The sequence below is a fragment of the Pinus tabuliformis genome, chromosome 1_1, assembly GCF_031772625.1.
Source record: "Pinus tabuliformis cultivar Carrire ecotype Pingquan chromosome 1_1, CPIR1, whole genome shotgun sequence".
Lineage (NCBI taxonomy): Eukaryota > Viridiplantae > Streptophyta > Pinopsida > Pinales > Pinaceae > Pinus > Pinus tabuliformis.
In genome coordinates, this window is record NC_142297.1 from 119167027 (window position 1) to 119239115 (window position 72089).

Genomic DNA, 72089 nt, shown 5'->3' on the forward strand with positions numbered 1-72089 from the left:
GAAAAAGGATTTTTGGAGTTTCCTTTACGTCCCTTTTCAGACTCTCTAAAATTGAAAAGGACCGAGTTATCTTTGTCGTTAAACTCGTTAAAACCTAATAGCGACAAACTTGTCCATAACAGACAAGAACGAGTTTCACTATCACTAGACTCGTTAAAACATAGCGATGGGTTTTCCCGAAGGGAAAATTATAGAACAAGCATATGTTATCCTCCTCAAGCTTGACAAAAATAAAGAGGTATTGGTCATCAATGACTGGGGAAAAATTGGGAAGAAAACTTGAAGAAACTTTGTTGGTAGCAAGTCGCTCTTGAACATGACACTTTCACTCCGCATCCGAGTCGAGTTGGGTTGTTCCATTCACTAGTCACATCACCATGGTTCCGTCACACCATCCACATTTGGGGTTAATGCTACCAATCCATCATGTCAGTGTCGCCGATATGTTCAAGAGAAGTCGCTCAGAGAATTCACCTGTGTCTCACCCACTACAATACATTTACGCTCCATTCTTTCATGACCGCCACCCTGAACCTTATATCACCAGATCGTTTTCACCTCCATTAAAATCATTTGCTCCGTTCCGTGTCATTGATGTGGGATTCACTAAGGCCCTCCTATGACAAATCGCTTCTTGTCGACATCAGCTCATTATCCAAGAAGTCGATCTAGGAACAACCCTTTCAGTACTTTGAAGCTTGCATGCCTCAATGGCAAGTTTCTCACTTCCGGCAACAGGTTTACATCAATGGCCTTCGACCGAAAGATTTTGCGTGTTGTTCGACGCCAAGTCCCTTATTCACACCACGTGAATTGTACTGTAGTACCTTGAGGATCATTATCATTATCGGTGATTCCTCTCGCACCTGTTAACAGCTTACATCATTGGCTGGTAATCAGGCGATGTCTTTCCATGTTCAACTCCAAAACATCTCTCACATGGATCGACTTGTACTTTGAGTGAAGATCAAACGAGATTGAAGACCCTGGATCTAGTTTCATCCATCCGGGCTGCGATATATATTCAGGAAAATAAAGACATCAAATGTACATCATTGTTGCACAAATAATCATCCAATCCAAGGGATGATGGCTCTACCAGAATCATCAGTCTACACTCAGACGATTGTCTGTCCTATGTACATGAAAATGAATTTATAAAGCTGAGCATGGGAATGCCCGCCTCAGCTAGATCATGAAAATATTATGAAGATAATGTACTGTATTGTATCTTATTACAGGTCTCCTTCCAGCTTGAAAGAACTTCAGATCCTCATGATAAAGCATTTCACCCGACATCAACAAATTAACGACCTCATGCTTTAGGGGGCAACTGTTATAGACATTTTTGGGCACTGCAACCCCAATCATAAATGCCAATAAACCAAGGGCTCTTAAGTCCCTAAAAGTGTTGTTCCGACACCTAAAAGAAAAAGGTCAACTGATTACATCTTCTCCCAGAAGTTCTCCATGAAAAACTACTCAGAACTGGTCAAAACTGGGCCATTTCACCTGCTCCATAGGCAAAGTGCACTGCATCCCACCTGAATACACACAGTAGGTGCGATGCATGTCAAAAATCCCTTCTATGGGGTGCGATGGGCGAGAAGGGACAAATGGCAGGGTCAATCCGCAAGGTGGAGAAGCATGGAAACTTCCAGAAACTTCTCTTGTGACACTTGCCTCTCTGAATTCGACTAGGGATGAGTAAGAGATCATCAATCTCCAAGTGGAATCAAGAACTATCAGAGGGAAGACACTAATCAAATCTCAAAATCTGACTCACCCCCCTTGCAAACATCTATATATGGATCCCTCATCCGAGAGATCCAGAGGCTGGAATTTTGTATCTTGTAAGGAAGTGCTGCTGGTTTCTTGGTGCAATATCATAGTGTTGGGTGATCTAAGCTTTTCATGAGGTGAAGAAGGGCTTACTTGCTGAGAGGATGATGATGGGTCAGAACAATTGGTTGTAATCCTCTTTGCTCTTTCTTGATTATCAATAAAGCTATCCAAGTTTTCCTCCACATACTTGTGTGATTAATGTTTTATGCATTTGTGTGGTTAATATACATCTGATCCTATATTGCTTATGATAATAGATCTATGTTCTCGTATAGTGTTATGCTGCTTTGATTCTAAAGGTGCTCTTTGAAGCTGGGTATACAAGAAAGCAAGTAGCAAAGGACTATCAGAAGGGAGAGGAATCAAACAAGGAACCAAGCGCAAGACTGAGGTTGGTCTCCTTTATTCTTCTCTCATCTATTTATCATAAAGGAAAACTAGAGTGGTTTTAGTTTGTTTGTTTCTAAGGTAGCTACCAGCCTTAGTGGGACTAGCAGTTCTGCATAGACACTAGTTTTCCCGATAACACTACGATGAAAACGATTTTTACCAGGCTTTATGATACCAGAATACGTCTCTAGCCTAGACTTCTAGATGTTGTACGTTAGGTTCCAATGCGTTTATGTTCATTGAGGTTTATTTTACAGTTGATCTTTCTTAAGAAGTTTTCCTTTAAGGTTCACTGCGTGATGTACATATACAATTCCTAAATTTGCAATCTAAGATGATAAGCAGTCGTTTACTTTCTTTTTGCAATGAAAATCCTAGCTACTAAGGAAAGAGAAGTAAAATTCTTTCAACATAGAGCAAAGAGCACATACTAAGATGCACTGTCCTAAATCAATTTCCGCATGTAGTCTAAATGCAAATGCACATGCATGTATTTTTTTTTCAATTTCCTTAATGTGAGAATGACAAACAGAAAAATAAGTATAGATCTGAACTATATTTTCTCAAAGCGACATTTTAGCAATTTGTCTTAGACAACACTTTCAATTTCGACTTGAAAACTGCTTTCAACACTTCAAAGAATTGATGATTTGAATCAAATACAATAGCAAAAGCGTAATCGACTATCTAAAAGAGGAAGACTTTATGACACTCTTTTCTTTGACTGAAAACGATACTTGCGACACTTTCAAATCAAAAGACGACAATTCGATTAAGCTACTTTTTGCAAAGGAGGACTGTAAATGATGAAAAATACATAAAAAAACATTCACAATTCCTTATCAATGGAGGCTGAATAATGCAAAGGAAGAAGGTTTCAATAGTGATATACTAATCATAGACAGCAAAAGTACTAAATAGAGCTGAAAACAATGAAGAAAAAAACCAAAATCTGGAGGCAGAAACAGTCTCATTCAATCATCGCACCTGTAACACAGGGAAATAGGGATGCATCTCACCTGCAACACACGGGAGGTGCGATGCATCTAGGTTGCTAATGAGAGACAGTGCGATGGTCCAGGGATGAGACTGAGCTCAGTTTTCACTCACAGTTTGCAGCTAAGTTCAGGGATTTAGGCTGAACTAATGATAGATAGTAAACACAAAGTATAGGGGCTGATCTAATGAGGCTATTTGAGCTACCACCAGGGCACCTAGGATGTTTGCAAGCCAGATGTTCAGTTCATAAACTAACCCAGAGATTGACTAAAGCAACGTTGATCGACTTTGCAGTCGCATAGCAAAAGCAGTTCGAAGGCTAGCTGGCTTAACTTCAGGCTCCATCTGTAGTTTATAAAGCAAACAACAGTGACTAACAATCAAACTATTTGTTCCCCAGTGGAGTCGCCATTTTGTTATTGGGAAAACTAGTGTCCATTTAGAGCTGCTAGTCCCACTAAGACGAGTAGCTATCTTAGAAACAAACAAACTAAAGTTACTTGTGTTTTCCTTTATGAGAGATAGATGAGAGAGAAGCATAGAGTACCAACCTCAGTCTTTCACTTGGCTCCTTGCTTGTTTCCTCCCCCCTTTAACAGAACTTCGCCACTCTTTCCTCACTTGTTCTGCTTCAAAGAACACCTGTAGAGTCAAAGCAACATAATACCATCAAAGCATAGAGATCTCTAATCGTAAACAATATAGGATCAGATGTATATTAACCATACAAATGCATACACCAATACAAGATTTAGAAATATACAAGAATATGGAGGAAAACTCAAATAGCTTTATTGATAAAAGTAGTAGAAGAGAGGGTTACAACCCAACGGTCTAACCTAGTGCCATCCTCCCAACATGAAAGCCCTCTTCACCTCATGAAAAGCTAGATCACCCAACACTACAATGTTTCACAGAGAAACCAACAGCACTTTCTTACAAAAATACAAAATTCCAACCCCTGGATCTCTAGGATGAGGGATCCATATATAGATATTTGCAGGGGGGTGAGTCAGCTTTTGGGATTTTGATTAGTGTCATTTCTCTGATAGTTCTTGGTTCCACTTGGAGATTTCATGATATCTTACTCATCCCTGGGTGAATTCAGAGATGCAAGTGTCAAATGAGCAGTTTCTAGAAGATTCTCTGGGTTTCCACCTACCAAACTGCCTCTTCCATTTGTCTGCTCTTGCTCATCACACCTTACAGAAGGGATTTTCAGTATGCATCACACCCTTTGCATGTAACAGGTGAGATGCATCACACCCTCAGCATGGAGCAGTTTGTATGGTCCAGTTTTGACCAGTTCTGAGTAGTTTTTCAGGAAGAACTTCTGGGAAATGATGTAATCAGATGACCTTGTTCCTTTAGGGTATGAAACAACATTTTTAGGGGTTTAGAAGCCCTTGGTTTATGGGCATATGTGATTGGGGTTGGAGTGCCCAAATATGTCTATAACACTTTTGGACTCCCACTTTTGAGTACAGATCTACATTCTTTATTTTCTCATTGCAACTATAGAGGGAGATCAGTTTCTAGAAGCATTTGGACTAAAAGAACCCATGCCATGGAGGAGGATATTGTATACCCACATTTGTATTCTTCTCCAAAAGGTGTATTTTACATTATAATAAAATTTAATTTTCTTCCATTGGGTTTTGTTGTCTTCATGTTGTCATATGTTTTTCAATGTTTACAAATAATTTTTGCAAGGTTTTCTAACAATATTTTTGCAAATCTGAAGAATACTTGCATCTTTTTCTATTTGTTTTCCTTGTTGTTAGGTAGATTGTCACCAACCTAACAAGAAGAGGATTTTTGGCTCATCTACTCAAAAATATTAATAATACTTGCAATAAAAATACCACCATGTTTGTATAATATCCCCTATCCCATAATATTGCTACAAGGATAGCATTTAGCCCATTTTGTCCCTTGGGAAAAGAGGAAAAGGATTGGGGATCCATTTTGGCATTTTTGGACTTAGGGGATGTGGGTGGAGTTGGTCCCATGCTCAAATTGTGGGCCACATGGGAGCAATTCACACCCCTAGAGTGGGAGTGATTTTTTGGAGGGAAAGTGGGGGCCACCAAGGAGGGCGCATGGGCCTATGAGTATATCGAGGTAGAAAGGGGGCACTCCACATTATAATTTTCTATTACACTTCAAATTTTAGCATCTCTTAGATTTGTTCAGCGCTAGGGTTGGAGTACTATTGAGCACACGTGGCTAGTCCTTTTTCCATGAATGATGGGAGCTGATGTGGCATCCTCTCGAACCATGGTGGTGAAAACAAGAAAGTCAACTTCTGAGTGGCGTAACTTTCACATACAAACTTTGATTGATGTGATTCTTGTGTCATTGGAAAGGTGTCGCGCTAAAGGAAAAAAAAAATATCCCCAAAAAAAACATCATTCGATGCCTCAAAACACTGTTGGAAGGTTTTAGACCTTGTTTTTCCAAACTGCGTCCCACCAGTAAAAACAGTCTCGTGAGATTATTCCTCCACTTTTTCCACTTTGAATGCATTGAGATGGATGAAAAATAATATAACAATCCAATATGTATTAGAGGCATAAGAGGATGAGGTAGAGGTTGGGGCCCTGACCCCTTTTTTGATACTAAGGTAGACCACACAAGGGAGCATGATAATTAGGACAAGGACACCATGGATGGTAGCGAAGAACCTGAACAAGGGGAAAGGAGCCAACATTGGCTAAAATATCAAGGTTGCAAAATCTTATGATGGATAAATTGTTGTAGTTGGATAGTGCTCATATATATAATCAGGGGAAGCAAGATAATAATGGGGAAGGTAGGGTCAGATCTGGTGAGGGGAGCCACATGCATGCACACACAAATATCTAGGACACCCCACATATAACTAGCCATTCCAACTGACCCACTATGGCCCAATTTGTGGATGGACTCTCAAGAGAACCATATTCGTTCACAACCTTCACGAGGCCATTTGCAAATGGGATTGAGGAGTATGATGCATTAGACCTGAGGATTAAGATGGCCCTCTCCTTTGGAGATATTTTCCACTTGAAGGAAAAGCATAGACTCAAGGTTGGGACACCATATAGGGGAGGTCAACAAAACTCGACCCATACAGGACATTGGGAAATATAACACTTCCCTGATTTGATGGATTAACTAGAAATTATGCTAGAGTGTGGGTGCAGAAGCTGGACACTTATTTCTATCTAAACCCCATGAAGGAGATGGATGCTATTAAGTTTACCACCTTACATCTATATGGAGATGCACAAGAGTGATGGTACCATGCATTGATCACTCTAGGGCACACTAGCATTACTTCCTACATAGAGTTCACACAAAGGCACATAAAGTGGTTTGACAAGAAGGACACAAAGCTACATTTCAGGGAGTTTGTGCCACTAAGACAAACCAATAGTGTAGAGGTGTACATTTCAAAATTCCATAGGTTAGTCATGATGGTGTCAAATATCTTGGAAGTGAGATTGATCATGTTATTCTTTGAGGGGCTGATAGAGAAATTACATGGATGGGTGAGGGCTTGCAAGCCCACCTCTTTGCAGGATGAGATTACCAGGACTAGGGACATTTTGGACATAGTATTTCAGAACAAATTACCTCCTAGGCCTACCCTTCCTTAGAAGGGTAAGAACATCATGCATCCTCTAAAAGAGTGGAAAAGACAAGGAAAGTTTGATGATGAGACTAGGAGGGATCTCCGAAGGAGGAAACTATGGTTCACAAGTGAGGAGCCTTAGGCACCTATGTACAAGTGTTATAAGGGGGCGACTCACTATATTGAGGTGTTTTTTGATAGCAACCCTAAAGAGGAGGATGAACAAGAGTTGATAGGAGAGGAGGGTCACTATGATGAAAGAGAGGATACAAATCATCAGGTTGCAAAAGGGGGCATCATTTCTTCACTTACATGGATTCCTAGATACCACACCTTGGGAATCAAGGGAACTATTTTGGGATAGAGGGTGACTATTCTGGTTGATGGTGGGGCAACCCTCAACTTTATAGATGAATAGTCTATAGACTGGAGGGGGTTATGCATATAGTATTTTGAGGGATTTTCAGTTCTTATACTAGGAAGCTAGACCATGCAGTGCACCAGGATGATCCCCAAAATAAGGTTGATGATGGGGAATTACAAGATCACGAATCACTTCTTTGTGGTGAACGTAACAGACACCAATGTGGTGTTGGGCATGTAGTGGCTATATTCAATTGGGAACTGTTAGCTCTGCTACATATTTGGACACTTTGAAGGTCAAATGCAAGCCTGGCCTAGTTGTTATGGCTAAAAAGGGACTCGTATCAATTATCTTTCTCATTCCTTTTCACCCCACTCACACTCTCATAACCCCCGTATCTCTGTTTTTCCTCCAAAACTCGGCATAAGCCCCCGTTTCCCCAAACCTCAAAGCGTTAAGTTTAAAGCTCCATAGCACCGCCACCACATGACCGCGCACCTTCGCAAACTCTTTTCCTATCACATCCGACATAAACTTGTGCGATTAAACCTGCGCTGTCTGATCATCTCCGCTGCGATCAGACGGCATTCGCTCCTCCCTCGCCCGCAAACTGACTGCACGTTAACTTGCAATAAAAGTGGTTTTCATCCCTCCCTGTCCACCACGTGTCACAGTTCTAATGGAATCGCACACCTTTGTACGATTACCACCCAAGCCCCAACGGCGGTGCGTGCAATACCGCTTACCGCCTGTCCTCTGTCCCTGCCCGTTAAACTCCGCACATCACCTCCGCCCGATAACCGTTGGATCTGTTCACCCGAGATCCAACAGTTCACGATTGTTTTGCTCCTGCTGCATCCCGTTACTTCCCGCCGAAAGATCTCTGTCGTCGATCCACCCAATCTAACGGCTGATCTTCCTCCTCCATTCGTCCAGACTATCCACGTCCTGGAATTGTCCCATGCACCCGAAGTACGAAGGTGACAAGTTACTAGTGCACTGCGCATTTGCTCCTCAACAACCGCTTACAAGAGACAGGATGGTCGAGAACGAGAAGGACAAGCCTCGAGCAAATAAATGTATTTAACAGTGATGGAATTTTATCCTTTACGACACTCCAACCACCTGAAGGTACAACAGAGCGCCTTAGAAGATCGGATTTGTTCAGTAAAGCAGGCAAATTGCACCAGAAACTTCATCAGGAAGTTAAAGCGGTTGGTGGTCCATTATGACCCCTCCACATAGAGAATGGCAGAATGTCTTTCTAATGAAACTCTATGTATACCCAAAAAACAGATGCAATCAGGGTTGATGGTTGTTTTTTTGATGTAAGGTTCAACTTTTGGAGACTGTAACTACTGTGATACTTGCAGCATCCCGTCTTCATTTTCAGCTAATACAAGCTTCTTTTTAAGTATGGGGGATTTACGCAGTGCATTATATTAGATATCATTTTTTTTTGGGATTCAACTGCGTTAAGTAAGTCATTCAAACGTATGACCATTTCCATGAGAGGTAGTCGTAACTGACTAATTTCTCATGATTTTTGAATAGTTCACTTAGCACTCATTGCATCGGGTGATGCTCACAGGGGTGAAGAAGTGGGATTGAAACTAGTGAAATGTGGAGAACGAATCACATAGCATCAATCATCACTTCCGGGGCTTGCACCCGGTAACCAGGACTTCCCAAGAGGTCACCCATCCCAGAACTCCTCTGGCTCAAGCGTGCTTAACTGTGGAGTTTTTCCCCACAATCAAGCCCACTTAGCTTGCTACCCCATTTGCAAAACCTTCACAAGTATTGTGCCTCATGAACCATTCAAGTAGAGATCCCTTGACTCTTTTTTGAATTTAAGTATGGGGGATTTACGCAGTGCATTATATTAGATATCATTTTTTTTGGGATTCAACTGCGTTAAGTAAGTCATTCAAACGTATGACCATTTCCATGAGAGGTAGTCGTAACTGACTAATTTCTCATGATTTTTGAATAGTTCACTTAGCACTCATTGCATCGGGTGATGCTCACAAGCTTCTTTTGCTGTTAACTGCTCACTTTCCATTTCTATTCTGTTCTAGGTTGTGCCTATTATGCAGTTTTCATGAACTCTTGATGTTTAGCATTAGAGGAGTTGTCATCCTACCTTTGTGTTAAAATCTTATATGTATCAGTGAATGTGTTATTCAGGTTTCTATTTGCTTAGTGCCAGAGAAGTGTCATCTTGTCTGTGCATTAGGAAATAGATTTGCAGACCTCTTTACTGGTTGCATCCGGCCATCATATGGTCTCGTGTATCTGCTGGTGTGGTCAGTATTTTCCATGTTCACCCAATCCTTAAACTGTGAGTAATTGGTGGTCTAAAGCCTTGTAGTCTGGGGGTGTTCACGCATGTCTGGAGTTAAGCATAGTAGACGTGGTTATCTGGCTTAAACAAACATCATTCCTTCCATTCATCCATTTCCAACATTAAGTTGAGTTCGTAATGTTCCTGAGCATCTCTGAGCTACAACCTAGGAGAGTTTCTTGGGGTGATAACAGAAACTATACTATATATCACCAAGCGATGGAGATGGGAGTTCATGGGGCCCAATGGGAAAAGGTGGTGTTAAGGGGCATGCACGCCTGCCCACCTAAGATAGTGTCAACCAATAGGATGAAGGCAGACCTCCAAGAGGCAGATATAGCATGGGAAATGGAATGTGGGATTTTAGAGGCAGGGAGAAGGGCTCAAACATGGTAGCATCATCTGGACATCTTAGTAGTCTTGTAGAGACATCAAGTAGTTTCTGGAGACATTCCTCTAGGTCATCCCTTAGATAGAGGGTTTGAGCATACTATTGAGCTAGAGGAAATGGTTTAGGCGGTCATCACCACCTTTTACAAACATCCCAAGGCATAGAAAAATGAGATAAAAAGATCCATTTAGGAGTTATTAGCCTTGGGCCACATCAAACCATGTTCCAAACATTTTTCTTCTTTCATGGTGTTGGTGAAGAAGAAGGATGGGTCTCTTTGAATGTGCATTGATTATCAATCTCTCAACAAGAGGATAATAAACCAATCCCAAGGATAGATGAGTTGATGAATGAGTTAAGGGAAGCCAGGTATTTCTCCAAAATAGACTTGTGCTCAAGGTACCATCAAATTTGAGTGAGAGAGCATGACATCTGAAAGACAGCCTTATGGTGTCACTATGGGCACTTTGAGTTTTTGGTTATGCTCCTTGGGCTAATCAATGCACCAACCACATTCCAGTCTTGCATGAATGACATGTTCTGCAATTACTTTTCAGATATGTACCAATATTCTTTGATAATATATTGATTCAAGACATGGGAGGAGCATTGCAACACTTGGAGGGGGTGATGATGATCTTAGAGGAGCAACAATTCTATGCGAAGAGGTCCAAGTGTGAGTTTGGCCTCACAAAGATGCTTTACTTCAGCCATGTGATTGGAGAGGAGGGAGTTCAGGCGCATTAGGAGAAGATTTGAGCTATCCTAGATTAATCGATTCCTAGGAATGTGATAAAGTTGAGGGGATTTTTGGGCATTTGCACTTTTTACAAGCAATTTGTGAGCAGATTCTCAATGTTGGAAACACCCCATAAAGATCTCATGAAGAAGGGTGATTTTGAGTGGTTAGCAGAGGCTCAAGAGGATTTTGAGTGCCTCAAGGTAGTGATGAGTTCAAGCCCCATTTTAGCATTGCCTTATTTTTCACAGCCCTTTGTACTAGAGTGTGATGCCTCAGGGGAGGGCATTGGAGCAATCTTGATGCAGGGCGGTCACCCCATTTCCTATGAGAGCCAAACTCTTTGTGCCTGTGGGAGACTATACACCATTTATGATAAGGAGATGTTGGCCATCATGCATTCCTTGGCCAAATTTAGACAACAATTGGAGAGAAACCAATTAAGGGTGAAGACAAACCATAATAGCTTGTAGTTTTTCTTGGACTAGAGAGAGCTTAATGACAAACAACAAAACTGGGTTAGTAGGATCTAAGCATATGATTTTGAGATAGAGTATGTCAAGGGGAAGCATAATGTAGTGGCTAATGTGTTTTCCAGGAGGCCTACAACACTCTCTCTCATGGACATCACCCAGGATTGGAAGGCATGACTTTTGGTGGAGCACTCCAAGGATTAGTAGGCATGCAAGATTATGAATGACTCATTTGGGGATTATAGGTAAAAGTTTATGGATGAGGTGATATAATATAAGAACATGATTTATTTGGTGTGAGGGTCTCAACTATGGGAGAAAATCATGTGGGCAACCCACAATTCCCCTCTTTCAAGACATCCCAAGTTTCTCAAAACCTATAGGTCTGTCAAGAAGAAGTTTACATGGAGAGGCCTCAAGGGTGATATATTGAAGTATGTGCAGGAGTGTAGAAGTACATGTCAAAGAAACAAGGTGGAGCACACACATCCAGCTAGGTTACTTCAGCCTCTTCCTATTCCAAAGCAGAAGTGGGAGGGTATCTCCATGGACTTCATCACCAAACTTCCAGTTGTTCAGGGGCAAGACTATATATATGTGGTGGTAGACAGGTTGATCAAGTTTTCCCACTTTTTTGGTATTTCAGATACGTAATTAGCAGCGCATGTGGCCAAACTCTTTTTCAGGGAGGTGTTTAGGTTGCATGGGCTCCCTAAAACCATCATCGATGATAGGGACAATAGGTTCATGGGGGAATTTTGGCAAGAGCTCTTTAGACTGGTGGGTACCAACCTGACACCCATCACTAGCTACCGCCATCAAACTGACGAGTAGACTGAGATTGTGAATAAATGGTTGGAGGGTTAATTGCGTAACTATGTGATAGGTTAGCAACAAGTATGGGTGAACTGGCTTCATTTGGGGGAGTACTGCTATAACATGACATATCACATGTCTATCGGGATGACACCCTTTAAAGCGTTCTATGGCTATGAGGCGCTATCATTTGTTGAAATGGTTTTTGGGGATAACAGAGCCCTAAGGGCGAAGGATTGGATCCAAGAGAGCTAAGAGATTCCCAAGGCTCTCAAGGACACCTTACAGATAGCTCAGAATCAACAGAAGTTGTATGCAGACTGCCACCAGATGGAGGTGGGATACTTAGTCTACCTATGCCTACAACCATACCGACAGTCAACACTCAAACATAAGGGGGCCAACAAGCTCAAGCCCCTCTTTTACGGACCTTACAAGGTGATCCAACATATCGGGGAGGTGGCATATGAGTTGGATCTTCCACCAAGCATCAAAGTGCACAGTGTATTTCACGAGTCATACTTAAAGAAGGCGTTGGGGCAACGGGTGTCAAGTACCATGGAGCTAACACCACTTGATGATGAGGGGCATTTGGTGTTGGTTCCTGAAGCCATCTTGAAGATGCAAGAGAGGAAGCTTAGGAATAGGGTTATCATGGAGTTCATTATTAGGTGGCAGGTCTTTCCTTTGGAGGATGCTACATGGGAAGGAGAGCAGGTACTATAGCACCCAACATTGCAGTTTCTTGAGGACAAACAAATTTTGGAGGGGAGGACTATAATGTCTCCTGTCCCATAAGATTGCTAAAATGATATCCTTTAGCCCATTGTTTCCCTTGGGAAAAGAGGAAAAGGATTGGGGATCAATTTTGGCATTTTTGGACTTAGGAGATGTGGATGGAACCACATGGGAGCAATTTTCACCCCTAGACGGGGAGAGAATTTTTGGAGGGAAAGTGGGGGCCACCAAGGAGGGTGCATGAGCGCATGAGTGTATAAAGGCAAAAAGGGGGCACTCCACATTATCATTTTCTACTACACTGGAATTTAACATCTCTTGGAGTTATTCAGCACAAGGGTTGGAGTGTTGTTGAGCACAAGGGTTTTAGGCGAAATCCAAGCTATTTTTAGAGAACCTTGAGTATTTCCCTAACTAAAAAATATGAGGAGTCCATAACGAGACTTCACCTAAGCATAACATTCAACCTTTTTGGAGCAGTGCGTGTTCCTAGGCATAGGAGAGAATTTGACTTGGTCAATGTGCAGGCTATAGAGGAAATTAGGAGGAAAACTTGTAGGGGTCATTCTCTTGTCGGAGAAGCGAGATTTTGGTGATAATTTGTAGTGGTGTTTGGGGGCCATTTTTTAGGGTCGAATTCATCATTTTTTTGCAGTTTGTGGGCATATTGAGTGCTTCTTGGGTTGAAGAATTTGAGCTTTCTGGAGCCAAACTTCAGATCAATTGGGAGTTTTTTTAGTTGTGGATTGGGGCTACTTCCAGCAAAGGATTTTGGCAATATTATGCACTAGTTGGACAGTTGGGCCATTCGCATGAGTTAGAGGGCTTCTTCACTGTTTAAGACCGAACCAAACCCTTTCCGGGTTTTTGTGGGTTTTGGAGATGATTCCATTGGTGAAGTTTCAAGTTGATTCAGACATTATTGAAGTTGGAAACCATCATTCTAATAGTCAGTGAACAATAGCTTATTCACTAAACCAACAACATCACCATTCAGAATTCTCTCTACTTCGGTTAACAACATATTTCTAGGTTTTTTTATGTTTGTGGAAAACCTGTGAACAGTTTAAGAAACCAACGTTTCGGACTATCTTAGTGAGTCCATCATCAGGGCAATGTGATTTATATTTGCCTTGATGATGGACTCACTAAGCTAGTCCGAAACGTTAGTTTCTTAAATTGTTCACAGGTTTTTCCACAAACATAAAATTCTACCAACCTGTATGGACTCTCTCTTTAACATATTCTAGGTTTTCTTCAACTTGTTAGGGAAAGCTAGGTTCCATTGTTTCATCTCATTTTATGTACTCAAAATCTATGCTTTAGTATAATGGCTCAGATTGTTATGCTGGTTTCATTTGTGTGTTAAATTTGTGATCATTATTACTTTATTTTGTTGTTGTTCCAAATTCATTGTTTTTGGTATTTACTGTTGATTTTCCATTAAAAATATTACAGTTTGAAAAAGTAAAAGCAACAACATCCAAGTAGAAAAGTTAAAATTATGACCAACTTAAAAATTCATTTAAGAAATCTCTTTATCAATTTTTAAAACAGTTGCATTTTCTTTTCATAAAGATGATTATTGCCATGGATCTCAATGAATAAGTCACTTCGGAATTGGTCAAAATTTTATTAAACAATTAAAGGTCGCAAGTTAGAACTATGTAGTCACTCCCGAGTTCTCCAGGTTCTAAGAAGTTGAGTTAGGTCTGGTGTGATTTTCCAATCCCATATGCATTAATTCCCAGTTTTTTTTTACGACATATAGATGCGACGTGACATCGTTTGACGTCATTACATGTGTTGGGTGCATAAGTTAGAAGAGCCGCCAAGCATGGAAACATTGATATCTTTGGTACTGTTGTGGGTAGATGTATTCCTGAAGCTGGCACCCATTTTATCTGATCGCTGTGAAATACATATATTTTGTGTATTTCGGAACGCCAACCAACGTGTACAGTCAGAATCGTTCCATAATATTATTAGCATGGTCCATATCTTAATGAAAAACATGCAAGGGCTAATAATACCTGTTTTTGCAAACAGTACAGGTGATTGTTTCCACCAAAAAATGCAATTCTTTTTTTAAGTACAAAAAAAAAGAATTGCATTTTTTGTATTCACGAGTTACCCAAGCCAACAATGCTTGCGGTGAGAAACTTTTTGATATTTTCTATCCAAATCTGATAGAGATTTGGATACATTCAGTGGCGCTTCATTTCACCTTCCACATATTTTAATTTCACTCCCAACAACCTTTGCAAAGGATCACGAAGAGAAAAAATTTTGGGAATAAAGAAGAGGAATCCTGAGATGTAAAGGATATGTCCAAAAAGTCAAGAACATAGCAATTTGAGAGAAAAAGTCAAAAAAATCGAACAAACATAGATGTGGGAGAAGAATGTTGGAAAATTAAAGATTCATACAGAGATATTGATTGATTAATTCAAAAAAATAAATATAAAGAAGTAATATTATAAATATTAGTAACGTAACCGATCTAGTTTTGGGGTTTTCCATTAAATGAAAATAGTAACGAAGATATTATTATTATTAATTAAATAAATATAAAAGAAATATTTATAATATTAAGAAAATAAAATTGAGAGATTTATTAATTAAAATTAATATTGAAGTAAAAATAGTTATTAGTCTTTGTCTCCGGCATAGCAAGGGACTATAGCGATCGATTGATTGTTTGACCGCCTATTAATTGATCAGTTGACCCGTTTTTTTTGTTTTCTTGTATTTTAACAAAAGTTTGATCGTAACAATTTTATTCACCTAAATTTTATCCAAAGTTTTAAGACTGAAAGCATTCTACCTCTTATTATAGGCTTCACGTGGCCCGATGCAAGAAACTTGCGGCAATACCATTTTATCCAAAGTTCAGCCAGCCAATATACTTAAGGTCCTTTCCGCATGTCTATCAAGGCCCCTTCCACATGGCTATTAGCATGCAAGGCCCCTTCCACATGGCTATTAGCATGCAACTCTGGTATGGTAAAAGATAGTTGGCGCAGAAGGCTCAAGCAGAAACTAGGGCCACTCCTTCACTATTTTGTCGCCGCCTGCCCAAAAGAGTCTGCAAGATTTCAATTCCAGCATTTCGACGTAGTTCATAGCTAGTTGCACCAAAGAAAGACAGTGGCATTGTAGTTTGCGACCTGACAGACCTGGTATGTATGAGACTATCTTTATGTATTTGGGCAAGGTAATAATTAAGATTAATAAGTTTAATTTTTATGAGAATCTCTGAGTATCTCTTATCTATGTAAATAATAGCCCCGAATTCAAGCGCTAGGAAAAAACATACAGTGTACATGCGTTAAACGCTCGAAGTCATAACAGTGTACATGCGTTAAACGCTTGAAGTCATAAATACATTTCAAGATTGTTAAAATAATTTGAATGCTTATAACATGAGGTTGCTCTGGCTCATGCCCATTCCAAAAGACATATGTCTGAATAACATCTATTCCTCCGTCTTTAGACTTGGCAATAAGATGGGGCCACATCTGATTAATAACATGCAAAAAAAATTTAAGCAAATTTTACAGTTAACTAAAATAATACCAAATGCAATACAAACCTCTGGGGTGCTTCGGGGGTAATGTATGGACCCAGAAATTAATAACGTATGTTGTCCATTGATTAGCAAAGCTCTCCCATCATAGCTAACACTTGTTGTTGCATCGACTTTACAGTGAAATATAGAAAATATGCAAATACACAGTAAAATTACTTCCTTTGTTATTAAAAATTCTGTAAAGCTCCCTGGTTAATGCATTGCTGGTGAATGATTTGGTATTTAAGCTGCCACAGCCCTCCTTTAATGTACTGCACTTGGATTGCAAGAGATAAGTCTATTAATTTGGATTGCAGACATACTGCTGAATTATATATGAGCTAACAGATTTAAGATTTTTGTGGGAACAGTTGTTGGAGTGTAGATTTTTCAGACAATTTTCTAAAGTATTCATCTTTCAAAAAAGTCAATGGATTTGAAATCCTGAACAGAATTACATCAATGCAGAGACTACCCAGAACTCGAAATGCACCTGTGACATCACCTGGGAGCACCAACGGAGATTGAAACCAGATGAGCAGCAAGCCGAGTATCAAGGCATGCCAGGGCAACCAAAATTCCCATGGAATTAGCAAGAGTTGACAACATAAGAGGCTGGTAAGGCCAAAACAATGAAAACAAATATGCGAGAGATCTTACCCTGAAGCAAAACCCTAATGGTTTGACCCTGAGTGTCCATCTCTTCTGCAAAACATGAACTGAGTAAAAATACCACAATAAGAATAGGATAACATAGTGATACTAAAGAAAGCATCTTGATATTTCTATTTTCAGACCCATGTGTTCCAATACTTAGAAAGAACCAGTTTGCTGTCAATACATATTGATAGAGCAAAATGACAAACTGGTATTCAAGACAGCATCTTGAGATTCCTACATTCAAATCCATATGATCTATATTAAAAAAAATCAATTCAATGTCCATATAAATCAAAAGAAGAAAATGAACCATTTTTTAAGATGAAATTGATACACCTCCTGATGTAAGAAAAATTTCTAAACCTCACAGATGTTCAATGTCCACAATCAACCTATAAAATGAAGTCAACTCCTGCAGCTTCGTAGAGTAACTTGATGGCATAAGTTGATATTTTTTGAGTGCGCCATTCAAGTTCTTTATGATAACACAACTTCACAAAGTTGCACACATTGACGCCAAGCCAGATGATCCAAAGATCATTTACTTACATCCCATCTAATGGAGGGTGTGAAGGTGTGCATAGTGGCGATGTATAGATACGAACAAGTGTTTACAATGTTAAAACGTGCCAAGGATATAAATACTTTGAGCACCACGTCAACGCGTCAAATTATGCAAGCCTCATATAATGTAATTAGTTTCGTTTAAATAAATTTGTGGGCCCATCTCTTGGCCACTCGTCCAGAGCATTGATATCATGTCTTTCCCCGTGTAGTCGTGTACTCGTGCCTGTGGCTTCTGTGATAGAGCCAAGGACATGATATTACACTTAATTACCACCTGCAATTTTGTTACCGTACATGCAATACTTGGTGATTATTAAGTTAATGGTATGTTGATCATGGACATTCGAGCCTGGATTTAGTAGGTTTTGGATTTTAACAGATCGACTCTAGACATAGCAGAGATCAACAACTTCTTCCACATGAAGAAGCAAGCAGCTGCCACACCAGGATACTCCCACAACTTTTAAGTCTGACAGCATTGAGTGACAACAACAACAGCAATCCAAAGGTTAACTGGTATTTCTCTTTCTCTGGTTTAATAGTTTTTTTGGAGATACTTTTAGAACAGAAAAATTGTTTATGTTTAAACCTGAAATATATTTTCGTTCTAATACAGTTATCCCTGATGCCTCCATGTCAACATATTGTACTCCTGCAAATGTTCTGTTATTTTTACCAGGCTTCTCTCAGAATGCGAGTAACAAGTGCTGCAGCCTTTAAGTTTCAGAAATTTGTCTCTATAGATCAATCTACCGATAAAAGTCTGCTCAAGCTAGACCCAAGGGGTTATTGTTGATTAGGAATGTACACCATATGTCTTCACTTGCATCTTCTGATGTTACTGCAATTCTGGCTACATTAATGCAGCTGCACTCACTGTCTCTTGCATCTATATGGCTTTTGTATTATATAAGTAAAAAATAATTTGATTTTCCAAAACAAAACAGAAAAGCTGTGACGTCAAAGATACTCTTATGATTGTAGTTAAGTTTCAGTTCTTTGTTGATAGGTTATTTTCTTTCTACATAAATTATTCTCTGTAGGCATATTGTGCGTATTACTCAAACTTCACTTCTTGAGTGCTCTGAGTCACTTCAGTGATTGCCTGACATGCTTTCTGATGACAGGAGATCAGCGGTAGGAATCTGCCTGAACAGGAGTAGTCGTCTTGTCAGGTTTATCCTGTTGCAAATTCCTGGTTTGACAGCCCAGCGAGGTTTGAGATATCTCATGTTTTGCAATCAGTATCAATTCAGATATGGAGTTGTCTTTAGTGTGATTTTTTGGAGATTCCGGTGGAATCTGGCAGAAAAAATTGAGATTAAATCTTGATTTGTATTATTTAAAATGGTTTTTTAACTGCGTATTTGGATTCAGCACCCTGAAAAACCCCTGGGATGCTTTGATTGTGCAGAAATTAGCTATCAAACTTGCGATTTCAATAAATTGCTGCTGGATTTTGACCGGAAAAACCCACCAAAAACGCTATTTTTTTGAACGTTAATACCATATATTACCTTTGTAATTGCATAGTGTAATTTTTGACAGATGGTGCCTGCGGCTACGGTAATTTGTATAGCGAAAGGTATGGTTGGAATTAGTCAAACAAATATGGAAGTGTAATTCGCATGAGGGTCTGTTCGAACTGTATTACATCTAGTAAACATGCATGTTGATGTATTTCACTGTGTAGGAGTGGTTGATAGATGAGCTCACTTAGTGAGTTTTTCAATTCCGTGAGGGACTATTCTTACGATAGTGGCTCTTTTGTTATTAACAAAATGTGATATTTATTAACGAGAGAATTATTATTATTAAAGGTAACCAAAACTACTATTAATAATTTTAATAATATTTATTCATAGTTATATTAGGAAAATAATTTTATTAATAATTAATAATATTGATGATCAATATAATTTAAATATTATTAATACAAATAAAATAGTGAAGGAATAACTAAAATTTTCTTTAATCGAAGATTATTATTAATCAACTTAGATCTATTATAATTGCAGATGTATTAAGTACTTGGAGAGATCAAATTTATTTATTTATTTATTTATTTATTATTATTATTATTTTTTATTTTTTATTTATTTATTTTTTTATTTTTTTATTTTTTTTTTTAAGTTTAAAAGAGGTTTGTATCTCAAGAGATTTGATCCCTTTGAAAATTTGGTAATTTAGGAGTTAAGATAGATCTACACCGGTTTACTTATTAATTATAAATATGCTTATTAATTTTATATTTTATTTTTATTTTTATTTCTCATCACCTAATCAACATTTTTTATTATTGATAATTATAATTATAATTATTAATTATTAATTATTAATTATTTTATTTTATTTTGACCTAGTCAAAATGTTTACACGACATTACATTACAATGCAACATGTATACTACATTAGTTTGGAGAGGGTCTCTTTACACAATAAGGGGTACTATTATTACCAACCTAGATCCATCTTAACTATGGATCTGCTAAGCACCAAGAGGGATCAAATATCTTTGCATCTCATGAGATTTGATCCCTCTCAAAACTTAATAAATCCAAAATTAGATGTGATGCAGCAACAATTTCTTTTTTAAATTTTGACATTTCATTCCCAACTAACAATACAGTGGTATAGTGGTTTCAAAAGACAAACAGGACAATTCCACCTTCCAATGTTTGATATCTATGGACCCTTTTGTAACGCAATGCCATTGTAACTCAATGCCATTGTGCGCTGCAAGGTTAAGACACATTAAAAAAAATCTTACTTATACCTTCAAAGCAACATTCCTTTTTGGAAACAATTCTTTCAACATTTCAATTTGATTTGTAATGACTCTCATTCCTCGAAGGAAATGAATCCTTCGGCAACACTTCATGAAGGAACACCCAAACTTAATTCTTCAACGCTGCTCCCAGCATGTATCACCTTCAAAGCAATTTATGAGATACAAAGGTATGCAAAGATGCCATTGTTTCACAATTTGTTTAGGTTGTCACGTTTCCTATAGTAAGCTAAATCAATGCCTCCACTTGAACCTGAGTTGTGTTTTCACTGTGTGGTCAACAGGTTCCACTCTATCCAACAATTGACTGAGATCCCAACACGCTCCTGTAAACTGAACAAGAATCTGAATAGAGCAAACATTGAATTGATTTTCCTCTGCAACAGTTGCGTCAACACATAATTTGTTTAAACAAGTTATGTTGCATAGCAAGGCTTTTCTCACAGTTATTAATCTAGATATTAAGAAATTTATAAGCAGAGGATTAAAACAACCCAACACATATTCCTCAATCCAATTCCCAATAATTTTCAGATTTCACATCGTGATAATTGAAGAACAACAAACACAAATATCATAAAATACTTCTTTTATTTCATCGCTCTGTAACACCTCTCCAAGTTTCTCTCTATAGGTTCGAATTGAAGGTCTTTATTACAAATTTCCATATCCAAGTTAATAGGATCCATTAAGCTAAAATAGTAAAATATATAATTGATCCTTATTTCCTAAACTAAAATCCTAAAATACAAATGTTGTTACATATTGGATAGTTCTCAATTCTCGGGATGATCTTTGTGATAGCCTGACCCATGGTTCTCTCATAAAATGCATTGTAAATATTTTCTACAAATATGTGAAATTAAATAAAGGGGTATGGGTTAAAGGGACACAAATTCCAGAGTTGAGGAGGAGGATTGCTTGCTTGGGATGTTAAGGTTTTACTTTGCAGTGAAGAAACTAGAATTGTTGGACAACCATTAAAAGTTGGTTGGAATCACTATGTATGTGCTTGGGGTGAGGCAAGAATCTATGGACTCACCGTGCTAAGAATATGGTAGTGTCAACTGGTGGGAATGAGGAAGAGACACTCTGGATTCTCTGTTTTTGTTGGAAGCTGGTGTTTTAATCCCTTAAGAAAGCACCCCCCCAGACTCCAGAATCTGGATCAAGGGTGACATCTATAAGTGTGTGTCACTGCAGTTGTCTATGGTTGGGTGGAGAGTCCTTGTCCCAGACTCAGTTACCCTGCAACTTGAAAGATAAGTATCTATTGTGTTGTTTAAATGTTAATGAACTTATGATGCATTTTGGTTTGAAATGGCTTTGGTTTTTTTATTGATTTTGTGCTATTAATGTGATGAGAATGTGGATACACTTCTGTGTGGAAATCACACTCATAGTTATGAATAAATAAACAAATATATATATATATATATATATATATATATATATATATTTATATTATATATATATATATTATATATTGTCAAGGGGGCAGGGCCCTGCTGAAGAAGCTATATATATCATATATTTACAATCTGTACATAGTATACAACATCATCAGTACAAATACGCTGCTGCAGCAGCTCTGCAGGATTCGAAACAAGTCGGGGGGTGTGCAAACCATCCGCCCCGACCGTCATATCGTGCACATCGCGTGCAAATAAATAAACAAATATATATACACATATGTCGCATCTATGAAATGCATGATGTTGATGAACAAATTGAGCAAGTTGTGCTTCTGGATGGGAATGAAGTGTTGTGCTAAATACTTGTCGTTGTTATTCACAACATATAGTGTGCAACAGATTGAATAGTGCTTTATATGATAGAAACTAGAGTTGTATCTCTATACCGAGACAATAATATGTATGCAATGCTTATTGGTATTTTTACTATACATATGCAAATAATACAAGGACAATATGAAATGCTACAGACTGTGAAAGGATCCATAAGGATATGGATTAAAAACCTGGAAACATTGTGCATAAAGACCCTTTTTATTAACAAGAAACAATTACATAAGAGACTGCCCACTTGGTAGGGTCTCTGTGTATACATGGATATTCCTTCATCAAGCTATAAGCCTTTGCACCTATGCAAAAGATGTCAAGCTAATGATAAAGGATTATTTACTTTTTGGTGGAAGGATAGTCAAATCACATGCAGACAAGATTATCCATCCATGCATTATTAGTAGTTTGGATATCTTTTGTTAGCATCTGGGTGTAGCTAGCTCGACCCCAAAAGTCATTACATAATTCCATGGAGCTGCTTATAGGCCTGCTTTAAATCCTGGAACCCTCGACATGTGGTAGGCGAGGTGGATACATTTGGGAGTTTACACGAAGCCTGTGGTAGGTAAGGGCCGCAGGATCACCTACACTAGCAAGCCTGGAATTCCCTGTCCCAAAACGAGGAATGCAGAAGGGCTAGGAACTCCTTGGAGTTGGATTGGATCAAGCTTGGGAGGGGTAACACCTTACGGTACCTTAATCAACTATCAACGTCGACACCAAGAATTGGCATTCATTTGGAGGTCTGTAGGAAATATGAGACAGTGTCATGGTTGAAATAACAAACTCAAGGAAATCATGGTCAGGTCAATAATTGCTCTTATGACAGTCATAAAGATCCTTGTCTAATGCATTGGTTAAGGAAATTTCAATATCCCTTAGTCGATCCATGGGAGAGATTGAAAATAAGATCAAGGTGGCATAGGAGGGCAAGCCTTGAACTTATAAGATAAAATCGGGCAACCTTGTCCTTGCCAAACCCTAGTTGTGGAGACTCTTCATTGGTGTGGCCTGATTTTCCTTTAACGTGATTGGATGAGGAAGTGACGATGTGGCTCGAAGGTAAAAACTTGGAATTTTTACCTAGAGGAGTTATTTTCTTAGCAATGGGATCGACTGGGATGATGTTAGCCAGGATGAGCTGGCTGACACACTAACTTAGAAGTCCTGCGATTAGTTAGCGATGGAACCTCTTGACAAGTCGACTCGGTGAGACTCACCGTCGAAAATTGTAAGGGGAATAGGCAAAATAGAGCCAGGGAAAAGCATTGGGATGATGTCGGTGATGAAATTTTGATGTTCTATGTTGTAACAATTATTTATTACAAAACTTCTTTATGCTACAATATTAGTTCAACAATTTTTAGATAGAACATAAACCATATGCACAATAGAAGACATACAGTAATGCAATGAGACACAAAGAATTTAGGTCCAATGACCAGGGAAAAACCCACAAAGGGAAAACCCAACCAGATTCTTCTTCTCTTAGATGCAACAATTCAACATAGATACAAAGTACAATGACAGAACAAGAGAATGAGAAAGTTCACCCAAATATGAACAAGTTGTAACATAAATATCACTGGTAGCAACAACTGAAGCAAATGCATAATCAACATTGGCTCACCAAATTCGTCTCTTACTCTCTAAGTATGTCTCTCTAACATTCTCCTTCAAATCTCTACAACTCTTTCTCAAGTTCGAATTCACAATGCACACGTAAGTGAGGTGAGATGATATGACACACACACACACACATATGAGGAGCAATACACATGCCTTGAGGAGGAGTTATAGTTTCCATTTAGGGAAGAGTAACTCATGCCATTAAGGAGAGACAATTTGAAATCCATTGTGGAGAGACAACACATGCCTTAGATGAGAGGATGAGAGGAATATGTTATGACATGATTTTAATGAGTGTGTAAGAGAAATATTGCATGCCATGCCTTGTAAGAGGAATCTTTTATGACATGCATAAGAAGAATATTTTATGACATTCATAAGAGGTATATTTTATAACGAGTATTTTAATTAGAGTAAGAGAGTGTAAGAGCATTAATGAGTGTAAGAGAATGTTATTGAGAGCCAACATTGAGAGACTTGAATTTATTTTTAATAATAATAAATTGGTATCATAAGAATAATTATAATAATATTAATGATAATATTGACGATTAAGTCGAAATTGAGCTATTAGGATTGATTGATGATCACAAGGTATTTTTCATCAACAATACATGATTACCAATTGATGCAAGGTGATTTACTATTTTTGGAAAGTCATACTTGAGACTTTCTATGTTTAGAGTATCTAATTTTAGAGTCTTTATTTTTAGAAATTCTATTTTTTAGACTTTTTATTTTTAGAAATTCATCCCTGAACTACTAATTTTCAACACTCCCTCTCAGCTAGGGAGGAATTTCTTTTTGCAATAAATATCTCTGCTTTCTCTGCCCATCTATGTTCATATTTGCTCTATATCATCTGGGACAATGATGTCTCACTCTAATGAAGAAGAATCATCATAGGGGAGATTCATCCATCACCCTATTTTCACTTGGGGGGATTGCTACTTGCCAATGTTGTCTTTCCACAATCTTGGTGTTTGGGATAGAATCTTAAATCTCTAACACTACCAAACCAAGAATCACAACGAAACTACTTTGGACAACGGAAAATAAACAACAGTAAATCACATGTGAACAAAATATAGACAACTTTTTACAATTTTATACCCAACTTCATTATATTAATCAACATATAATACAATAATTTAGGGCTCTTGTAGTAGGGAGAATGCACTCATATATCCACTGATACAAGATACAAAATTGGGTCTTGGTTTCAGTCCATCGAAAACCCATCTACCAAGTCAACTAGATACTCTAACCATCTAGCTATTGCATGCTCCCTCAACTCCTCTCAGTCGTACCCTGTAACTTCCTGGTCCTTCGGCTCTCGATCTGCATCTCTTGCCTCTATAAATGCTCGAAGTCCATCTGGCCACTAAACCTCGACTAACAATCTGCTCTTTAGTTGTGTCTTAGTCCATCAAGGGCACAACACATCGAGACTCATGTCGAGTTGTTCATAGCTCTATTTGTGAACAACTCCTAATCTTCCCATTGTTGCTCCTCAAGTACTCAGGGACTTCATCCCACTATGGTCTTCATGTGCTGCTCCGATGAAGACCAACATAGGGCATGGAGGGTTGCCACCTATTGCTGCAATATTTCCATCTCCCACAATGAACATGGGCTAGGAGGACTAGCCATCATCTATTGTAGAAATCCTTCTCCACACATAAGTCTAGGGTTTTTCAATCTGCTCCTCTAGTTGATCAAACCTCGAGCTCAACTTCTACAACTCTAGGAACCATCTAAGTCCATGAAGATGGTGCACATGGGCTCCAACTTGGGCAATATTACGCTTTCCTCCATTGGACCATAAATTCCCAATCCACTTCCACACTTGGTCCACTCTCACACTGCCCTTCAACAATCCATGAGTGACCAATCTTGTTGTAGCATCTGATCTTAGTTAGGGCATCCATTCATTTAGGAAACCCCTCCTATTGGTTGCAAATAGACACCTCAAATCAGTCCCCTCCTAGGACCCTCATCCACTTAGCGTCTAACTATCAACAAGGTGACATCTACAACTCACTGTTGTTTCCCCCATGACCTCAATTTCTGTGCATTCTCAAGACTAGTTAGGGCACCCAACAACCCTAAACCACTGCTCCAAAATTTCTCTTCTCTTTTCCAAACTTCCACCTATTTTTTTGTTCCTTCCTTGATCTTACACACACCTTTGGAACCTCCACAAGGCTATGAAATATATCAAATTGCTACAACAAACTAGAGCTTCCTCCAGGCACAAAAAAATCATGTTTGAAGTGTCTCTATCCTCTATACGCCATCTCTCCTCCTGGAGATGAATGTAGCCTTTTGAGAGCCTCCTTCACAAGGCCTAATGGCTCCCAAACCTAACCCAAAAATTGTTGTTTTCTACAATAGATTGTAGCTACCTGTGATAGAGGTTCCCCACACAAATAAGCACATAAAAACACTCTAAACGTACCTCTGGACTATGGCTAGGATCTACAATGAACTCACACCATATTTAGGAGATAATATGTCGAAAAACCATCCTCCTTGCCTCCATGCAATTTATCTCCGATCTATGAATCTTCCTCACAAGGAAACTCGCACCAAACAAAAGTATGTACCCAAAAACTCGTGCTCCATCCCTTGCATCCTAGCCGCATCCTTTGTTGTCCTATTTCATAGAAATTCCTTTTATTTGGATGCACTTTGGATATGAGGAATGAGGCCTATCCTCACTCCTTTATATATCCTTCTGTAGGGCGACGTCCAACCTATCAATGAGTGCTCCTTGTACTAAGGTTGACTTGAACTTGACATAAATTCACCCACATAATACATTCAAAAATTCATTTCTCTTCAACCAGAACTCGGAATCAGATTATTTTCGATGTGTCAGATTCGTCTCAATGTGCACTATCATCCTCATCCATCACATGTCAAAATATATTCATGGTTTGTTCCCCAACATCGATGGGTGCAAAACCCCAAGCTTGGGTTTCAATCCTACAAGGTCACTTGTGGAGCTCCTTCCTCCAAACCCTTGATCCTCAAGGCTTGGAGTACCTCCCAAGATACAAAAATTAATAGCCAACATATGACAAGGATCTCGCACAGCCAAGTCTCATCTCTACTTGGGAGGATCCACTTGTCAACACATGACAAGGATCTCACACATCCAAGTTTCATTAAACGTCAAGTGGTGGAAAACCTACATCCTATATGTGTCACACAAATAAGTCTCACTACACCTATTGGCCAGATAGGTGGTTCTTCCTACGTCCCAATTGTGGTTTAGATGCATACTGAGGCCTACTCTTATGGCACACACTATATAAGAGGTCCCTCATCCTCATGAGATTTATGACATCATTCCCTAATCCCATGAGCTTTGATAGGGGGAAAGGAAGCTCAGTGTTCTCGATCAGCTGTGAGCACTTTTGGGTCACATCCATAAGTCCAAGCTTCTCTCTAAAAACCAAGAACTTTCCTTTCTGTAAAGGCTTGGTAAGAATGGCATTTATCTTATCATCAGTCACAATATGATGGAGCCTCACTACTCCTCTTTGCACCATATCCCATATATAGTCATATTTGATCTCATTGTGCTTGGACTTGTCATGGAACATAGGATTTTTTGCAAGACAAATCCTACTCTTATTGTCCCAATATATAATTATTGTGTCTAGAACTTTCTCAAGTATCTCTCCAAAGAGCTTCCTCAACCATACTTCCTCACAACTAGTAATGCTAGCAGCAATGTACTCAACTTCAGTTGTACTCAGTGCAACAAACTTCTGCTTTCTGCTCATCCAAGAGATCATGGTAGATCCCAAGCTAAAGCAATTGTTAGAAGTGCTCTTTCTATTAGCAGAGTTACCAGCCTAATCAACATCAATATATCCATGAAGTATTACATTTTTAACATTGTATATCAATCCAAGATTGATGGTCCCATGTAGGTATATCAACACATGCTTCAAAACAATCCAGTTTTCATGTGATGGCTTAGAGTACTGACCACAAAACATATGTTTGGTCTAGTGTCCACTAAGAATATTAATGCACAAATCAATTGACAATATTCAGAAGGATTTTCCAAATGAGGACCTATAGCTTCACCACATAACTTCTTGAAATTCATCTCCATTAGAGAATTCATGAACTTGCATTAAATAATTCTAGTAGCTTGACAACATGTTTTCCTTGAGAAAGGAAAATCTCACCAAGTCTCTTTGATACTTCAAGACTGTGAAAGTAGTGCATCAAATGAAGATATTTCATGTCAAATTCAAAAGCTAACTCCCTCTTACACTAGAGGATAAGAGGTTCACCACTGGTCAGAAATAAATCATAAACATATAATACAAAAATCAAAAGGCATACCTTGGACTATCTTGAAGTAAAGATTTGGATTAGAATTACTTATAGTAAAACCAAGCTTCATCAAGAATCTACCAATGTGGGAATACCAAGCTCTTGGAGTTTGCTTGAAACCATAAAGGGATTTCTTCAGTCTACACACAAGTTTTCTAGTCATGTACTTCAAATACTTATGGTTTCTCCACAAATACTTCTTCCTTGAGGAATCCATACAGAAAATAAATCTTGTCATTCATTTGGTGAAGGGAACATACTTGGCTAGTAGCTAGAGCCACAATATATCGGATTGTTGTATAATGGGAAATAGGTGCAAAGATTTCATCATAGTATATTCTCTTTTTCTGAGAGAACCCCATGGCCACAAATCTAGGTTTATATTTTTCAATATTGCCATAAGCACCGTATCTAATTTTATACATCCATTTCAAAGACACAACATATTTACCTTGTGGTCTTGCAACCACTTACCATACATCATTATAAATGATGGACTCATATTCTTTAACCATTTGATATTTACACACTTGATCTTTCAATGTTTCTTCAAAAGTGCATGGTTTATCTTGAATAATGTTGCTCATGGCTACCACATACTCCTAGAACCGACCTGGTTTCTTACTCTCTCTCTCTAAAGGTTCCTCATGGATAAACATGTCTATCAATATCCTGTAAAGTGTCACAAAACCATAATCATCTTTTTCTGGCACATGGAGAAGGATACAAGGATTCCATTTGATCCATGGGTTCATCAGCAAGATCAGGCTCAATCTTGGGATCTTCCTCTGCATTCAAGGCATAATCTTGTATGAAGCTTCTAGCTTGGTACTATTTTCCTTTGGAACATGAAAGTAGATAGGGTAGTCAAAGATCCTTAAGTGCCCATTTTGTTCTGGGTTATATCATATGATGGTCTCTTTCTTGATTCCAACTTCTTTGCAAAAGTCTTGAGATCTTGACCGCTTCATGTCCACTCAAATCATGGGATATCTTGACACTTTCCTCAATCTCAATACAAAGGAATTAGTTCTCACATTCATCAAATGTAACTACAAATCCCAAAATAAGAGAAAGAGCAATAGTATCAAAGTAAATAAACATAATGAAAGTATACATGGTGATGAGGCCAATATTTATTTACTTCCTAGATGTGAGAGTGGATCTTTCATATCCTTGCACCATATTCTTCTTGGAGTTTACTCTTCCTACACTATTATGCACCTTAATGATCTTCAAGATATTTTTTTCTTGGTCGCATCCTGATCAAGAAGTGAGTGAAAGAATCATTCAAATACTCATGCACAAAGAATAATCAATGATCTATAAAGATAAATATAAATAAGAGAAGTGATACAAAAAAACAACATAAGACTTGAAAATACTTATTTTTTAATGTTAGCTTCCTCTTGATATGACCTCTGTAAGTTACCACTATCCATCACTCATATGTCATTGCAAGAAGAAATGCATCTTCTTCAACACCAATTGTTAGAAAGCATAGCAATAAAGGTTCAATTTGACTTTAGCCTTAGTCAAATTGAGTAATTTGAATTTCCACATCAATAGACAACTTGGAGGTAGCTAACTAAGGTGACATGGCTCTTATCACTCAATTAGCATGGTAAATTAAAGTTAGAGGGCTTCGAGTTCAGTTATGCATGTGTAATTGCTACTTTGTAGCGATCTAGTTAAGTTATTTTTCAATTGTATTCAGTTAACTAACCTCTAACTATCGATAGAGTCGGTTGAAGATCAATTGTGCAATGGGACAACAGTCTAACTCAAATATTTGTTATTTAACTGATCAATCAACCCAAAATAACCCATGCATGCATGGATTTTTAATTCCTCAGCTATAGTGGAGGAAGTAAGGCTAATGTAAAATTATTTGTATACGAGATGAGTGTACAAATTTTTTCATGCAGTCAGTTGATCAATCCTTGAGAATTGAACAAGGAAATAGGAGCGAGTGCAAGCAGCATGAGTGTAGGCAGAGCGAGTGCATGCAGTGCGAGTGCAGGAAGAGCAAGTGTAGGCTTAGTATTTTCCAGAGCAGTCTCAGGAGGTTGGAGGAGACATAAAGTGGCTAAGTCTTGGCTAGAGGTCCTCAATCAGTAGAGAGAATAATTATCCTTTTACATGTTGTTCTCAAAGTTAGAGCAAGCAATTGTAATAGTTTCTCTATTCAACCAATAAATGCAAAGTGGCTTGAGGGATTTTTCCCAATTGGGTTCCCCTTGACAAATATGTGTATTTATGTATTTTTGGTTTTTCTTGTTGCATGTCTATGCATGTTGTTCTAAATTGTGATTTCCATTCTGCAGATCAATGGAGTAGAATTGTGTATCTTGATTTTAGATTGAATTTCTTGAGCGGTTACAATTCTATCAATTTTTTACACGAGTTGAAAAACTCTATCATAATCCACTCTAATCTTAGGCATTTCAGAAACCAACTTTTTCACATGAGGTAATGCTTTATACTAAATATGAGTGAACTTTCAGTGCCACAATTTATATTAATGATTACTTATCATGAATCAATGAATGGATAGTTCTTCCATTAATTTTATAAAGATATTAAAATCTTGATCCCATAGTGAAGGCACATAATAATAATTATACATATTGACTTCATTTTATGCAATGATATTAGATATAATCCATCTTTGATCGTTGCAAAATAGTATAGTTTAGAAAACTATCATTCCATCTTTTGAAAAAGTCATGATCCTTACCTACAACCAATATTTTTAGTAAACTATAATATCAAAATTACCAAAACCTATAAAATTATGTTCTTTCTAATATAATGTGAGAGAATCAAAATCAAACTATCTCTAACATTCAATTTCAGGCAGTTATTCTTTCATGACCTTCTATGCATTATACTTCTTTTCAAAGCAACACTTTGTTGCACATGCATAAACAAAATAAAAACTATTCTTTACTTTTACATGAATCAAAAAATACAAAAACCATAATTATCAAACACATGCGACACCTTACTTTTAAACCAGTTACATACAAAACTCCTTGATCCAGATAAGAAGAAGAAAAACCAAATCCATTTATACAATATGTAGTATAATTTTCAAATTTGTCTCCCTCTCAACCAGATTTGAGAGAACTTCTTTATAACCAGTAAAGGGCCTTGAAGCACCACTATCAACCAACTAGTTGTCACAAGAATCTATAGGAGAGGTACTAGAAAGAGAAGAAACAAGAAAGTACTATGATTTTCGTTTTGTTTTTAGAAGTAAATAGGACGAAAAATAAGACCTTCTTATTTTAGCAGTAAGGAACAACAAATAAGATTTCAATTGCAAGTAATGAGTAACAAATAAAAATTTAGCAGTAATAAATAAGGGGCAACAAGTGATATTTTAACAACAAATGAGAAGGGATATTCTAGCAGAAAATGAGCAACAAGTAAAAGAAATAAGAAGAGATATTTCAGTGGAAAGAGAGCTAAAAATGGAGCGGACAACAAGATATATTTCAGCAGAAAGAGAGTTGGAAGTGGAGTGGATAGCAAGAGATATTCTAGCATAAAGAGAGCTACAAATGGAGCTGATAACAAGAGACATTTCAGCAGAAAAAGAGCTAGAAGTGGAGTAGACAATAAGAGATATTTCAGCAGAAATAACTGCAAATGGAGCAGACAACAAGAGATAGTTCAGCAGAAAGAGAGTTGGAAATGGATCTTGTCTTCACAAAAGCACTGATACCATGTTGAAATTTTGATGTTCTATGTTGTAACATTCACTTATTACAAAACTTCTTTATGTTGTAATATTAGTTAAACAATTGTAGATATAGCATAAACCATAGACATAATAGAAGACAACTAAGATCACAATGAGACACAAAGAATTTAGGTCCAATGACTAGGGTAAAACCTACAAGGGGAAAACCCAACCAAATTATTCCTCTATTAGATATCAATAACTCAACTGAGATACAAAGTACAATGAGAGAACAAGAGAATGAGAAATTTCACCCAAATCTAAACAAGTTGTAACATGAAGATCATTGGTAGTAGTAACTGAAGCAAACACATAATCAACCATGGCTCACCAAGTTTTGCTCTTACTCTACAAGTCTCTCTCTCTAACAATCCCCTTCAAGTCTCCCCAACTCTCTCTCAAGTTTGAATTCACAATGCACAAGTAAGTTAGGCGATATATATATATATATGAGGAGAAATAATTATTGACATAAAGGAGGAGCAATACACATTCCTTGAGGACAAGTTAGATTTACCATTAAAGGAAGAGTAATTCATGCCATTAAGAAGAGACAAATTGAATTCCATTATGGAGAGACAACACATGCCTTAGATGAGAGGGTGAGAGGAATATTTTGTGACATGCATAAGAGGAATATTTTTTTCCGAGTCTTTTAATAGTGTAAGAGCATTAATGAGTGTAAGAGAACTTTATTGAGAGCCAAGATTGAGCGGCTCGAATTTATTTTTAATAATAATATACTAGTATCATAATAATAATAATAATAATGATGATGAGGATGATTAATTTGAAATTGAAATATTATGATTTGTTGATGCTCAGAAGGGATTGTCAATCAACAATCCTTGATTACCAATAAATACAAGGTGATTTACTATTTTTGGAAAGTCATACCTGAGACTTTGTATTAATAGGCATTCTATCCTTAATTTTTATATTTTTAGAAATTCTAATTTTAGACTTTCTATTTTTAGAAATTCATTGCTAATCTTCCAATTTTCAATAGTCAGCAGGTTGATGTGAGCTCAACGACAATACCATTGGCCAAAAGGGTGGACCAATCACTAGGTGGCCTGGAAGGTCTAGTTGGAAGAAGAGGAGTAAGAGCAATAGGGAATTATCGGGATAAAATTCAGCAGGATGACGTGTCTCAGAGGGACCCACCCGATAATTTCAAGAAGTGGTGCAAGAGAAAACGACAAGAGAAGAAGGCAGAGGCTCCGACATAAAGCGTCAAGATGATGCAAGCAAGATGACATGCGCCTGATAGTTATGCCATTGGCCAGAAGGGAGGTCCACCTACCAAGTAAGCTCGACAATTCCTACCTAGAGGTGCAAGAGGAGCAATATAGAAAGGCATCGAGCAAGGCCTTGCAGAATGACGTAAGGTGTGTGTGTGGAAAGGCCTACATTATTTCTATGGTGATATTGTTATGTACCTGACCCACCTGTCAAGTCAACCTGATGAGTTCACCCTAGAATATTAAAGTGAGGAGTTAGAAGTAAGAGTCAGGAGGAGACTAGTGGCATGACGTAAGGCAGACCACGTTCGTGGAGCACATCCAATTGGTGGAGAAGGAGTTAGGGTCCTATATTATACAGATCTTAGTCATTTCAGTCCTTCTATGCACTTGAGGTCAATTTGTAAATGCCAGTCTTGATTTCATGAGTATTAGAGTTTAAAGGGGACTTTTGTAAATAATAGGTCTCAGTTTTAGGTATTAAATGTCATGTAAAGTCTCTAAAGGCAGAAGGAATTTGATAGGGATTCATGTGTCAGAATTTGGTTGTAATATGTTTCTTTGATTTATCAACTATATCTTTCAATTCCATGCTTTAAATACATGTCTTCATGTTTTTCTTAAGAATAAATATTTCAAAATTCACTATTGTGCTCAGTTTTATGTAAGCTAAACAATTTATGTTTCTTTTTCCCCTTAATGGAACTTAGAATTCATTTTGTGACCTGATGCTCTGAAATGTCATTCTCATAATTCTGTACTCACCCTCCCTACAATGAAATCAAGTTAGAATACCAACAAAACTTCCTATATTGCCCCTACCTAAATCACCTTTATGATCCCTTATTCACTTGAAATCATTAAAAGAAACTAATTCCATGTTGAATGGGTTTATCTTCTCTCACCTACCTGCAAAACAGTAAATAAAACCTGCTCTTTTGATCCTCATAACTAGCCTAAGATCAAAGATCATTTAGACAGCTAATTGACTGAGAAGAAAACCTAGTTAGAGAGCCCTCTCCAAGGCTAGAAGGGCTAGATTCTAGCCTAAAAGTGGTATGTGGTTACTTTTGTAATTATTTCTCAGCCTAAAGGAAATTACAGAGTGATAACATTTCGGCGTCGTTGCTAGGAATCAAAAGGTTCCATCTTCCTTGGTAAATATCATCAAAATTTCAGATCTGATTTCTGATGGTGGACAACAGTCAAACACATGAATGTTGTACCATTCACTTGGTGACTCCAATCAAGTTTCAACCTAATCCAAATAATCCACTGGCTGTAGGATCCAAAAATCAAGGTTTTACTAACAACTCTATTCGCCAAAAATGAATTTAGTTGTAAGGTATGCACCCATGAATGATGCTCACATTCCTAGTTTTCCAAATCGAATGCCTTGCATAGATTGGTAGACTTATTTTCCAAGATTCAAATATTAGGTAGGAGAGGATACTTCTCTTCACTTGGTTAAATTTCACATGCATGTGCATAGAATAAGGGTTCAATTTCATGAAGACTACTTGATGAAGATGCTTATGGTTACTTTGGAATGAAAAGTGAGATCCTCGTATGAAGGTTTTCCACCTAGTAGCTTGTATTCCCTTAAAGATTTTCATTTAGTACTTTTTGAGAAATAAAAATAATCTCATCCTTTTTTCTCTTTGGTTGAGAATTGTTGTGACCATTTTGAGGATTTCGTTCAAAATATGGAAAATTCTTATGGCGATGAAGAGTTCATGGATGAAGAAATCTTGGAATCTTTGTACGAGAACCCTTTTCATCACCAAGAAGAAATTGTAGCCTTTCTCTTGGATGAAAATGAAACCGAGCAGGATTTTAATGATGACAGTCATGTTATATGCTCTAAAGTTGATGAAATTTTGTAGCAGTCTTGTCAGTTTTTAAGTGATCAAGAGGAAGATCAGGATAGTCAACCAAACTGTTCTTCATATCATTTGCTTTTTGGATCCTTGTTTCATGAGAAAATTTGTGACAATGAACCAAATCTTAATAATGACATGCTACGATTGCAAAAGGAGAAAACTATTTTTGATACCCTTGGAGGTGAAGTGAGTATTAAGAATTTTTCATCAGTTGAATGAAAAAATTAAGAAATCTTTATACGTTTAAATCATCATCTTCGTGGATCACACAAAGGGTTAACTTTTGATGCTTCTGACATATATGATAAGGCTTTCCTTTTTGAACCTTTTCAAGAGTACACAAAGCCTTGTCTTACTATAGATGATGTGAAATATGAACCATTGGCTTCCTTTCATTTTGAAAATGAACTTGAGATAGATGTTGTTTCTGATCTCCATGATAGAAGAAAAGGACAATTCACTGCCGTTTTTTAGGAGGATCAGTTTAATCACACAAAACAACCAACAACTATGAATGAAAGAGATCCTTATCTTTTTGCTAGTTTTCAAGAAAAGGTAGGTTTTCATGATTTTGAAGATTCTTTTACTAGAATGAGGCAATCATCAGAAAATGTAAAGTGTGTGGTATTCTCGGATCAAAGCTATCCATTTCACCTAGAATTAGAGTTGTCATATTCTAAATTTTTCTGTTTGCTTGAGGAAAACATGAGCAGAAAATGATCAAATAACCATTTGATTTTATGGTTACACTGACATTTTTATATTACTTGATGTAGTAGATGTTTCTAGTAATTTTGAGTAGGTAGTTGTTGGGCCTCTAACTTGTCATGATTTTGTTGATGAAACCATCCATTTTCACATCATTCCATTCGCCCATTATCAACATTTTTAACCATATTTCTCCATAAACAACCAAATTCCTGCATAGATATTTACATGGTTTATTATTATTATTTCCATTGTTTTTAATGAATTAAGAAGAACTTTGCTTGGTTTTAGTACTAACAGTTTGGCTAGTTCGTGTTTACGCTTTTGTTATATTCTTATGCATCTCTTTACAGTTTATGGTTGTGCGCACTTGTTATGAATGTTGAAATATTGATAAGAGTACTAGGCCCACAAAATTAAGTTAGATCTCTAATAATAACACATTAAGGGTAGAGGATCTAGAGAGCGCTCCTTCATGCTTTGTACAGAGCTGCACGAAGGTCAGACAGCTACGCGGAGCAGCACAAGCGTGCAGGATTAGTTCGTGAGCTCGCTAGGATTCATTAAGACATCCCTAGGGTGCGGAAACCTGGTTCCAGCACCCTCCCATACTACCTCAGGTGAGACCTCAGTCTGCGCTCCACAGACTGTTGCCGAAAGGGCCGGTAGTTTCAAGATTTGTTTGGCTAAATCACTTCTGAACCTGGGTCAAACCCCAACAAGCCAACAAATGGTTTCGTTGCTGGGACCGGGATCTACCTAAGGGATGTCTGATGTCGGAACACTGGAACCCTACGAAGAAGGAAATTGAATATTGGTTGGATCAAAAGCTTCACGAGTTCGTGACACAGGAAAACAGAACTTCGCAAATATCTGAGAAGAGGTGGCTGGATCGCTACGTATATATGGAAATCCACGAGATCTTCTTCGCGTCCTTCTCTTCAGAGTTGTATGATTGGATCACGAGGTTAGCCAACAGCCAGGGAAGGTACAAGCTCGATCAACCGATAGTGTGGACTCCGGAGTTAGTGTGCAGACTAGAGGCATCAGAAGATAAGATCGCGCGGGCCGTGGACCATTGGCTCGACCGAATAATAGGGGGGTTTATCACTAAGTTCACGGTAGACACGACTGTGAGCTATAGCGAAGCAGAACGACGTTTTCTCAAGGGACTGCGAGGTAGGTATATCAAATCCCTGAATACTTGGATTAAGATGTTATTATGTGAAAGGAGGGTTATGCGAATACATTAATGTTTGGAACGATGCAGAGTGGAAAGACCTACAAAGGTATCGAAGGGTTAGGAAACAGTCTGTTAATTTCACCTCCGCGAGTGAGCGAGGAAGAGTGCACTCGGGTTTCCCCAAGAAGTGCGATCAGTTTGATAAGGCAGTGCATTCCGCAGTTATCACCTCCACTTACACCTTCGCCCGCTTCACCTACTTCACCTCCATCTTCACCCACCCCACCTCCACCTTCACCCACCCCACCTCCACCACCCCCATAGTTCAGAATGGCAAGCACGATCAAGCTACCCGTATTCAAAGGAGTAGGGAATAAGGATCCGGACCAGTTCTGGTTCATGGTAAGAGCAGTGTGGGAAGCACAAGGGTTCACGGATGACAACATTAAGAAGGCCGCATTGGTAAGCGCACTGCAGGATCGCGCGCTGACATGGTATATCAAGCACTCGAATGATCACCCAAATGTAGGAATAGCGGAGATCCAGAATGCGCTGAACAGAGAATTTAGCCAGCGGAAATCAGAGACGCAGTCAATCATCGAATTTAAAGAGATCGTGATGCTTCCAGGTGAGACCCCCTGAGATCTGGATCAGAGGCTGAAGACTATGATCCTTGAGGCTAATATGATGCTAATAGATGCGCAACACTACACATGGTTTGTGGCATCTTTGACACCACACCTAAGGACAACGTTGTCACAGTAGAAGCTTTCAACCCAGGCCGAAGCACTAGAAATGGCGATGAGGTTGCATGAAAAACCGATACCGGATCCAGGATTGGGAGTCCAACAGATCCATGCGCAACTGCAGAATCTATGCTTGGAAATGCAGATCTTGAAGCAGGATAGGGCACCCCGGACTGAGGCGCACAAAGAAGTGTGGTGCATAAAATGTAAAGGCCAAGGCCATGACAAGGATCATTGTCCAATATTTGCAAACTACTTAGCAGGAGGGGGACCAATGCCATTGAGACCAGAGGCACAGGCAGGGCCAAGTCCGGCCCCCGCGCTCTAGTGCGCGATTTGTCAAGTGGGAGGAAAGTACACGACGGACAACTGTCATTTGTTGCAGAACTATACGCAGACTCCCCAGCAGCTGTTTTGCAATTTTTGTATATTGGTGGGCCATGACGAGCGTATTTTTCGCAGCTACGAGTTAATGATGGAGCGGACCCCAGCATATAGAACGCAGACGGAAACACAAGGCCTTGACCCAACCGCGGGGATGGCGCGTGCTGGATTTTAGGGTCGAGGTTGAGGACGAAGAGGAATGGGGCCAGGAAGGGGCCACAGACAGTTAATTTGTTACAATTGTGGAGGACCGGGGCACTACGCCCGTGATTGTACCAACTCGACGAGACTATCTTGTTCATACTATGCTCAATTCGATCATGAAGCAGTAGATTGTCCTACGTTGATCACGCAGAAGCGAGAGAAAGGGGTGCTTCAGACTACTCCGACACAGAATATTCAAATGATGAGGTCTGAACCGCACGAAGAAGACCCAAATGTGAATATGGTGTTCAGGAGTGGTGCGACCACAAGGGAAGATAAGGGGAAGCAACTCGAGGAAGGTACATGGGTTCACAAGGCTCCTACAAAGGAACTTGAGTTTGACTTGGAACACGTAAAGGAGATGTTTATGGAAGCTAAGAAGAGCTTCGTGGAGGCCTCTACTTCAGGTAGTAAGGATCAACCAGAGCCAGGAAAGTATCAACCAGAGCCAAGAATGGATCCTTCTATGATTACTACCTTTTTATAGACATGCATGAAACTATTGCGCGATAATAACGCAGTTAAAGGACTACAGGAGATGATAACTAGGTGCGCAGGGTCAGGTGAACCGCGCGTAGTTTGGAAACTAGGAAAGCATACATTACGCATCAAGAGGGAAATGAGATTGACGGTGCAGATTGGCGAATATGAAATGGATTAGGTAATCCTAGACCTGGGTTTGGACATGAATGTGTTACCAAAGCATACATGAGAATGCATGGGCAGGCCCGTATTATAATATTCCCTATTCAATTACAGATGGCAAACCAACAAAATATTTTTCCCATGGGAAGGTTGAAGGGGTAACAGTGGGCATCGAAGGTGCGAGGACGCAGACGGACTTTGAGGTAATAGAGATTGTAGATGATAGAAACCCTTACCCCGCGTTGCTAGGAATAGACTGGGCCACTGATATGAATGGAGTCATCAACTTGAAAAAACAGAAGATGATATTCGAGAAAAAGTCTCTACGCGTAGTAGTTCCGCTAGATCCATCTGAAGGAGCATGCTACACTGAACATGTGCACAACGATGACAACGACGATGAGCTGGATTGCATTTACCAAATAACGGCGCAAGACCAGGATCGAGTGAACCTGACTGATCTAGGTGGATATTGGTGGCCACCTGCCAAGTCCACTTGGACCCCCACCATTGTTTCTCCCAGCTTTTTCAGTTTCCTTAATTGTAGCACAACTAACTATTTTTAGCATTTTTTCCCAAAGTTGTAGTTCTTGGATAGATCTTTCTAACAAGATATTGTACACGTCAAACAGAGATCATATGCCAAAGTTACGACCCTGAGAAGTTGATGTACCAATTTACCCAAATGGGGCCCATAGTTTGGTGTTTCATCTTCTAGGGTTAGGTTTTTGGATGTTTAGGGTTTTCCATTGTTTCTTGACAATAAATAGGCCTTCAGGCCTCATTGTAACACAGTTCAGAGGCATTTAGTCGCCACATCTCTTCTTAGAGATAAGCTACCATCGCCCTAGTTGGTTTATTTCCATTTCTGTTTGTAAGCATATTTTAGTATTTTACATTAATAAAATGAAGTATTATTTCCGCTACATCTCTGTGTTTATGGTTATCTCTATAATTTTTTGTGTTCCTGTTTAAATCTGGATCAATGGTGTCAGAGCGGTCTGCTTTTTTTCTCTATTTTTCTTTGCATGTCCCCAATGAGATCGGGATATAAGGAGTTAGGGCTTGAACTGGTCGAACCTTTGCAAGACCAGCCTCACAAATCCCAAGGGCCTCCCATGGCGGATGAAAAAAAAGATGAGGGGGCAGGAGATCCTATCAAAATCTTTCTCGAAGAAGCCCTCGAGCGACAAAGGAACACGATGATTGACAGCTTTGCCCAGATCCTTCAGCGGCTACCTAGAGACGATGCATCGGCTTCCAGCGACTCCTCTGGAAACGCCACGCCCTTTAAGGTACAAGTTAATTTAGAAATCCCCATCTTCGAGGGTCAAATAGACGCAAATGCCATAGAGAAATGGTTAAATCTGCTAGAGGGTTATTTTTCTGTTCATGATTTTTCCAGTCGGGAAAAGATTATTTTCGCTCTTCTCAAAGCAGCCCCCCACGTCAAGGACTGGTGGGAAACCTACTGCGAGCTAAAGGATGAAAGTATAGGCTCACTATTCTTAGCCGCACCCACTTGGGATTCATTCCGGGATGCCACCAAGGAGCAGCACTACCCTATCGGAAGCTATGAGTATCAATACATAAAGTGGACCACGTTGTGGCAAGGAATGGACCAAGACATGCCGGAGTTTACCAATATTTTCCATACCCTTCGCACAAAGTTCGGTATCAAAGATTAGGAGTAGCATTTGGTACTCAAATACCGTGGCTGCCTGCACAAGTAAATCCAGGAAGAAATAGAATTCCTCAACATCCCCTCGCTCGGCACGGCATACCGATATGTTGTCAAGGTCAAGCAAAAGTTTAAACAGAAGAAGCGAGACTTTGGATCTATGAATTCGAAGCAAGGGAAAGGTGCCCCCAAACCGCAAAACAAAGGATAAAGCCAAGGCGGGACGGCCCAAGACAACCGCCAAAGCTACAAGTAAAGAACAGTGCCGTGAAGCCGAAAAAGAACACGGGAAAGTGGTGTGAGTTCCATAAGAGCTCCACCCACAACACAAGTGAGTGTCAGGCCAAGCAGTCATTGGTGGCTGAGCTAAAGGTTTCAAAATCAGATGCATGTTCCAACTCTGAGTCAGAACCCGACAAGGGGAATGACAAAGGGAAGCAAATTATCGATGCGGAGCCCAACGCCACTGTTGCCACCATGAAGATACAAAAGGAGGAACCTGAAGATCCAAAGGGGGAGTAGCGTCTCTTCCACTCCCATATGTGGGTAAAGGGCTCCCCTCTACAGTTCATTATCGACAGTGGAAGCCAAAAGAACCTCATTTTGACAGAGGTCGTGAAGCGGTTGTGCTTACCAACCACCGCACATCCACAACCGTACACCAGCGAGTGACTTCACCAAGGACGGGATCTTTGCGTGAGCTAGCAGTGTTACCTTCCATACAACATCAAGCCCTTCACGGATGAGGTATTATGTGACATTGCTCCCCTTGAAGTTTGTGATGTATTATTAGGACAACCATACTTGTGGAACTGACATGTTGTGTATGAATCAAGGCCCCGTGCTATTATTGTTACATCGGGAAATAAGTTATACAAGATACCGGAGGTAGCACCGCCTACCGCCATCTCTTTAGTTACTGCAAAACAGTGCAGTAAGCTCATTTCTAGAACCAGGAAATTTGTTTTCCTGATGATACACCCTCAAGGAAAGAAGAAGATGATGGCCATGGCCTCCAGACAGGGCCCCTCCACACGACAACTACAGATGGACAAGGTTTGGAGGAGTACGAGGACATCTTCACCTCCCCCGCAGGGGTTCATCTGCACTGTCAGGTCAAGCACTCCATCGATCTGACCCCAAGTGCGCCGCTGCCCAATGGACCAATCTATCGACGCTCTGTTCTGGAGAACGATGAAATCAAGAGGAAAATTCAGGAGCTTCTGTAGAAAGGTCACATCCGTCCAAGTTCATCGCCCTGTGGGAGCCCGATCATATTGGTATAGAAGAAGGATGGGACTTGGAGACTCTTATTGACTATCGGGCGTTGAACAAGATCACGGTCTGTATAGGTACCCAATCAAGCGGATTGATGACCTCCTAGACCAACTAAAGGGGGCAAAATATTTCAGCAAGATCGATCTAAAGTCAGGATATCACCGGGTACCAATCAAACCCTCTTATGTGTGGAAGATTGCCTTGAAAGCCAAGGAGGGCCTTTTCGAATGGTTGGTTATGCCTTTCGGATTGATGAATGCTCCTACAACCTTCATGAGGCTAATGGATGACATCTTGCAGCCATTCACCAACTCATTTGTAGTGGTATACTTGGATGAGATCCTGATCTTCAACAAGAGTTGGGAAGAGCACCTCCACCACATCTGGCAAGTTCTCCAAACACTGCGACAACACAAGCTATGTGCCAATTTGGAGAAATGCACTTTTGGCATGACGCAGGTTCAGTATCTGGGATACATTATTGATGAACAGGAGGTGCATGTGGATCCAGCCAAGATCCAAGTCATTCGGGATTTGCCATCTCTAACCACTCTGATAGAGCTCCGCAGCTTTCTAGGTCTTGCCAGCTTCTACCGCAGGTTCGAGTTGGGGTTTTCTCATATCACTTGGCCCTTGAGTCAAGTCACCAAGGGAGGAGTGAAAGCAAAATTCTTTTGGTCTGAATCTCAATAGAAGGCATTCACAAAGTTGAAAGATCGCCTCTGCACGGCACCAGTGCTCGCATTACCAGATTTGCAACAACAATTTGAGGTTGAGATAGATGCCTCTGATTGTGCTATCGGGGCAGTCCTTACTCAACACGGGCATCCAGTGGCATATCAAAGTGAGACACTTTCAGACACAGTCCGGAAGTATCCCACTTACGACAAAGAGATGTATTCCATGGTGCAGGTCTGCTGACAATGGAAGCATTACATTTTGGGGAAGGAAACGGTCATCCACACAGACCACCAACCCCTGCAGTTCATACAGACCCAAGGGAAATTGCAGAATGATCACCATTAGAAGTGGTCTGCATACCTGCAACACTTCCATTTGAATATCAAGTATAAGAAGGGCAGCACCAATAATGTTGCAGATTACCTCAGTCGACCACCGATCATGGCGTTAACCACCGTGCTCAACTCTTGTGGGCACAAGACTTCTGATTAGCCACTTCTCTACAAAAGTGACCCATAATTCGGCCACACATACCAGACACTCTTGGAGGGTCGGCATGTTCCAGATTTTCACCTCCAAGATGCCCTGTTATGCCACCTGGGTCACATTTTTGTTCCTTCAAGTGAGCGTGCCAAGATGATTTGGGAAGCACACTACAGTCGGGTTGCTGGGCATTTCGGGGTCGAGAAAATGATGGCAATACTGCAAAAATATTTCTATTGGCCGAATCTTCGACAGGATGTCGAGAAGTACATCAGATCATGCACTGTCTGCGCCATTGCCAAACCGACCATTAAGAAGCAAGGCCTCTATACCCCATTGCCTACCCTTAGTTGACCTTGGGAATCCATCTCCATGGGTTACATGTTAGGCCTTCCTTCCACTAAGCATGGAAACAATTGTGTTTTTTAGGTTCTCAAAGATGGCCATTATAGCGGCCTGCAAGAAGAATATCACAATAGAAGCCATTGCTAAACTCTTCTTTGAACAAGTGTGGGTGCACTTTGTGATCCCACAGTTTATCATCTCAGATAAAGACAGTCGGTTCCTCAGTACATTTTGGTTCAGTCTCTAGTCGATGCTGGACACCAAACTCACTAAATCCACAGCCTTCCATCGTCAAATTGATGGCCAAACAGAGGCTGTCAACAGGATGATTGTACACATTCTGCGCATGTACAACTCAAAGCATCCATGCACATAGGACGAGAGCTTCCCATATGTTCATCACAGCTACAACTGAGCTCTTCACAGCTTGACTAGCCACAGCCCTTTTCAGGTGGGCTTGGGATTCCAGCCACTATGTCCCATTGATGTGGCCATGCCAATTGCAACTACTCACATAGATTCGGCTCATGTCCAGTCTGAAACAGATAAGGCAACTAGCTTCATTGAGCACATCCAACACATTCGCTAGCAGGCCCATGACATTCTGGAGAAATAAAATGCCAAGTACAAGCAGCGACATGATCAACTTTAGGTGCCACACAAGTTTCAAGTGGGCGACAAAGTCTGGTTGCATTTGCAAAAGGAACGCCTTACCGGAGCCTATCGGAAACTGAGACCACTCCGATATGGTCCTTACACCATTACCAAGGCTGTGGGAGATAGTGCATTTCAGCTTAGCATTCCCCCATTCCTTGGCCTGCACCCAGTGTGTTATAGACATTTTTGTGCCTTACATCATGAAGCATGAAATGTCAATAATCTAAGGGATCCAAAGTCCCTAAACATGTTGTTCCTACCCCTAGAGGAACAAGGTCAGCAAACCACAGCACTAAATATCAGTTCTCCACCTGAAAACACTCAAAAACAAGCTAATTCTGGATCATGTCAACTGCTCCACTGAGCATCTGCGCCGAATGTCAAGTGCTCCACTGTGTACCTGCGCTGAATGTCAACTGCAAAGAAGGCTACCTACGCTGGGCGAGTTTGGCCAAGTGGCACAGTCATTCCTCAAGGTGTCAATGCCCAGGAAGCTTCCAAAATGACACTTGGATCAGGGAATTCGCCTTGTGATGAGTAAGAGGATCTAGATCTCCAAGTGGAAGCAAGAACCTCCAAGTGGACTCAAGAACTGAAGAATAACTAAAGTGGGAAAGGACACTAGTAAGCTCCATGCCAGCCTCAAGCTGACTCATCCTTTCTCCAAAACTCCTATATATAGAGCTCTCTCATGAGGTCTAAGGAGGCTGGAATCTCGTGAATGTAAGGAAGTGCTGTTGGTTTGAGTATAGAACTATTGGGTGATTTGCTTGAAGGAGGTGAAGAGGAGATTTCTTTCTGCTGGGAGGTGATGCTGGATTGGGCCTTTTATGGTTGTATTACTTCCTGAACTTTACTTCTTCCATTAATAAAGCATTTGAGGTTCTTCTATATGCATGTGTCTCAATGGCGTATTGATACTTGTATATTTGATTTATTCTAATCCTTGAATCAATTATGAATGTATGCTTCTTGTAGTTTCCCCTTCTTGTTATTTTGCAGGATCTTGGTGTAGCTGGGCCAGTGAAAGAGCAAGGAGCTGGGAGCAAGCAGCAAAGAGAGAAGATTGGATCAATCATTAGCGGAAGACAACGGTTAGTGGATCTCTTTCTCCCCTCTCTTACATCTCATAAAGAAGTAATCTCGAATAGCTTTGCTTTGATTGTTGCTGAGGTACTATCACCCTTAGAGTGGGATAGGGTCATTCCGTATTGGATACTTTTCCCAACAACAAATTGGCGACTCCGCTGGGGATCGTATCTTGTTTGTTGTTTGTAATTTTGCTATTCATTTCATAAACACAGGGAGTACCGAATCGAACTGCATTTGGATCTTGCAAATGCAAAGTAGAGGGCAGCTACTCTAGCTCAGTTTCTGGGCATGTTTATGATTTGAAGAGCTGATCCACAAGGACTCTAAATAGCTCTTAGTGATAGCTTTTCATCCTCCTTTTCATCCCTTAGTGTGTACTTGACTGATAGCTTCTGATTTGGCCAAAAACTGTGAATTTCTGAGCAATCTGTGACCCGGAAATTGAGAAAAACGCAAGTTTATCTCTTCAGTGCAGGCACTGTGAAGGCAGTCTACATTTCAGCGCAGTTCCCAAAGAGGCTACCTACACTGAAGGTCAAACTGCCAGTGTACTACCTGCGCTGAACCAGTTTTGCCTAGTGCTATTGGGGTTCCCTCCTGTTTATTGCCCTGTTTTCACCCTTGTTTTTGCAGCCTGTTACCAGTCAATGTACCTATCTGAAACCAACTTTCCTTGCCACTATTCCGCCTCGGTTGTATAAAGAAACTGTATTTGTTCTTTGTGTATTTCTTATATCATTTGCAGTTTCCCATAACGAAAGTGAACCAGTCTTGCTGTGGCCTCTTAGATCTAGACCTGTGATAAAGTGTCGTTTTGATCTTAAGAGTTAGTTTGTTTGTTGTTCATAGCTGATTGAGCTTTTGCTTTCGTCATATGGTTTGAATTTATATATTTCTAGTGTCGAAACAAGTAAATCTTAAGGTGTCTTTTGATTTTGAACAAACTTGTTTGCTTTCACTTGAAATTGAATTCAAATTTATACAACAGCTTTCTTTTTGTATCGCACAAACATTAAGAAAGAGAAAAGAAATACCTGCATTGTGCATATGCATTTTTGACAGTTTGCATGTTGATTTAGGAAAAAGTGCATTAGTGTGTGCTCTATGATCTGTGTGAAAAGATGATGTCTTTCTTTTCCCTCAGTAGTTAAGATTTTCAAAGTTGAAAGATTGAAAAGCTTGCTTATCATCTTAGACTGCATTTAGGAGTGTTATCATACATCTCGTGGTGATCCATAAAGGCAAACTGCTAAACAAGATCAACCTTAAAATAAATTGAATTTACATAACAACGCATTGAAACATAACGCAAACACATAGAGGTCTAAGCTAGAGACGTGTTCCGGCGTCGTTAAACGCGATATCTTAGCGTTGAGTGGTTGGGTGATTCCTCCACGGTGAAGCGATAAGTATCAATACGGACTTGTGCTCCCACGTACCGTTGCGTATATATTGGGATACCCCTATAGGAACAAAGCCTTTATCCATAGGAAACCGTGTCGGCCGCCCTACTGATCGCAATGCAGTGAACACAGCATTCACGAAGATCGACCACTCGTACCGTAAAACGTATTATGTGGTTTTGCGAAAAGTTTGGCACACCCTCTGCCTAGATCTCCAGACCAGTTTCTTTTGGCCTTTTTCAAACTCTATAACTGAAAAAGTCCATCCGAGCATTTGTCACTTCGGGCTCGTTAAAACATCGAAGGAGACTAGAGTCATCTTTAGCTTTTTCTCGACTCTTAAAAAGTGAAAAAGCAAGTTGTGTCTAAAGCGTCGTTATAAAATTTATTTTAAACGGAACATAATCACCTCCTATTCCTGCGTTGATTTGTAGGTTGAGAACATGGAACGCCCCAACCAAGGAATTCCACATGACGGAAATCCTAGTCCTTTCTCCTCTTGGGGAGAAGTTGGTGCGCCCCACATGGCCACATTGTCGCTTCCAAGACTGACAATTGGCCTGCCAATTTGGCTATTCTCAACTAATGTAGTTCAGAACACCATGGTTCCTGAACAGTTGAGTCAACAGTTAGATCAGTCTAGAGCTGCCCACCAGCCTTCTACTTCCTATAACTCTTCCTCCAATCCTTCATCTTCGCAAGGTAGAGCCGGCAAAAGCCAAGCTCCCATGGAGAAGAAGGAGAAGAAGAAGAGAGAGAAGAAGAAGAAGGAGCCTAAGGCGACTGGGGGCAAGCAAAAGACATCTGACAAAAATCCACACACAGCACAGACCGGGCCTAAATCGCCATGTGTCATATGTAGAGGAGACCACTTCCATAGAGATTGTCCCTGTATTCCCCGGATACTAAGGGACTAGTCCCCTCGTTTGCACAATTCGGGAGCATCAACCTCTGATAGCCATGTTGAATGCTTACCGTCAACCAGCGAAAGTGAAGGTTCAAGACAAAGAGGGGGAGCAAGATCCCCCTGCAGACTGTGTGAAGGCGATCACGCCATCCACCGTTGTCCCTTCTTAGACGAAGCGAAGAGAGTTTTGGAAGATCGCCCGGTTTCACCGTTGAGACTTCCTCCTGGATACAAAAAACTCGTGCCAAGTCCTTCGTTGGTTGAAAATACAGCTGGCCCGCTCAAGTGGTCAGCTGAAGCGTCAGTCATTGAAAATGAACCTACTGAATCCAGACCAGACGAAAGTCTAAAGGTCGAAACGGCAGTTGACCCGGTTCCGCCTTCAGAGGTTTCATCTTCAAATGACACCGTCAATGAAGATTCATCTTCAAATGACCCCCTCACTGAAGAGAATAAGGATGACACCATCCAGATTCTTTTCATCAACACAGACTCTGATGAGCATTAGGGCGATGCGCCCATTCCTTTATCGCAGGAAGGAACATCGTCAGGGTCGTATCCGGCCGTGTATTCGGTCCCACCACCAAGCAACCTGGTTGTGTCCTTTGATCGGAACCAACTAGGCAGACCCCGGTTTCCAGCCAGTATACCATTCAGAATCATAGTCCAAATTTACAGAATGGTAATGGCTGGCACTATCATTGATGAAGGGGCATCTGTGAGTATCCTTTCCTCTATTGCTTGGAAAGCATTGGGTTCCCCGGCGCTTTTGCCTGAGATAAGAAATCTCTCGGGTTTTGATAAAGGAACCAGTCGACCATTAGGGATCCTCCCCAATGTACCTGTTACATTGAAAGGGAAGACCGTTCAAATGAACGTGATGGTCGTTCAAGGACCCTTGGATTCTAACCTACTCCTTGGACGAGACTATATATATTGCATGGGAGCTATAGTCTCCTCACTCTTTAGAGTAATGTGTTTTCCACACGAAGGAAGAATGGTCAAGCTCGTAGACCAACTTTCATTTCCGGGATCACGCATCGCAAATAGTCAAATACCAACCTTGAATGGTCTATTCAATCAAGAAATGTCTCCACCCCCAGTCCTCCTTCCCGATGAGTGCGAGTGATTCGGAAAGATGGGACTGGAACCCATGGGGCATGCATCCTGGTCTGCTTCGGGCAGAGGAAACCTTGGGTATAAGGTAGAATTTCCGCGAGAGAATATGACTAGTCCGTACCCCGTCCGTGAAGGGAAGAGGGGTTGTTCTGGAACAGGATTCTTTTGTCAAGGTTACTTGTTTGACAAAGGTCATTCACCATTGTCTATTTCGGCAGACAGTGCCGAAGAAATGTTTTAGTTTGATGGTGTTAACGAAACAATATTTGGGTAACCAGAAAGAGGCAAGCCTCACCCTTTAAAACAAATGTTTTATCGGATAAGTAGGGGCAGCCTTGAAATTGTACTTTATACCCGGGGGCATGCAAACCTTTTGGAGTGCAAGCAAAGAGCGGTTATTTATCTGTTTTTGGGATTAGTCGTTTCCTAACTTGCATAAAGAAAGGATGTGGGGCAAAGGTCAAAATTTGCCAAATTAGGAGCATAGCTTCGTGAGATAAAGCTCCATAAAAAATAGCTATCTCACAGGAAACATTCTTATCTTATGACTGGTATATCGAGCAGTTTTACCGCGGAATTTATGCTCGTTAAAAAATAGAAAAGCGAGATCCGAGCAGTTTTAGTACATAGTTCATGCTCGTTAAAAAATAAACATAAGGTTGAGCAGTGCTTTGGCGCATTCGAGCTCTTTAAAAAATGAACCCAGTCCTGGTAAATAACCATTTGTGATCGTAAATTTATTAGCCATAAAAAGCCTTGGTCGTGTTTGCACCTGCCACCTCCATTTCATTTGGCCAATCGTTCACCTCCATATGATTGTTTACCTATTTTGAGGAACAGCTGCGAAGAGTGATTTCACTTAGCCATCCTTGTGACACTGCCGTGATTGGAAAATTCCAACCTGTACCTGGAATCTTCTGCTATCCCTGTTTATCACTCGTTCCTCAAAAGACGAGTCTTCTTTGAGCTCTTTTCATCTGACTCGTAAAATATGAAAAGTTTGCCGAGTTTTGGCCTTCCAGCTCGTTAAAGTGACCGGAAGAGCTATCCCTCCTCTAGATTTTAATCTTTTTGGACCTGAGGGATTATTACACAAAAAGGTCGAGTGCTTGTTTTATTCGGCTCGTTAAAGTTATCGAAAACTCATCCCTTTTGTATTGTTTTATACTTTTTCGGACTTAAGGGATTAGATGACGAAAAAGGAATTTTGGAGTTAACTTTCTGTACCTTTTCAGACTCTCTAAAAATGAAAAGGACCGAGTTTTCCTTGTCGTTAGACTCGTTAAAATGATTAAATAGCGACAAACTTGTCTTTATACGAGAACGAGTTTCCCTATCGCTAAGCTCGTTAAAACATAGCGATGGGCTTGCCCGAAGGGCAGGTTATAGAACAAGCATATGTTATCCTCCTCAAGCTTGACAAAAATAAAGAGGTACTGGTCAGAAATGACTGGGGAAAAATTGGGAGAACCTCAAAGCTTTAATGGTAGCAAGTCGCTCTTGAACATGACACTTTTCCTCCGTATCACATCGGGTTGGGTTGTTTCATTCACCGGTCTCATCACCATGGTCTTCGCCAAACCATCCACATTTGGGGTAATGCTACCGATCCATCGCATCAGTGTCGTTATATGTTCAAGAGATGTTGTTCAGAAAGAGTCAACCGTGTCCCATCCACTGCCATACATTATCCTTCATCCATCCATGATCGCCACCCTGAATCATATTTCACAAATTGTTTTCACCTCCACTAAAATCATTAGCTCCGTTCCGTGTCACTGATGTGGGATTCATTAAGGCCCTCCTTTGACGGATCGCTTCTTGTCGACTTCAGCTCATTATCCAAGAAGTTGATCTAGGAACACCCCCCTCAGTACTTTGAAGCTTGCATGCCTCAATGGCAAGTTTCTCACTTCCGGCGACAGGTATACATCAATGACCTTCGACCAGAAGATTTTGCGTGGTGTTCGACGCCAAGTCCTTTATTCACACCACGTGAATTGTACTGCAGTACCTTGAGGGTCATTATCATTATCGGTGATTCCTCTCGCGCTTGTTAACGATTTACATTATTGACCGGTAATCAAGCGATGTCTTTCCATGTTCAACTTCAGCGCAATTCTCACATGGATCGACTTGTACTTAGAGTGAAAATCGAACGAGTTTGAAGACCCCGGATCTAGTTTCATCCATCCGGGCTGCGATATATATTCAGGAAATATAAAAACATTTGACATGTACATCATTGCAGCAGATGATCATCCTACTCAAAGGATGATAATTTCAACAGAGAATTATCAGTCTACCATCAGACGATCGTCTGTTCTATGTACCAAAATGAATTTATAAAGTTGAGCATGGGAATGCCCGCCTCAGCTAGATCATGAAAGCAGAATGAATCATAATGTATTGTATTGTATTTTATTACAGGTCACCTCTCAGCGATTGAATGAACTTCGGATCCTCCTGATAAAGCATTTCACCCGATAAACGACCTCATACTTTAGGGGGCAACTGTTATAGACATTTTTGTGCCTTACAGCATGAAGCATGAAATGTCAATAATCTAAGGGATCCAAAGTCCCTAAACATGTTGTTCCTACCCCTAGAGGAACAAGGTCAGCAAACCACAACACTAAATATCAGTTCTCCACTTGAAAACATTCAAAAACAAGCTAATTCTGGATCATGTCAACTGCTCCACTGAGCATCTGCGCTGAATGTCAAGTGCTCCACTGTGTACCTGCGCTGAATGTCAACTGCAAAGAAGGCTACCTGCGCTGGGCGAGTTTGGCCAAGTGGCACAGTCATTCCTCAAGGTGTCAATGCCCAGGAAGCTTCCAAAATGACACTTGGATCAGGGAATTCGCCTTGTGATGAGTAAGAGGATCTAGATCTCCAAGTGGAAGCAAGAACCTCCAAGTGGACTCAAGAACTAAAGAATAACTAAAGTGGGAAAGGACACTAGTCAGCTCCATGCCAGCCTCAAGCTGACTCATCCTTTCTCCAAAACTCCTATATATAGAGCTCTCTCATGAGGTCTAAGGAGGCTGGAATCTTGTGAATGTAAGGAAGTGCTGTTGGTTTGAGTATAGAACTATTGGGTGATTTGCTTGAAGGAGGTGAAGAGGAGATTTCTTTCTGCTGGGAGGTGATGCTGGATTGGGCCTTTTATGGTTGTATTACTTCCTGAACTTTACTTCTTCCATTAATAAAGCATTTGAGTTTCTTCTATATGCATGTGTCTCAATGGCGTATTGATACTTGTATATTTGATTTATTCTAATCCTTGAATCAATTATGAATGTATGCTTCTTGTAGTTTCCCCTTCTTGTTATTTTGCAGGATCTTGGTGTAGCTGGGCCAGTGAAAGAGCAAGGAGCTGGGAGCAAGCAGCAAAGAGAGAAGATTGGATCAATCATTAGCGGAAGACAACGGTTAGTGGATCTCTTTCTCCCCTCTCTTACATCTCATAAAGAAGTAATCTCGAATAGCTTTGCTTTGATTGTTGCTGAGGTACTATCACCCTTAGAGTGGGATAGGGTCATTCCGTATTGGATACTTTTCCCAACAACACAGTGTTCAATGTGGACCGCCTTCGGCCATACTTTCCATCATTACTAGACACATCCGACATTGCAGAACAGCTCACACCCACAGAATTAAATCCAAATTGCATGGAACAAGCTGCAACTGATTGGATCATGGACACACAGATCAAGCACACTCGCCAACAGAATATCCAACTGTATCAAGTTGTCAAAGCAGGCCAACTCCTTCACCAGGGCAAGTGGCTCACCAAGGACCAAGTTCAGCAGAATTTTCCTCATCTCATGGAGGAACTCAACGCAATGGGGACCATTGCTTCCTAAGGGGGGAGGAATGATCCAGGTGGATATTGGTGGCCACCTGCCAAGTTCACTTGGACCTCCACCATTGTTTCTCTCAGCTTTTTCAATTTCCTTAATTGTAGCACAACTTACTATTTTTAGCAGCTTTTTGTGTCATAAACTTTTGGAGCCGTTTTGAGCCCCTAAACGACATTTTTTTGGAAAACTGGGAGCAACATGCATCCATAGACTAAAGTTGCTCTTCCCTAAAGTTGTAGTTCTTGAATATAAGATCTTTCTAATGAGATATTGTGCGCGTCAAACGGAGATCATATGCCAAAGTTACGACCCCGGGAAGTTGATGTACCAATTTACCCAAACGGGGCCCACTATTTAGCGTTTCATCTTCTAGGGTTAGGTTTTTGGATGTTTAGGGTTTTCCATTGTTTCTCAACAATAAATAGGCCTTCGAGCCTCATTGTAACAAAGTTCAGAGGCATGTAGCCACCACATCTCTTCTTAGAGATAAGCTACCATCGCCTAAGCTGGTTTATTTCCATTGTTGTTTGTAAGCATATTTCAGTATTTTACATTAATGAAATGAAGTATTATTTCTGCTACATCTCTGTGTTTATGGTTATCTCTGTAATTTGTTTCGTTCCTATTTAAATCTGAATCACCAACTGTAGATGGGAGAATCTCATGGGACCGCGACAGTTCTTGTACTTTGGATTTAGATGAAGAGAGAGAACACTGGCAAAACCGGTTGCACAAAGTGACAACAATGAATTGCAACATGATGATTAAATCACTGCAGTGCGTGACGACCAAAGCAAGGGAACTTTCAACATATGATGGGGCAACAGGAGTAGATGAATTCTTAGACAAATTTGAAAGTACAGTACCAAAACAACAACGATACGGTGCGTTGGGATGGGTGTTGCGCGCGACACCCGCACGATGGTGGAATACACACCAGAAGAGTATTGGAAACTGGCATGAATGTACAAGATGGATGCACTTATGATTTGGAAGTCCCTAGCGACGAACTCGAGCCGGGTAGCCTGGAAAAAGCAGTTTGTGCACCCACCTGTGTCGATGGGTGCAGACGTGTGCTGTGTAAACACCTCCCAAACTAAGGATCAAAAATCAGAACCCACCACGACAGCAGGGAAGGTGACACACTCCACAAATAGTTCGTGACAGAGCATTCAAAAAGCTATGCGGAGTCATGAACAGAGTTCACCAGACAAGATGAACCGACTAGGACCTGCACGTACCAGCGGTTCGATGGGCCTATAGGACCATAAGCAAAAACCGAAGCGCAGAAATGACCCCAACATTGACAAGAAGAGATGAAACCAAGAGAACAAAGAAGAATCCCTAGACCACAGCTCCCGCAGTTGGGACAGGACGTGAGGACCTGGGTAAAGGAATTAGGCAATTACAGGAAGCCATTCGACGAGGGAGCTTGAAACTTCGCGAACTCGATGAAGATTGGGCACGGCTAAGGAAGAAAAGCATGAAATTGGACAAAGAAATCGGCGAACTGAGAACCAAAATCGCACAAGCGGGCCGCAAGAAACTAAGCATGATGGGACCAAGTCTAGCCAGCCCTACTACTACATTAGAAGGAGCTGCGACCCTGCTACCATGGCTGCAACCACACCTTACTACTCTGGGGAGCGTACCATACAAAGAAAAACGTGGCGCACTACCGAACGCACGGGTATTTGAAGGGTGCCCGCGGCCCGGGCTAATAGGAAAAGCGAAGCCTCGCACCGGGGGTGCGACCACCTGACTATCTATAGGAAGCACAGTCTCAGCACTCCAAGCAGTTGAAAGAAGGCGCAGGACTATAAACGAGTCTGCAGGAGAGCTGCGCGGGAAGGAGGTTCCGTGCAGGGCCAGTAGGTCACAGGGGTCGCCGTAGCGCGCAAGGAGCTGCGCTGCTGCACGGGTAGGCTGGGAGGTGACCGGTGATGTCACTGTTCATGACAAGAGGTCCAATTTAAGGCAGAAAGAAGCGGGCGGTGGGCCATTAAGACATGAATTAAGAGCTATATTGAGGACGATATGCTGCTAAGAAGGTATTAATGACTCAAATGGAGGGAATGGTCGAATTCAAATTCAAATGTTACTATAAAATCCCTTGGGGTAGCCTCGAGGCAACACTTGGTTGTTTGAGATTTGAGCCAGTACAGAGCATTGAGCACCAAGCTACCTTGCCACCCGTGAGTACGTGACTGAACGAATCCAATGTAGAAACAATGACAGTTGCAAGAACCAGAGTGCGATTCGTGGAAGTTACCCCAAAGCCCCGTGTGACCCAGGAAGAGCCTGGAGAGGCAGAAGTTGCACCAAAGGTTCCAAAATCCCCACGCATGTCGCAACCACAGAAAAACAAGCAGATAATGGGGCCAGTCTGGGTATCACCACGGAACCCACGAGTTAGTAAATTGTCAATGACAGAGAAGGGCAAAGCTGTCACCGTTGAAACAGAGCAGGAGGAGGAATATTTGCAAGCCCTGATCGCCTAAATTGAAGCACAGGACAATGAGGCGCAAAATGTTTCCCAAGTACCTTCAGTGATAAAGTTACCCCCCTACGTCCCCCTGTGGAAAGGGACAACCAAGATACCAAAGGACCTGGAGGCCATGAAGAGTGTGCTCCAGACCCCACTTCTTCCGGACGAAATAAGGTTTAATGATCTGCCATTGGGACGAGTGCCTAATATAAAGTTCGAAGACTGGGACCTCACAGACAGCGAGAAGTTCCCACAGCTGGCTGCAGAGCAATTATTGCAGCATAAATGGTTACGCGATGTGGAGAAGGCCGGGTTACTACATCTGCGGTGGATACCCCACTACCACCATGCACCCATCACAATTTTTTGTCATTTGGCAGCTATTGTGTCTAGTACATGATGGGTATCTCTAGCTGGAGGAGCCGATTCCCATCACGGCCAATTTAATTCACCAGATTTCTCAACTGCCCATCAAAGGAAACAATCCCGCAACCATAGCAGGAAAGAGCAGCGACTTGGCCCTCGTAGAAGCTATGAAGGCCAAATATAAGCTGGAGAAGAGGAAGCGAGGGTATGTAATAGCAAGCATCAAGGAAAAAGGGGTGCATGTAGCCACCCAGCTACTGGCCGACAAGCTAATGAAGAAATGTCGCGCAGACGAGGTGCCAACATCTATAATTGTGTTGGTAGAGTAATGCGCAGAGTGGGTCCAGCTCAACTGGACACAGTTTCTATGCGATGAGTTTTTGACAAATGGTAGGGAAGCCCAGGAGTAGGGTAAGACCTTCCACTACACGTGGTTGCTCTTATCCATCCTGTTGGTTACCGGGGAGCTGTGGAGGACAGCTAGTTTCCCACCATTGAGAGGAACCTACCCGAGGCCGTGAGGTACACCTCACCCTGGGCAACGAAAGACGTGACGAGGATTCGAGAGATAAAAGTGTTTTGGGAATTCGTAGAGGTGAGCTTACGAACATGAATCAACTGCAGGTCGCGCTTGTCCCCAACAGTATATAATAGTTTGCAAAGCGCAACAAAATTTAAGGTGGATATGCATAACCTATATATCCGGGCACGCAAGGATCCAGCCTGAGCATGGGTAAAGCTGTCATTCATTGCAACAGATGATGCAATCTTCGACGTGATGGCGTCATGGTCTCCAGAGTAGCGCGCCCCAAACTTGGCAGAACTAGAAAAGATCGCAGCACAGCAACGGAAGAGGGAGACCAAGCTGTGCATCGCGAAACTGGCGGAGAGAAAGCAGTAGGAACAAGAAGCAGCCACGCAACGGAAGGTGGTTGATTTAGCAGCGATAGCGCAGACAGCACAAACCACAACCGCGCCCACCGAAGAGACCGAGGAAGGTCAGGAAATGTCCACGGAGCAGGACATACAGGGGAAGGTTGAGACACATGAACGCACAGACCTTACAACAAAATTGACCCAACTCAAGAGGTTGCACGTCCAGAAGAAGCCAACCACACGCAAAAAGATAAAGACAACAAAGACCTTGGAGGGAGACCTTCTTAACAGTAGTGAACCAGTTCGCGATGTCACTAAGGATGCTCTGGAAGAGTAAATGACGGAGCAGACAACTGTGTTGGGGGCGCTCAGAGCGCAGTTGCAGGCATTATAGGTGCGACCCCCAGGAGCGATGACACTGCACCTTGCTAAAGGTGCATCCGCAGCTAAGCAGATGTTGCGTGCCCGCACAACGAACACTTTGGTATTACCAGAAGGCGTCGTCTTAGCAGAAGCCGAAAGTGACATGAGGGGATGGGGGTTGAATTTGACCGCCCTCACCAGAGAAACCCTATACCAGCTGCAGGATGGGGTAACTGCTGAGCTTCGCACTAGGGAGGGCTACGCTCTCCAAATCTTGAGCGAGTAAAAGGTAAATTTAGAATAACTCAGACTACAGTCCGACAACCTGGTTGCGCACAATTGATATAGCGGACAGCGGAGGAATGTGTGGTAGACGTCCGCTAAGCGTAGAAGTCACTGGATGGACTCCGAGCAAAGATCACCGCACCAACCGAGTGACATGGGACAAGTCACGGTGATTGTGTTGAGGTCCTGTTGGGCAGCGGACCCCCCCATAGCGAACTTTTGGGGCTTGTAGCCCGAATTTTGGTCAAAAGTAATGTAAGACCCTGCGAAATGCGGGCGCGCAGCACGAGAGTCTAGGGTTGTTCGCCCTAAAATATTGTAACTTAATATAGAATGTGTCGGACTACCCATAGTCCGCGGACCATGGGAATGTATAAATAGAGCGAGGCTCTAAGTGTAGAAGTCAGTAGTTTTTGGTTAGTCTTGATATTAAGTGATATGGGTTTTGAATAAGGAATTTGATTTGAGTCTGTAAGTCTGAATCTTGAGTTGTAGGAATAGGAAGAGGCTCTGCAGCTGTGTGCGCAGAGGCTTGGTAGAGTCTGCAGCTGTGTGCGCAGAGGCTTGGTAGAGTCTGCAGCTATGTGCGCGGACCCCTATAGCTGAGTGCGCAGGGCGAAGTTGGGATTGTAACGAAACAAAAGTTAATAAAATATAAGTTGACTATGAAATATTGTGCATCTGCTTATAGATCTGTGTGTTTAAGCTTCTGTTATATTTTTATGCATCTCTTTATAGTTTATGGTTGCACACACTTGTTATGAATGTTGAAAGACTGATAAGAGTAATGGGCCCACAAAATTAAGTCAGATCTCTAATAATAACACATTAAGAGTAGAGGATCTAGAGAGTGCCCTTTCGCACTCTGTATATAGCTTCGCAAAGGTCATACAATTGCATGGAGCAGCGCAAGCGCGCAGGATCGATTCGCGAGCTCACCAGACTTCATCAAGACATCCCTAGGGTGCGGAAACCTGGTTCCAACACCCTCCCATACTACCTCGGTTGAGACCTCAGTTCGCGCTCCACGAACCGTTGCCGAAAGGGCCAGTAGTTTCGAGATTTGTTTGGTTAAATCACTTCTGAACCTAGGTCAAGCCCCAACAAGCCAACATTAATGAATACCTATGCTACATCACTTGTTGAGAATGTAGACTTCACTAGAATGAAGTGCGCTACCTTTGTCAATATGTCCACCACTACCATGATGGAATCATGTTGTCTCATTGTCCTTGGAAATCTTATGATAAAGTCCATGGAAATGACCTCCTATTTCCATTTGGAATCACAATCAGTTGTAGCAGTCCACCTGGGTGCTTACACTCTGCCTTCACATGCTGACAATCAAAACACTTAGCCACAAACTCTGTTACATCCTTCTTAATATTCATCCAATAATAAAACTTCTTCACTGCGGTCAATGTCTTATGATAGTCTGGGTGACCTGAATATGGTTTCGCATGAAACTCCCTCAAGATCACCTTCTTTGACCTCACTATTGTCTGACACGTATATCTTGTCTCTAAACTTGACCAATCCATATGTTGTAAGATGATAGTCCACATCCTATGCACCTAAACCTATACCTATACTAATACCCGTACATGTACCTGTACTCTGCTGCAACATGTGCATAATCTCCATATACTTGACATCCTTATGACCTTCCTACAAGATCCTATTCCATAGATCTGCCCCGTAGGAACTCATAACTGCTATATGATTTACATGTATCCACTTGCTAATAGCATCTGCGACCCTGTTCTCCTTTGCTTCGATGTATCTAATCTCAAAATCAAACTCATAGATCATGGCCAACCATCAAGTCTGCTTGCCATTCAGATTCGGTTGGGAAAATAGATACCACAAACCACTATGATTGCTCATCAATACAAACCTCCTGCCAAGAAGATAGTGCCTCCACATCCTCAATGCATGTATGATTGTTGTTAGCTCAGGATCATGTGTCAGATAGTTCTACTCATGCTCGTTCAGTTTTCGTGACTCATAGAACACTACCTATCCTTCTTGCATAAGGACTCCACCAAGTCCTCTCTTGCAAGCATCTGTACATACTACAAATTCTTTGTCTGGATCTGTGATCTTTAACACTAGTGCATGTGTCAACAACTGCTTAAGCTATTCAAAATTTCCATCACACTCCTCTGTCCATCCAAACATCTTACCTTCCCTCTATAATGATGTAATAGGATAAACAATATGTGAGAAGTTCCTGATGAACCTCCTATAATAACCTACTAACCCCATGAAAGATCTCACCTCATACACATTCCTGGGAGTTTCCCACTCCATGATGGCCCTTATATTTTCTGGATCTACTGTTATGCCCTCCTTGGAAACAACATGTCCCAAGTAATGTACCTCAGTCTGAAAGAAACTGCACTTGTTGAGCTTAGCATACAATTGATGCTCTTTCAATAACCTCAACATCACTGCCAAATGATCGGCATGCTCCTCCTCATTTTTAGAATATACCAATGTGTCATTAATGAACACAATAACATTTTTTTTCTAAATAGGGACACAACAAACTATTCATCAAGCACATAAATGTAGTTGGAGCATTAGTCAAACCGAATGGAACTACAACAAGCTCATAAGTTCCATACCTAGTCTGAAAATTTGCCTTGTAAATGTGCTCTTCCTTGATGCATACTTGATGGTATCCTGATCTCGAGTCGATCTTTGAGAACACTGCTTCTCCCTTCAGTTGATCAAACAAGTCATCAATCCTCGGCAATGGATACATGTTCTTGATGGTCACTTTGTTCAACTGCATGTAGTCAATTCATAATCTGAGAGTACCATCCTTCTTCTTCACAAACAATACTGGTGCACTCCAAGGTGATACACTTGACCTAATGTATCCCTTCTCCAACATTTCCTTCAACTGCAACTTCAACTCTACCAACTCAAGTGTGCTCATCCTATAAGGTGCTTTTGATGTTGGAGCTACCCCTAGCGCTAACTCAATAGAAAATACTACTTACCTGCGAGGTGGCAACTTTGAAATCTTTGCAAGAAACACATCATGAAATTGTTGTAGAACTGGGTACCTACTCAAAACATCTACATCCTCAACTTCCTTACCTTTATCACTAGAGACATGTATGACAAATAACAAACACCCTTTCCTGTGACTACATTTGACCTGCATAGTTGTCAGCATCCTAAATGATGTGGCTTTCTTCTTCCCTTGTAAGACTCTTGGTTCCCCATTGTCATCCACACACTCAATGGATTTGTCATAAAAATCACCTTGGTCCTATAAAGGTATAGTCAATCCATACCCAATAGCATACTATATGATCCCAATGGTAAGACATTCAGGTGTGATGCAGTAGGCATACCATTCAAATAAAATGCACAAGCTCTTACCCAATTATGAACTCACTTATTTGTGCCTGTAGCCAACTACGCTAACCAAGATTTTGCATGAACTTTTTTATTCAAACCACACTTATCCACCCAGTCATGACTAACATAACTATAATTAGATCCAGGGTCAATCAAAATATAAACAACTTGATCACAAAGCTTGCCTTCCATCTCAATGATAGATGCATGATGGTCTACATGTCTGTTATCCAGTGTTTCATAGATACGAGGAACACTCTGACCAACGTCCCCAACAGTCTGCACCTCTTGTGCACTATATATATGAGGCCTACCACCCCGATTATGTGGTCAATCTATCTAAAGGTGTTCCTTGCCGCATGTCCCACACTCCAACTGTCCAATACCATCACCTCTATGTTGCTGTTGTGATCCATGTCCTTGTTTAGCTGCATTGAACTTCTTTTGTGGTGCCACATATTCTTTCTCTTATGAATTCTGAGGCTTGTTCTTTTCAGTTACCATCTACCCTTACATTTATCCTTAGCCTTCCCTTTCCATCCTTGTGAAGATTCATTCTTATGCTTTGATTGTCCATATCAATGCTTCAATTTCAAAATAACTTCCTCCAGTTACCAAGGCTCGTCATACTACATCTGATCTCTAAATGCTAATGGAAAACCACTAACAAATCGTTGAAATTTAGACTTCTCATCTTTAAGATACGATACATACATTAATAGCTCTAGGAACTTGGTCGTATACTCCTCATCTGTCATCGATCCCATCTTTAGCTCATAAAATTATTTGGCCTTACTATCATAGCACATTTCTGAAAAGTACTTCTTCCTGAAAATCCTCTTGAACTCATGCCAACTCAAGTCCTCTGTCATGATGTCTCTAACCTACTTCACATATTCCCAACAGATATTTGCTTTACCTTTCAAGCTAAAGATAACAATTTTGGCCTTCATGTTCTCTGTGTACTCATGCAACTCAAAGAACTTGTTCATGCCAAGTATCCAAGCCTCTACATCTTCTGGTTTCTTCAAGTCTCCGTCAAAATTAGGTGGCTTTGCTTTCTTAAACTCATTTGGAAAGTATCCCCTATCATGCCTCCTATAAGGATGATAACGATGAGGATCATGATGCCTATCAGAACCATAACTAGAATAATACATGTATCCATCACCTCTGGTTCTGATAGGCATCATGACCATCATCATTATCATCCCTACAGGAGGAGTGATAGGGGATCCTTAGAATAATACATGTATCCATCACCTCTCCTATCCAGAGCATCCACAACCTGCCATATCTCACTATGTCATCTTTATCTGACCTGTGACCGCCATGAGACTTACTTCCATATGCCCAATTAGTCATGTCCTCCTGTCCATGGTTGATCTGAAGTGGACCTTGTCGCTACAATTCTGACAAACTCTGAAGGAGTATTGCATTAACCTCTGCTTGTTTCTCTTGTGCCTGCATTGTTGTGGAGGTAAATCCCCTCTGCGGACAGAGGCGATCCCTACTAGCCCAGATCGGGTCTAGCAACAATCAAACAATGCTACCACGCAAGTTCCTAATTGCAAATTGAAGGTAAGCGATGAGAGCTTACTTGGATTCCAATGCTAGTATTGTAGAAGAGTCGATCCTTTGCTCCAGCCGGTCACGATCCCCACGATCTCCGTGAATGGACACCTGCACATCCAAAGAACAACACGAATACAAGTATAAAATCCAATAGATGCAACTATATATCGGTCAGAAGAGATATAACTCAAACATCATTACAATGAACAACGAGAGTGGAACCATAATGATAGTCATCTATTATTGATAATCAACAAAGAAGAATACAACCATAGTTCTGACGTCAAATCCTCCTTTGGCTGGGTGATCGGGTACACATGCCTTGCAAAGCTTGTTGGAGAACAAGTCTCTCTCTCTTTGGTTACAAGAATCCCCTTACTCCTTGCAGCAATCTCTTGATCTTCTAAAAGTATGATTCTCCTTCTGCTGGAAATGGAACTAGAGCTATCGTTATCCTTCACTCCAAAACTATTACCATTAGCCTGTCAAAGGCAACAGAACAAGCTTTTATAGATAAGGGAAGGAGATGGGATTGGCTTCATCCTTGAAAGAGATAAGATCAACGACAACATCGATCGAGTTGGGTTTACCATCGATCGAGTTGGCTTTACCCTTGGAAAGTGTTCACGGATAGAGTTCATGAGTTGGAAAGAACTTTCTTGTGCCTGTTTGTTAAGAAACTTTACCAAATTGGGTTGGCGCGGGTCCGACACTAAGACAGAGCGCCAACTGGCGCGCCCTCTTTGTTGGACTTCCCCATTGGCGCGAGCAGTACATTGGGAAACCGCGCCAATGGAAAAAGGGGGCTTTTTAAGGGTATCTTGCAGGAGTTGTCTTCAGGGCATATGAAGTCCACGCTTAGGGGAATATGATGCAAGTGTTTTCAAGTTGTGTCACTTCTCACAGGTCCCGGAATGAGTCCTCCAAAGTGCGGGAGAGGGGTAACTAGGACGGTGAGAAACGGTGACAAATTACTGTGTAACAGATGCCCCCTAAAGCATGAGGCCCGAGAGAGAGAGAGGGGTGAAATGCTTTACAAGAACATGCGCAACTGAAAACGCTGCCGCCGGAGAACCTGCATAGAGAAATACAACTGATATCTCAAGTACATGATATATGTGGTATGGGCGCAGCCATCCATAACAGAGTACATAATAATATAGATCCAAGGTATGGGCGTAGCCATCCAGTGAGGATCAATGAATAGACTCAGGCATGGCCGCAGACATCCAGTGAATGAGTCATGTAGTGATCATGATAATCCACAAAATCGCAGCCTGGATTCTAACAGACAAAATCCAGGGTCTTGCGCTCCATCTCGACCCAAACAAAAGTACAAATTCAAGCATGCGAATACAGGAGTTGAAGTCGAACATGCATGAACATCGTCTGATTACCAGCCAATGATGAAAGTTGTTAACAGACACGAGAGGTACCACCAATAATGACAATGGTCCTCAAGGTATTATAGGTACAATCTACGGCGGGCGAATCAGTGAGCTGGCGTCAAACACCCATAGAATCGTTCGATCGGAGGCCAATGATGAAAACCTCACGTCGAACATGAAGAACCTGCCATTGAGGTATGCAGGCTCCAAGGCACCGGCAAGGAGTCTCTAGATCAGCTTCCTGGATAGTGAGCTGAAGTCGACAGGAAGTGAACCTGATCAAAGGTGGGCCATAGTGTTTTCCACATCATCGACACGAGACAGAGGGAGAATATTATGAATCAGGACTATGTGAGATAGCAGAGGGAGGTTGTTATTCTGCAGAGGTCAACTTCTCTTGAACATATCGACGGCACGACAGTGGATTTGGCAGCATTTGACATCAATATCAAAGGTCATGGTGACGAGGCAATGAGCAGACGAGAGGTCAAACAGGATCACCCAAACCCACGGAGGCAAGTGAGAAATGAGATGAGATGTCCCCACCCAGACACGAATGCAAACAAGTGCCACGTTCAAGAGCGACATACTGCCGACACGACAATCATTATGGTTCCATTTTCCCCACCATTTCTAGCGAGTACCCCAGTTATTTTTAACAAGCTTGACGGGGATATCATATGCTTGTGAGGCATCATTTTGACGGGATCCGATGTCATCAGATTTTAACGAGCCTGACAAAGGAAGAACTCGGTGTATTTTCATGTTTAGAGAGTTTGAAAAGACAGCAGAAAAGAAAACTCCAGGGGTGTCCTTTTTCGTAAAGTTGTGTCTCTCGAGCCCGAAAAAGTATAAAACAATGCTCGAAAGAACCGCCCGAGCATTACGATCGAGGAGTACTTTTCATGTGTAGTGACGTCGACCTGAAAAAGTAAAAAAAACGATCGATATCACGTCGTTTCGCAACCATTAACGAACCTGAAACGACAAGGGCCCGACAATCTTTTCGTTTTTTACACGGTCGGAAAAGAGTTTAAAGACGACGGCCTCTTATTTACGTTTAATGAGTCAAGAGGGAAAACTCGGTAATCTTTTCGTCTTTAAATGGTCGGAAAAGAGCTGAAAGTAGACTTGAAAGCGACTTTTTCGTATATTTACCGAGTTCGAAAAAAGTGTAAAATACAACTCGTTTCGTCGCCTAAGTCACACAAACAGCTTTCGCTGCACAAAAACTAGTGTAAAATCCACTTTCGACACAAATATACCTTAAAATATTCATGAAATGGCTTTTTAAACCTATTAAGGGTCAAAAAAGTTATAAAATAGGTGGAAATAGTAAAAACAAAAAATTACTTTTCACTTTTACCTTTTGAGAGTGACGTTGGAGCTTTTGGTGTGCGATCTTCGGGTGACGATTGCGACAAATCCAGGTGACCAATCGGAGCACCGTCAGTGACAGGTAAGAGGCCTCTTCTCCTACTCCATTTCTATCCATTTTTTATGTTATTTGCTTCCTGTTTGAGCCCTTGCAAGGGGACATTGCAAATTTTAGGGCCGCGCCCATTGGCGCGGGTATCCGGCTCGGACCCGCGCTAATGGGGCGATTTTCCTAAAGGGGTCGCGCCCATTGGCGCAACTGTTTTAGAAACAGTCGCGCCAACCGCGCAACTCCAATTTTTCACTCAAAATTCCCAATGCAATTTGAATTTTCCTGGATTGTGAGCTTACCAGGGATTTAACTATGATCTATGTGTTCTTGTGGGTGCAGGAAAGCAGGCACAATGGTAGTGGAATGGAAAGAACGAGAACATGATGAGGTGGATGCTCTGGCTCTTGAGGATGAGGGTTGCATGAATGCCCTAAGAGACTGTGGGCTTAAGAAATTTTTCCTTACGCCTTACCTTCGAGCTCAGCCCGAGCTATTACAATTCATAATTGATTTATGGGATGTTGATGACCAAGTGTTCCGTTTACGGGACCAAGTACTTGCGCTGGACATGTCCGATGTTTATTTTATCACGGGGCTGTCACGGAGAGGGGCAAGGCCCATTTTGACCGGGGGTAGACCTTCCGGAGAGAAGATGACTGAAGTGATGGCCCGAGTGTGTCCAGGGGCACAGTTTGGGAGGAACAGTGCAAAGTTGGATATCCCCACCATTCCGGACTTGACGCTCAGAGTGATACTGTTCACCATTACTCGAGCTGCAGGGGTGCAAGCGCCCCATGAGGCGAGCAAGAATCATCTTCTACTAGCTACAGAATGCCTGAATCCCACCATATTTGATTGGGCTACAGCGGTGACCACCAACATCAAAAGGCAGCTTACAAAGTGTAAGCGAGGAGGGGTAAAGCAGTTTGGGTATGGCTCAATCGTGGTATCGTTCTTCTTGGAACGATTACCAATTTTTCAGGGACAGGGAGCTATAGTGGCTGATCCTTTGCCACGAGAGCCTAGGATGGCTCGCTGGGCAGCACTGATGCCCAGGGGAGGAGGGGGCCAGCAGATGTCCTGAAGGCCCGAGTTCTTTATATGGCTCCGCCACCAGCTGATTGTAGTGGAGGATTGGCCATATGCGGGGACTGACTTCACCGGAGACCCAGATCTCCCATTGCCCGAAGGAGAAGATTGGGACGAGGAGCTGGGTAAGATCTCTTTTTGTTTTTGATGTTTTATGTATTATATATTTTTTTTGGTAATACATGTTTGTCCTAACAACAATTGTATGTATATGCAGATGTTGGCCCAGAGCGACCAGCCGGCATGTCTCCGATCGCCCGGAGGAACCAACCCGCAGCCAACCCTCAGGAAGAGGGTGGCGAGGGAGATGAGCTGATTCAGAATCTCGAGGGACTTGCCCGAGGGATTCCTGATTATCCTAGACTGGGCGATATGCCACTAGCATACCAGAGGCACACAATGGGGGTGCCTAACCGTGTCCATCATCTGTTGAGACGCTTGGTGCGCGCGGTGCTGTGCTATCATGAGCACCATGGGGACTAGACTTCTTGGTATCATTTTCATGCATATTTTTTGAGAGACATGTTGTCTTCGGATGTATCGGGATGAACATGTATTATTTTTTGAACTATATGATGCACGTGGTGCAAACATTGCGACACACATATATATATGGTTTTATTGTGCTTTACATGCTTTCTTGTATGATGTTTTATCTATTACGCAAATGTCTATCTAATACATGATTGGCCAATGCATCAGTTAATGTGTTCAATTGTCTTGGAATATGTTGATATGTAATGAAATCAAAATTCCTTTCTAACAATCTCACACGTAAATACAACCTTAGAATGCGATGGTCTCTGACGGAATATTGCCCGTTGAGCTGGTGGACGACAAGTTGGGAGTCTAGGTTCACCACCAATGCACAAATGCCGAGATTAACCGCCTCGGCTAGTAGTTCAATTACAGCACTATATTCGGCAACATTGTTGGTGGTACGGCCCAAACACACACCTTGAAGATCTATCAACTCGCCATGAGGATCATAGATCACCCATGCCGCAGAGGACAAGTTGCGAGTACTGCGGCAGGCACCATCAGCGAAACCAACGTAAGGTGCATCAGACATCTGCACAAGAAGCGAAAGACACAATAAGCGGCAATCTCGCCGTCACACCAAACCAAAAAAAATGAAAACACACACACACAACACACGTATGTACAAATCAAAGTGCATGGGGTTTATGCATAGTACTTTTTCAAGTACAGCCCATTTCGGGGCTTCTCGAGGGGGTTCCCTTCATAGTCGATTAGCTCGTAGGCCCCTTTTTGCAAAACTTTCTTGACAATGTAAGGGCCTAGCCACATAGGCTCGAGTTTTCCTGCCCCCAGCTTATCGTTTGCTTGATCGTAAAGCAGGACTAAATCTCCCTCAACGAAAGAACGCGGATGGACATTGTGATCGAAGTGAGTTTTCACTCTCTTCTTTTGCGCTTCGATAGCTAAAGAGGCTAGTCGACGGGTCTCGTCCAGCCGTTCCAAGTAAAGGAGGCGTTCTTCTACTGGAGTAGTGTTGGGAAGTAGTTCGACGGCTAATTTCAGTGAAGGAATTTCACACTCGATTGGAAGGGTAGCCTCCAGCCCATAAACTAGTTGAAATGGAGTGAAACCGGTGGCATCCTTCACCGAGGTTCGGTAGGCCCACAAGGCAGGGAACAACATCAAGTGCCAGTTGGACTTATGCATGCCAACGGTACGTTGAAGCATCGTAACCAAAATCTTGTTGACGGCCTCAACTTGGCCATTGGCCTGAGGATAGTATGGAGTCGAGCTATCATGCCGTAAGCCTAGCTGGGTTGTTAGTTCTGTCATCATATGATTACGGAAATGCTTCCCGTGATCAGTGACGATGGCTTGAGGGACTCCGAATCGTGAAATAACATGGTTGAACAAGAATTGCGCCACTGTGTGATCGTCTTCAGTTAATGTAGGCATCGCCTCGGCCCATTTAGTGAAGTAATCGACGGCAACGATAATATACCCATGCCCCCCGGCCGAGCGAGGGTTACAGGTCGTATAATCAATGCCCCACTTTGCAAAAGGGCCGACGGTGACAACAAGGTGCAATGGAGCGGGAGGTGCACGCATCTTCCGCTGGTATATCTGGCACTCGTGACAGGAGCGGACGGCGAGAATGCAATCCTTAAAGATGGAGGGCCAGAAGTAGCCAGCACGGAGGATCTTTTGGGTAGTAGCATATCCGGACATGTGACCACCACAGGCACCGAAGTGGCAGTCATTTAAAACATGCTCAGCTTCCTCGAGAGTTAAACATCGACGGAGAACAGAATCAGCGCCGAGGCGGTACAGGGTATCCCCAATGATACGGTAGGGTTGAGATTGGTGACGAATCCTTCGCCGAGCGTCTTTGGACACGGCGGGGCGGAAGGAGGACGTTTGCAGATATACGATGATATCCCCGTACCAGGGGTCGAGGGTGCTAATGAGAAACAAGGTCTCGTCCGGGATATGATCCTCTGAGTGAGAGGGTGTGGAAGAAGATGGCAAAGAGCAAAGTAACTCAGCAAATACAAGGGATTTCTTAGACTTGGCAGTGGTAAATTCCAAGTCGAACTCTTGGAGGATGACAATCCTCTTCGAGTACTTGCCCCCCAGCAACTGACGTGACAAAATGTATGTCATGGGGTTGCAATCCGAAACCACGGTAGTAGTGCGCAACAGGATGTAGTGACGGAAGCGTTGGACGGCACAAACGGCGGCCAAGGCTAATTTCTCGACATAGGCATATCGAGTTTTCGTGTCAAGGAGGTTGCGGCTGAGATAATATATAACATGCTCGATGTCATTATCGTCCGATTGAACAAGAACCATGCCGATGGTGGTGTCGGCGGTGGCCAAATAAAGAGTATAGTCGCGATGATAGTTTGGAGGACGCAACAATGGAGCAGAAACAAGGAGACCCTTGAGACGCTCAAAAGACTCTTGAGAAACATTATCCCAACGAAAAGGGACATCTCGCTTTAGCAACCGTGTGAAACCTTTAGCCACCTCGGCATAGTTTGGAATGAATCATCTTAGAAAGTTTGTTTTGCCCTGCAGGCTCTGCAATTGCTACAAAGAAGCAGGGGGAGGAAGATTCACAATAGCCTCGACTTTAAGGGGATCCAAGTGGATGCCCTCTCGGGAGACGATGAACCCGAGAAGTCAGCCCAATTCAACGCAGAAGACACATTTGTGAGGATTGAGATTGAGCCTGATATGGTAGTGTCAACAGCGAAGAAAGATATCGCGAAGATGAATAGGGTGGTCCTGACGTTTGGCTGAATGAGCTGGCAGATCATCCAGGTATGGTTGTACAATGTGATGAATGTCATGAAAAGTGTAAGACATTGCACGTTGGAAGGTAGCACCGGCGTTTTTGAGACCGAAAGGGAGCTTCTTATAAGCAAAAGTGCCCCATGGACAGATAAAAGCGGTCTTGTGTTGATCAGCGGGGGCAATATTGATCTGGTTATACCTAGAAAAATCGTCCATAAAGGAGTACATTTCGCTCCCGGCACACTCGTCAATAAGTTGATCAATGAATGGTGTGGGGAAATTATCTTTAGGACAGGCCCGATTGATATCACGATAATCGACACAAACACGGATGGTACCCTGTTTTTTATTCACCGGCACGATGTTGGAGACCCAATCTGTGAGTGGAATGGGGTAAATAAAGCCAGCTTTGAGAAGCTTTTCCACTTCTGCCTTAATAGCTGCAGCCTTTCGGGGGTGCACGGGGCGTAAACGTTGACGAACAGGCTTAGCACTCGGACACGTGGGTATCTCATGCACCACTATTCTAGGATCAATGCTGGGCATTTTGTCATAGGACCACGCAAAGACGTCACGAAATTCACGAAAATGATTGGTATAGAGCCGACAATGTGAATGTGCTCGACAATCCCTGGTTTCACAGAGATGTCGATAGGTTGGGTCTGCGTGATGTTCCCCATATTTCCTTCAGAGGATGCTTGATAAATTTGGATAGGTATTTGAAGGGGTTGAAATGGGAGACAAGGAGCAAACCGTTCGAGACAAGTAAGCATATCCTGATGGGCAGGGAGAAACGAGGAACGATGGTGGTGATCTCGCCAAGGAGGTTCCTCGAGAGACATTGTCTCAATAATGGCTTCGTCAGAGGGGAATATTTCCTTTAAAGGATCCGAAGAAGCCTGATCTCCAAGCCATGGGGATGGAGCATACGAGTCGGGAACCTTGCTCGAGGGAGCAGGTTCAGGAGAGGGAGCCGATGCAGCAATGATTTCAACGTAGTTGAGCTCGGCAGGACTCAACGGCATCTCATCGCCCCAAGATTCTACTTGATCAGTGGGAGGGAGAATCCACGGATCAGGACGAACAGTAATCATATTGATGGAAGCGATGTTAGGAGGTGGGAGCGGAAAAACACCCATGAGGGAGGGATCTTTAAAAAGCCCGGCTCCCAGACTCTCATAAGATTTGGAGGTATGCTCCACAAAAGGGATGTTGCCCTCGGAAGAGGAAGCGAAAAATGCAAGCTGGTCTACGGTAACAATCTTCCCTTGATGAGGGAAACGGATGATGCGAAACAACGATGAAGCCACAGCTTGCATCGCGTACATCCAGCTACGTCCTAGAAGGAGGTTGTAGGTGAGATTGGCGTCAACAACTTCAACTTCTACTTCGACCGTCTTCTCTTCCAAAGTAATGGGCAAACGTTGGAGTATACCAACGGGACGGGACGCTCTTCCGTCAAAAGCTTCCAAGGTTGTGGGAGACTGGCTCAACGCCGGAGAACCAATAGCTTTCCAACAGGCAACAGACATGATGCAAGTTGAGGCACCTTCATCAATGACTGTACGATGAATCGTTTTGGAATTGACGATGACCTGTATGAGGAATGCGATTTGGTGAGGTAATCTCGGCGTATGGCCTCCCAAGTCAAAAGTAATGAGGTCCGAGTCGGCCGGGTCGATGCCACCGATGGCCGATAGCAAGGACTTCCTCTAAGAGGGGCAGCTCTGGAGTACTTCTAAGGCGGACATAGCCGACGGAGCCTGAGCTAAGTCCTCAACGATGCTGTAGTGCTGTGCTGCACGAGCATTTGGGTTGTAAGAAGATTTCCGGAGTACACCTTTTGGAGGGGGTCGGATGGGTGTCTCAGTGCTAGGTCTCTCGATGTGGAGCGGGCCCGAGCTAAACGAAGGAGCACTAGAGGGGACCTCAGGCTCTTTCCCGGCAGACGACGGATATTCTTTTGTCCGAGTACTGATGTGGATGGGAATCGTCCCAGCCATAAATACTTGAGAACCGAAGGAAGATGAGGATTGATCGGGATTAGCCACCATTTGGGTTTGCTGTGAGGGAAAAGGTTCTTTGAGCACCGCAGGAGTCCCAGGAGCACCTTTCAACAAACGACTAACCTCGGACCGCCTCGGGCAGTCTTTGGTATAGTGATCTTCATCACAGATAAGACAAGGATACTTGGGCTTGCGTTTGGCACCTTCCTCGGGTGGAGGTTTAGGGGAGTCCTGCTTCAGATGATCCGGCTTATTTTTACCTTTTCCTTTCTTCTTTCCTTTCAAGGCTTTGTCTGCCGTGGTGGACTGGACGTCATTGACCTCGGAAGTATTACTCGGATTGGGTGTAACCTGAAAAGTGTTTTCATTGGACGCATTTGATTTTTGCTTCCCAGGGTTTGCGGAATTCTTCTTCAAGGATGAGTTAACGGAACCAATAATACCATCAACAGATGGTGTTGGCGGGGCTTTGGATGTTCCTAGTCTCGGGGCGTCAGGCAAATAATCATACAATGTACCAGACTGGGAATAAACCAAGTCGAGGTACTGAGTGCGCGTGATAGCTTGCTCTTCAGTTACACATGCCCCCATCGCAATATCCCGTGCTATTGGACCGACGAACGAAGTCGTAAACCAGTCGGTCAGAAGTTGATCGGGAATCGGAAACTTGATCATACGTCGGCGCTGTCTCCATTCATGGATATGATCAGAGATATGCGTAGCCGTTGTCTGTTTAAGGATGTCAGGAGGTGTGTGCTCGTTTCATATCGAATGGGCAACTGAAAATGAGTTAGAAATGCCATAGCCAGCGAGTTAAAATCCTGGAAGGATCCGCGAGCTAGCTCAATGTACCACTTAGCGGCAGAGCCAGTGAGAGTCCTTTGGAAAAGTCGAAGCCGAATCAAATCATCAAGCCACGAATTCGATGAACACCATAATTGATAGGTCATGACGTGAGCTTGAGGATCTTCATTAGCTTTACCATCGAATTTGGGACAATCACCGGGAATCTTTGTTGGAACCGGGGGCCAATACGGATTATGGAGAATGGGATCATTAGTCAATTTGGACACATCCGGTAGTTCCAAGGTTGCTAAGAAGGGTAACTGAGGGTTGAAGGACATCTGGGGCTGCGGGTAAGATGGAGTACCAGGGTTCCAACTAGGTGGTGGTTGCCCCCATGGGCTTTGTCCGGACG